This window comes from Protopterus annectens, chromosome 9.part0 (genome assembly GCF_019279795.1).
Source record: "Protopterus annectens isolate FY-2018-M chromosome 9.part0, PAN1.0, whole genome shotgun sequence".
Classification (NCBI taxonomy): domain Eukaryota; kingdom Metazoa; phylum Chordata; order Ceratodontiformes; family Protopteridae; genus Protopterus; species Protopterus annectens.
The window spans coordinates 152,975,664-153,047,752 of NC_056743.1; positions in this window are offsets into that span (position 1 = coordinate 152,975,664).

Below are 72,089 nucleotides of genomic sequence, written 5' to 3' on the forward strand. Positions count from 1 at the left end.
CAGCGTCAAAGGTCTTTGATATATCCAGGAAAACTGCGGAGACTAGTTCTCCTTCATTTTTGAGGTGACAGATAACAGCAAAGGTTATTAATGTTGTGTTAGTACGATGTTTAGGTCTAAAGCCGTGCTGTGAGCAGGACAGTAGGTTGTTAGTGATGAGGTGATTCAGTAGCTGTTGGTGTACACATTTTTCTAGAATTTTGGCTGTAGGAGAGAGGATGGCAATTGGTCGTCAGTCTGACATATCTGTAGAGGAGTCACCCTTGTGAAAGGGAACGATGTGAGAAAATTTTCAGAGGTGAGGCACATACTGTTTGGAGATAGAGCAATTGATTACGATGGATATGGGGTAGGCGATGAAAGGAGCGGCTACTTTTAGGAATTCATTTGTAGTTGGTCAGCAGCAAGACAGCAGGGTTTTAGTTTACTTAGGAGTTTTTTATGCAAGTAGTCTGAATAGGTTTAAAGGAGAAAGGGTTTGTGTTGTCAGTGGTAGGGGAGGGGACTGTGAGTGGTAGGATTTGTTTGCTGTCTAAGAGGGAAGTAATAGAATTGATAAAGTGAGAGTTGAACTGTGAGCCCAAGGACTTGGAGGTATTAGAAGTGGAGGGGGAAGAGATGGAGATTTTTCCAGGGTTATTTTTTTTTTTTATCATTGGTGATTTTTTTTCTTAGCTTGGTTTCTTAGTGCTGATATAAGGTGAATTCAGTTTTGTCTTTGGTGGTATGATACATTGACCAGGCTCTATCCGCTTGTTTAATTAAAAGTTTAATGCCATTAGATAGCCATGGCAATTGTTTGGATTTGGAGCATATTTTCCCTGGTGGGGGCAAGATTATTTAAGATGTCAAGGAATTTGTTGTTGAAGTATTCCACTGCAAGGCCTAGTTGTAGGCTTTTTAATGGGGACCAGTCACAACGTTGAAGTAGTAGATTAAATATATCAGGTGAGAAGTTTTTCTTGCTATGTGTGTATCTGAAAGGTATGTATGCTTGGGTTTTGATTCTTTCTCTTATTAGAAATGTTGGGGCACGGTCATTTAGTGTGACTGACAGGCAGCCAGCTTGGTACCCCAGGTTTGGCTTGTTGGTTAATATCCAGTCAAGTAGAGATTTTTTTTGGAATGTTTGTCAGTGTGCATGAGACAACTTAATGTTTGGATGAAACTGTACAGGTTAATAAAGTTGGAGGGCAGTCAGAGGTGCAGGAGAGCCAGTCAAGATTAAAGTCACCTAAGATGATAGTTTCTTGGCTGAAACTGGGAGCAGACCAAGAGAGGAGGGATTCTATGCTGGGAAGGTTGTTAATATGGGTAGGTAGGTTGCTATAATATTAATGGTTTTGTGAGGATTAATTTGCAGGCATGTGATTAGTATTTCAGTGCTGGGAATGAAGGGGGAGTACAACTTAGTTTTTCCACTTTAAGAGAGTCTTTAAACATAATTGCTACATCACCACCTTGTTTGCGTAGTCTATCTTGTATAATAATATTGTAACCACTTGATGTAATTTGAGTCTTTGATGTGGGGCTTTAACCAAGTTTCTGCTGTTATGATGGCTATGTCTGGAGACTAGGAGCCCAAGGTAGCATGGAATTCAATAATTTATTTAAAAAGCTTCTGAGACTGTAATTTGTTACTAGTAAATCTCAGTTAGAGGTTATGGATAATGAAGTAAATAGAGTAGTTCCAGTGAGATTTTGGCTTATTTGTAGTAGACGTCAAGCCAGGGAGGTAATGTTGATTTGGAGGGAAGTCACAGTTGGAGCCTGGGTTGGGATGAATACCTGCCTGTAGTTTATTATGCATTAAGGAGTGCAACAGTAGGTTTTTAATTTTGTCCATTAGTCAGTTATGTATTATATACGTTTGAAAGGGAAGAGAACAGAGTTGCAGTTGCAGTATAGGTGACAGCTGATGTGAATATAAGGTTTAACTGGAAGTTGAGGAGTGGTGTGCATGAGTGTTGGGGAGTGATAGTGTTTGATTTTATAATTATGGAATTCAGTGGCATTATAGGCTAGGCAGAGGAAGCATGCAAGAATTGTGTAGTGGTGTAAGGACTTGCAGAGCACCATTATGGCAATAGATGAAAGAAAAGTAGGGGAACTAGACTGGAGTAGTTGGGGAGGGGAGCTGTGCTGTGCTGATGGTTATAAAGCTGCAAGAGTACATATGGTTGAGAGAGAGTGAATGAAAGACTAATGCAGTGGGAAGGGTGTGTAAGGGTGCAGGAGAGTGGTGATTGGTGAGTTTGACAAGGGGTGTAGTTTACTTAGGTATAAACATATTGAAAGAGGGGGTGGATGGAAATGGGGGTTAGGGGAGCAGAGTGAGCCTGAACATAGCAAGGGTAAACAGAATGGGAAGACACGAGATAAAGTAAGTAGGAAAAGAAAAACTCTGTGAAATTAAAGGTTGCAGACAGTCCTATAGGGCAAAGAAGGGGTGTTAAGTTGGTGAGATCTGATAAAAAAGGGAAAATAAAACAAGCAAATTTATAGTAGGGTCTGACAGAACTCTGCCAGTGTTTGCGCAGACTGACTAATAGAAGGAAAAGAAAACAGAAAATAAGGTAGTCTTGTTACCAAAGGGAAGTGGAAAGAGACCAAAAAAGTTAAATTGTTGCTTTAGTAGTGAGGCAGGAGGAGAGTAGTGGCACTGATCTACCAGTGGAATTGAGGAGAATGGAGAAAATAAGAGACAAATGTGTAGGGGGGGGGCAGCTGCTGACCGTGACAGTGTGCTCTTCCGGTAAACTAACTTTATAGTAAACTACATGCACTGACAATGCTGGTGGCATCTTTAACAGTTGTGTTGGGGCCTGGGGTTTGACATTGCATGATGCAGCCACAGGTGAAGTTAGCTGGATATCTTGCAATTTGTCTCAATTATAATATGCACTTAAGATAAAAACTAGAAGTAAGGGAAAGAAAGTAAGAGACAAAAATGAGAAGGATGGCAGGGGAATAAGGGTTAGTAACAGTAGGTGTGGAGACAACTTAATTGATCATTATTATATAACAAATGCTGAGCAATTGAGAAGAGTAACATCACAGGATGGTAGACAAACCTGATGCAGTATAAATTCTCTACAGCCAGAAAAACGCAGTTTAAAATTACGTACTAGACTAATAATGCCTGGTGGATAACTTATCTGCAAGCTGCTACTAGAACATATTGTAACAGAATTGCACTGAAAATATTAGAGCTTCCTTGCAGAAGAATACACATTATACTTTCTTGGATAGATTACTGAGTGAGGATAAGATAATGATTACTAAGATGTGAGCAGTTTACTGCACATACAACAGAATCACAACCAAATAACTGACTGTAGTCACATAGGTTCAAATCTGAACATCCAAAAACAACAGATTATGCACTATTAGCAATTAGCTGTTCATAGTTAGCAGTTCAGTAGTAGATAGCCATTGTTCACTATGTTTCTTGAGATTTTAAGTCTGAATAACATGATACATATAGCAGAAATTTTAAACTCATCATAAACAGACTTATGGGAGAGCACAGCACTCCTAGAGACCAGGCAGCAGGGGAAGAACTGAACAAAACAAAAATGGTGTCCAAAGCAAAGGTATTATTTAACACTTTTTTTTTTCACCCACCCCCCCCCCCCAAAAAAAAGAAGGGGGGGTTAGGAGATAGAAGGGTCCAAACTGCTTAGGTACACAGGCGCACCGAGATAAGGTAAGTAGGAAAATAAAAACAATCTGTGGAATTATAAGGCAGAGAAGGAGTGTTAAGTTGGTGAGATCTGAAGAAAAAGGGAAAATAAAACAAGCAGCTTTATAGCAGAGTCTGATAGAACTGAGACAGTGTTCAAGAAGACTGACTAAGAATAGAAGGAAAAAAGAAAAAAGAAAAAACATGGAAAATAAGGTAGTCTTGCTACCGACAGGAGGTGGAAAGAGACCAAAAGAGTTAAACTGCTGCTTTAGTACTGGGGCAGGAAGAAAGTAGTGTCACTGATCTAGCAGTGAAATGAAGGAGAACGGAGAAAATAAGAAACAAGAAATGTGTGTGTGTGTGTGTGGGGGGGGGGGGGGCAGCTGCCAATTGAGATGGTGTGCTCTCCCGGTAAACTAACTTTATAGTAAACTACACACACTAACAATGCTGGTGGCATCTTTAACAGTTGTGTTGAAGTTCTGGGCTTGATATTGCATGAGGCAGCCACAGAGGAAGTTAGCTGGATATCTTGCAATTTTTCCCAATTGTAGTATGCACTTAGGGTAAAAATGATAATTTCTCCATCACTATGCCATTCACATTCTTCATCTGTAGGTTCAACTTGACCACTGACAATTTCATGTCACAAACTGAAAAAGGACTGATAAAAAACAGCATATTTTTCTCTACTTCATGAACGTCTTCATAAAACTTTACTTCTGCATTTGCACATTTCACTTGTAGCTGTTTCAAAGCATTATCAACAATAAAGTACATAAAATCCTAAACGGAACAAAAATTTAGCTTTAACAACATGACAGTCCTGGGTGGCAGACAGAACAATATGCAAGTTATTTTATCCGAATGATACTAAACAACATCATACATAAACTTGATATTTAGAAGGAGATTCTGCCGATAGGGATGACTGCAATTAGTGGTACAGACAATAGGCAAGAGGGAGCAGGCATTTATTAGAGAAAACTGGCAAATAACTAGAGAGGGAAAGGTGATAGAATGGCAAGATGCCAAGAATTTATTTGGACTGCAGGTTAGAGACTGCCTTCCCTATCAAGGATTGACATCAGAATATAGGCAAAGAAAAAGAAATAGGAGGTGCTAAATAAAAGACCAGCACTGATAGAGTTTTTAGAAGAATCTCGAACCAAAGTTGTCATTAAAAAAAAGAATTAGTAGAGCATATAACATTTTGCATGATAACTATAAGAATCAGAGAAGGTCAGAAAGGATTGGGAAGAGAAATTTGATAAGCAAGTCACAAAGAAACAATGGAAGGATATATGCATGTCTCCCAAACATGCAACAAAATCTAGAAGATATAAGATTTTTGCTTGGAAAAGTTTACATAGATATTTTTATATCCCAAGTAGACTCCAGAGAATTCTTCAAAATAGAGAGGTGTGACGAGGAAGAAGCATGTAATTGGGAACATATTTTCTGGGAGTGTGATGAGTTGGCAGACTTTAAGAATTCCCTGCAGGATGCACAGTCAGAGATGCTGGGTGTGCAGATTGGTGTGACGAGAGAAATGATTTTTCTGAGGTATGATACAGAATCGGAATTGCCTAGACATAGTAAAGCCTTGCTGTGTCTAATTATTTGTGGCTGCCAAAAAAGCAATTACTAGAAAATGGAAATCAAAATCTAAACCAACTATATTAGAAGTAGTTAATATACTAACAAGAGATAAAACAACTGGAAATGAGATCTTTAGAAAAGGGTAGGAGCAAACTACATACGAAAAAAATGGTAGTTGTGGGAGCAATACATGCAGGGGAGGAATAAGGTTTAAAAGAAAGCAGGACTTAAATTAGGTATGTAATGTCTGACTGAAAGTGATTGGATAGATTATAAGTGATGTAATGGTTGCAACTGGGAGAGTGTCAGTGTGGTTTGTTTTCATTTATATAAATGTATGATTGCTTATGTTGTAAGTGATGGTTTAACAAAGAGGTTTCTTGTTTAAAAAAATAAAAATACAAAAAAGGCAGGAATTGAATAATTAATGTAATTTTGTTTAGGTTATATGATATATAACAATATATGTGAAGTATAGGGTCTACCTTAGTTTATCAAGACGGGTCTAGGACTTCACTGAAAGCATATTTCACTGAAACACATTTGACTGTGCACAATTGACTGATAAAACAATTCACTGAAACACATTTCACTGAAAGTTATATATGGCCTTTTCCCCACTGTAGTATGACCCTGGAGTTAGAATATATAGTAAGGGGGTGTGGGGGGGCATAGCCCCCTCCCCACCTATTTTAAATATTTTGAATTATACACATGGATACTTGCAATTTCAATAAATTATTCTTTTCTAAACTTAATATATATCCAAACTATGTGTGGGGGGCAGTGCCCCCACATCCCCCTTACTATGTATTCTAACTCCAGGATCGCACTACACTGGGGAAAAGGCCATATAACTTGCAGTGAAATGTGTTTCAGTGAATTGTGCTTTCACTGATTTCTGCATAGACATCTGACTTTCAGTGAAATGTGCTTTCAATGAATAGTCCTAGACCCATCAAGACTACACTTACCCTAATCTGTATTAGCAGAGACTTCACCAAACAATTAAACAACTGAAACCACGAATCACCGGAATTTTTCACCTGCAAATTAACCACTTGGCCACAAGGGTGAACTTTGCCCTTTTCCCCAGTGTAGTGTGATCTCAGAGTTGATATATTTTGTTAGAGGGGATGGGAGGCAAAGCCCCCCTCTTGGGTAAGGGTTACTTTGTGCCCATTCTTTTATTTTGCCCTGGTGGCTAAGTGGTTTGTTTCCCCGTGAAAAATTCATGTGATTCGTGGTGTTGGATTTTTAAGTGTTCAGTGAAGTTGTCTCAGCTAATAGAGAAGTGGGTAAGTGTAATTTCGATAAACCAAAGCAGACCCGAAGTATGTATAATGTTTGTAAATGTGAACTTGTTAATAGAGTTTAATTACTTTTGTATAAATGCAAATTTGCCTACGTCACAAGTGATAATTCAATAAAGGTGTTAAAAAAATATATCCATTCAGCAAGAATGTACAACCCAGCAACAACTTATCTTTATAATCAGATGGTGAAATAAAGTGATTTCCTAAAAGTATGTGTTTGCAAGAATAATGCATAGTCATTATGCTCCTTGGAATTGCAATAATTTTTAATGTGATTCCTCTTGCAGTCCTGTTACCATTTTATGCTGAAATAAAGTTCAAGTTAACTAAAAACATTCAGTGGTTTGTACCTAAAAGTAACTAAGCAGGCAGGCAGTGTTTTTAACAATAATCTTTGTTTATCCCATTTGTTGATTAAATACAGACAGTTATGATATATTTTTTGTGAATCAGCTTGAATTATTTTTCTTCCCTGAATAACAGATCTAATTTATTGCATGTTGCACCTTGTTTAGCAAATATTAGGGATCTTATTGCATTTTGCACTTGCCTTCATCACTTTCCTGATTTCAAAATCAAGACATTGTAGATTCTGATCTACCCATTAAAGAAAGTCTGTTATATTTACGTAAATCAAGTACTGACAGTATACAACTCTTTTTCCTGTTTCCTCTGAAATATTGTGAAATTTCTTAAACTTTCAGTTTCCTGCTTTTGTTATATCTGTTTCAATTCAATTCAATTGTATCAATTTCTTTTATTTTTTCTTTATAAATGTGTATAACATAACAAAAGAAAATATATTCCTCACAAAAATAAATCTAACTCTCAAGAAGCCAATAATGCCCTTGCTAAACAAAACAAGGAATTCCGAATCATGTTCAAATCAATCAAAGCCCAATATGAGATAATAGCTACCCAGTTAATAGTAAATAATACCACATACTCAAATCAGGGGAACATAGCCAAACTAAGAGTGGACAAATTCATCTCCAGTTTTACTCCCCACTTCCCTCTCACCTCCAATATTCTCAAGTCAAATAAGCTTACCCCCCCTTTAAATCTCCGAAGAATAAATTCTCAAGGGATCTAAGGCCAAGAGCACTACAGTTATGGGGCCAGATAACATATTAGGCTACCTAGTGGCTAGAGTGAACCATGAATTGTCAGACCCCCTACAAAGGCTTCTTATAAGACTAATCTGTGTAAATAAACATTAGCCTCAAAACAGGCTAGGTGCTGGATAAATGGAAGACAACTGTCATTCCTTTGCCAAAAGATGGGACTACAACAAAACTGGGTAATTACAGACGAATAAGTCTGACCAGCCTCATTTGTAAGGCTATTGAAAGGATCATTAAGGAACTAACAAACTGGGTTATACATGACCTACCCACTCTCAGCTCAAACCAGTTTGGATTAGTCAAGGATAGGTCTTTTCTACTACCTGGGGGACATCTTCTTTGAAGCAATATATTTTGCCTGTCTTGACCTTGCAAAGGCATTCAATACCATTCCCCACTTAGGCATCATAGATGAACTAATCAAGCTAAATGGTAACTATGCAACTCAATGCAGAGCAAACTGGCTTGCAAATAGAGCACATATAGTAAGGTGGGTGGTTCTACCTCCTCCAAAAGACCTGGCACATTTGTTGTGCCCCAGGCTGCAGTCCTTGGGTCACTTCTCTTTGGCATTTACTTCTTGGAGGTGAAAGCTAATGTAAAAGGATTGTAGCTAAACAAGTCAGAAGTTGATTGCAAACTTCAAGCCATCATAAACTCATCTAAGAACACAAAGATTCTGTAACAGAGCCTGTCCCAAACAAATAACTGGTGTCAGAACTACAAACTGAAACTAAATGTCAAAAAATATATAATTATAGACTTCTATAAGCATGACTCCCTGTATAACTATCATATTGGCAGTACCCCCCTGAAATTTGATCCTGGAGTTAGAGATCTGTGTGTCTATGTTGACAATGAACTATCCTTTGTCCACCACTTATTCACTATTGTATGGAAGTACCTTTTTATTTAACAACTTATATCTAACGGAACAGTGTCCAGATCCATGGACATAACAGTTCCTGTGTACTTGGCACTCATTAGGCTGATCACGGAGTATAATGTCCCTTTTAGAATGTACTTGTACAAGCCACAATGCTTCCTCACTAGAAGAAATCAAGGGACTAAATTGTAAAGACCACACAGATGATCTCAAAGCCTCGTCTCTCTTCTTGGTTATCATACAGGCTACTGTGAGGCAACTTCTGCCTCTTGTATAGAGCCTCAACAGACCCCTTTCTGTTAGACCTGTTACACGTTTGGAAGCCCAAGGATATCAAACACTCACCAAGTGATCTCAAGCTGTTCTGCAAGATTAAGAGAACATTTTATTTTATTTTATTTATTTATTTTATTTTACATTTGTTTACCAGGAAAGTACGACTGGGCCAGAGACCCTTTTTTAGTGCAGGCCCGGTGAGAAAAGCTCTAATGCAATTAACAAAGAGACACACAGAAATTGTATTTACATAGTATGATAGGTAACATCATTGCTAAAGACTGTTTCTTCACAAATAGAAATTGTACAAACACAAACTTAAATTGCAACATAGCTTATTGTGTTACATCTTATACAAGACATGTAAGAAGAAGTAGAAAAGGAGACCACATATGTCGCATAGATAAATTATGAAAACTGGTTCTAGATATTGTAAGAGATAGCAAGTTGAGCATTTGACAGCATTTAGCAACTATATTGCCAGTTGGAAGACATATAAAGGAGTAAGTGTAGATCCTCCTGGGGTAGTACAGGAGCACAGCCAATTGTTAGATAGATTTATCTTTGAGAAGAAATTTGAAATCAGAAGAGCAGTAGTCTTGAGTATGTGCTGGGAAATGGAGTTGCAGGTTTTTGCTATTAGGTTTGTGAAGAGAGTCACCAAAACTATTGTTAGCTTTAATGACTTTTAATAAAAGTTTATTGGATGATCTTAGGCTATTTTGTAGTTGAAGGCTTTTAATTTGTTTAGGTCTGATATTCTAAGATTTGCGATTATAAGGGAAGCATACAGCAGAGTGGATAGCAGATGTGTTCTAGCAATAGATGCTCTGGAGCTGTGAGTGAGGAATGGTTTGGTTCTGTACAGTGGGCCAAGCTTGCTGTGGACCTTTTTAATGGATAGGGCTATATGATTTTCAATATTTTAGTGAGCTGTTAATTGCGACTCCTAGTAGCTTGGTATTGTCACCTGGCTTAATTTTGGTATTGTTAGAGGAATGGACAAAAAAGGGAAAGGAGGCTCAGGACTTTTGGAGTTTGAGAAAAGCATGAATTTTCTCTTGCTTGATTATGAGTTGGTTTACATAAAGAAACTGTTTTGTGTCTGTGAAGGCTTTTTGGGTATTGTCTAGGAGTTCAGGGAAGGAGGGCACTGTGCAGATGAGCGAAGAATCATCTGCATTTGGTATAGTTGTTGCTAGTTTGGTTGCAGAACTTAGTTTGTTGGTGAAGATGGTGAAAAGTAGTGGCCCAAGAACTGAGCCTTGTAGGACACCTACTATGACAGGTAGCAGTATTGAGATCTCACTTTTCCACTTGAATGCTTTTTGGCATTCTGACAAGTAGCTAGACATGTCAAGACAAATGGAGGATACAGATTTTACCACTGTTCTTATGCTGATTGATTGCATCTGTGAAGCTTATAAGAGCTGTCGTGGTGTAATGTTTTGATCTAAACCATGTTGAGAGGTTATTGTGTAGAAGATAGGGTAGGAGTTGAGAATAAATGCATCTTTCTAGAATTTTGTCTAAGGGTAGGAGAATGGCTATTGGTCTGTAGTTTGATAATTCTGTGGATGTGTCACCTTTGTGGAGGGTGATGATATGGGCAATTTTCCAAAGTTTAGGGACATATTTTTCAGAGAGGGAATGATTAATGACTACGGAGACTGGATATGATATTGAGTCTGCTGCTATTTTCAGAAATTCATTGGGAAGTAAGTCTGTGGCAAGTGATGTGGGTTTTAATTGTTTTAGGAGTTTCTTTATGAAGCTGATTTGAATGAGACTGATAGTGAAAGAGTTGGGGTGTGTGGCAGGATTACTGCCAATAATTAGTGGTATTCTGTTATTGTTTCTTACTAGGGACAGTATAAAGTTAGCGAAATGTGAGCTAAATTGGGTTGCAGTGCTCTTTGTAATATTGGGGAGGTTAGAGGTTGGAGAATGGTTTGTCCTAGATTTTAAAGTTGTTTTATGGTAGCCCAGAATTTCTGTAGGATACTTTGATGTTTTTGTTGGAGTAATATGTAGTAAAACTTTTTGTCATTTCTGATGTGTTTTTTGGCTTCTCCTTCTTCTTTCAGCTTTTCCTGGTTAGGGGTCACCACAGCGGATCACCTGTCTGCTCATGATTGGCAGTGAAGTTTTACGGTGTCGAGTTGCCAGCTCAGCGCCCATCCTTCCACAGAAGGCACACACATGCATGCGCACTCACACCTAGGGCCAGTTTAAAGAGTCCAATCCGCCTACAGCATGTCTTTGGGATATGGAAGGAAGCCGGAGCACCCTGAGGAAACCCGCATGACCACAGGGAGGAGATGCAGACTCTGCACAGAAGGCACTTCAGCTCTGATGTGTTTTATGGCTAAATTTCTTAACTGGTGGCAATTTTGGAGGAAAGTGTGGCTTCTGCTAGAGAGATAGTGCAACCAGGCTCTCTCTCTCTCTTTAACGGTCTGTACAGTTTGGAAAGTTAACCCTGGACTTGGTTTTCCTTTGGTGTGCATTTTTCTAAGTGAGGCCAGAGAACTAAGAATTTTGAGGAATGCATGATTAAAGTATTGGACAGCTTCGTCTAACTGTAGGTGTTTTAGTGAGGTCCAGTCATACTGCTTTAGAACGAGTTAAAGGTTTCAATGTTGAAGTTCCTTTTGTTGTGGATATATTTATATATAGTGTCTTTGGTAGGGCATACTTTCTGTCTGAGAAAATAGGCGTATGGTCACTAAGAGAGTCAGGGAGGCAGCTGAAATATTGACATAGAGATGGCCGGTTGGTAAGAGTCCAATCTGGTGTGGATTGTTTGTTATTGTGTTTGTCAATTCTGGTTGGGGAGCAGATTAATTGTGAGAACTTGCTGGAGGGATAGGCACATATCACAGAGAATACCATTTCTGTGGAACTGTCTTTATCTCCATATAAAGTAAAATAATTTTCTTACTTTCTTCAAACTTAACCTGGATGAAAGGATGACTAACCACAAATTTACCCCTGGTTTAGCAACAGTGGTCCAAATGGATAAGGAAAACATGTAATTGCCACAACATATATTTTTTTCTGACCCTCTTTGGAGATTCATATTGCAAAATATAAAGGTTAATGATTACTTTGGGAATGCAGGGCTAGGCTTCTTAAGATGTTGGTAAAACAATAACCTAATAACCACCTACAAATCCATAATCCTCTTTTCCTTTCACTCTCTCTGTTATCAAACTGTTCTTCCTGTTCACTCATCTGTGTGTTTACTTCATTTGTCTCATTTTCCTGTCTGGACTTCTTCATCTGATTTGTTGATTCTGGCTGTAAGCATTTTCCAAAAAAATGATTGCTAACTGCGTGTTGCACTGCATTGCAGTGCATTTGCCTTTCAAGTGCCCACCACATCTCAAGTAGCAGGTATACCCTCCATGGAATATCCCTTTGCTCTGCATCTACTCAGACAAAAAATAACACTTATCAGGATGTAGTTGTAGTTCTATAGATGTAACATTTCTGCACAGTTACTATTTTTGAATTTACAAGTTGAGTTTTTCTGACTATACAGAACTGCAGCACAAAGAAATTTTTAAGTGTTTAAAGAGAGCAAACATATATTGGCTCACATATATTTTTGATTCTATATCCTACTTTTATAAATAAAAAAGTAGCAGTTTTACTTGATTGCATGCACTTGCGCTATTTTCCATTTCACTGCTAGTATTACTGGAGACATACATGTCTGTGCTTTTATTCTCAATATAAATTCCTGTAGATGTTATTTCATATATGGTTTCATGCAGTTTTCTTTTACCCTTTTAACATATTGCATTTCACTGTAAGCCCTCCATCTTCTATTTCCTCCTATATTTTTTACTATGTGTAAAATATTGCATCTAATCCCTCTGGCACTGTTGCTAGTGTACAGATTCCCCGAAGTAACATCTTTTGCAACTTTAATCATATTCTATCCACTTGATTCTCTAGCAGAGTTAGTATGACAGTTTTTATTTTGGCTTTACCATAATTTATCTAGGCACTTTAAGTAGGACTGTGTTATCTTCCACAGTAAATGGATGGAATGTGTAATTTAATTAAGTGGTACACTTTTGAATTTGGATATTTCTCACTAATTTTAAAAAGCATACCGTCTCCCCAGTCCAGGGATCGCCTATTCATTTCTCCTGTTTCCCATCACTTGTGGCCTTACATTGAAAGCTGTTACCTTAAATTTTGATTCACTTAAATATAATCTGGTAATGCCTAAAGAGAAGAATATTTAAATCTTCTGAGTGGTCATTTCATTGCTCACTTCACAAGTTCAGGTCCTTTATATTTTACATTCTGGTTTCCATCTTAAATACAAACACTTTATCACTTGAAGGAATCTGCTTGCATCACTGGTACACTTATCTCAATCCCTGGTAAAATGATATGAATTTTCATTCCGGAAATGGGATTATCTGGAGAACCTTTTATTCCATGTTCATGTGTCAGCAATGGCCTGTAATCACAAACAAATCATTAACTGGCATTAGGAGTTACTGTCATTAAACTGGACTCTGTTTGCTATACTTCACATCTTAAATAGTGTTTTTCTAAATTTGCTTGAAATTGCTGAGGTGGACACCCCCAGACCCATTTTTTAGGGAGACAAGGACCTGACTATGGCCCAGAAAACTTGCACTAAATTAGAGGAAGGGCAACTGGAGGGCTAAGGCAGTGGATGGTAGGATTGAGTGGCTAATGCCAGCTCACCCATCCTGGTGAGGGGAAGGTAACATGGCCCAAAACACTGCTGTCATCTACTGGAAAGTAGATGATCACCCATGGAAGGGGCCAGGACAGGTTGGGGGGGGGGGGGCATGTGCTTTTAAGCACTGCATAGATTGCTGAGTCAGGGATAATGTGAGTGACAGCAAGAACATCACTTCCTGTCCAAGATGTCATTTTTAGTCAGTCAGCCACCTAAATGGAGGGATTAAAAAATATGGTAAGGGGACCTTCATGGGACTAGTACACTGGCCACTTCCTAATGCTCATCTCTCATCTCCTTTGGAATAAATGGGATTATCAATCTCCTACATGGGAATGAATCAGCTGGAAGTCTCTTGTTCAGTTCAGACACACCTGGTTTTATGCTCCTGGGTGCATTAGTGAGACAACAGAATACAGGTAAGGGAACCATTGGCAAGATCTGTAGGAGGGATTTTAAAAAAGAAACCACAGTGAGGGGGTTTCCTTAAAAGGGGCTTCTGACATAAGAAAGAATAAAAATACAAGAAACCACAGATCCCACAAAGGTAAACAATGGAAATCAATAATCATTAATCCTGAAAAATGGACATTCCTTCACCATAACCATAATATACGGCAATAAAGCTAATTCATGAAATGTATAAAAAGCCAAAAAATATTTTTGCTCTGAGGAAAAAGCAAATACCTTGACAGAATATCACATTGCTGTTCACCCATCCAGTACTTTCTACCATTTGTTGTGCTGCAGTGAAACTGCATCTATCGTTCATAGAAATCATTATATCTTACTCTAACAGAGACCTGTGTTTACACAAACCAATACTGTTACTCTGATATGGAGACATGTTATATGATACAACATAAGTAGCACCCTGCACCACTAAAAGACCCAGTCAAAGTGGAAAAGAACTCAGTTTTATCAGAGATCCACCAACAAGCATCATAAGGTCACTTCAGCACAAACTAATCTGACTGGTTTATGACTTTTGTTGTCTGTGTATTTTAGTGACCTAAGCTATGGATTTTATTTCTAGTTGAGAATACTTGTTTGTTGTCATTATACAGACAATTATCCTGTATTATATTCTCCTCTCTGTTTTCTACAAATCTTTATGGATGGTATGCTTTGACGATAGTGATATGCATACAGTGAGAAATCCCCTCGCGTCATATTTGCTACTTAGCTTGGCTGGATTCCAATCATTTAATTTTTCAGTGAATTACAGTGCCTTGCATTGCACAGAAGGATAAAGCCCTGACTATTAGCCAGCTGTTTTGAGTCTGATTAAAACCTAAGGCGCTAATGACCAGGCTTGGTAACAGAGAGAAATGATGAGACTGTACCTGCTCACGATTTTCCGGGACAGGGGATCAAGGAACATGCTGAGAGGAGCACTGTTCCTCTGCAGTCTGGTGGAAATGGGAATACCATGCAGGCAGGGAAGCAGAGGGGCGCATCACCATGAAGAAGGGTCATAACCGATCACACCTCACCATTCATACCCAATAGGCCACTACTCACAACATCTCCATTACATCAACCTTGCTCATAAATATCTTTTATTGCAACTTGAAGAGAAGGAAGCCTCTGCAGCCTTAGTCTTCACTTATTTAAACAAAGCTGTCCGCTAAGTTTTTCATGTTCTCATAGTCTCTTTTTGGCAGAGATTATACCTGATGAACTGAATGACTTTACAATAAAATATTATTCCATTTACCTTAAGAGACTAGGTTGCAACTTCACTGCCACACTTTTCACTAAGTCTCCATCCAGACCATGACATCTTCAAATACAGCCATCATCTAGTGTAAATAAAACAGTCACAGGGATCATAACAAAATAGGCTTTGATTCCTTACTGGAGATTCTTTTGGCAATATCTTATGGGCCTTGCTAAGTCATCTGATCTGGCTAATTCACTTAAAAGGTGTAATGATAATGTGTTGGACCATATGCCTTATACTAATACAGACAGTCAAGAAAAGGTAACATCAGTGACAAGAAAATATACAAAATAGTAGCTAAGACAGTTATTTGAAGTCAGCTGTTCTTTATACAAAAGAAAAATAGGAATTATATATTCATAAAAAAATAAAACATTGCATGCCACACACACACACACACACACACATTAAACATATCAGGTGGAGTATTCCGAAATGAACAGCACTGTGTGAAGAGTTCCTGCAAAGTGCTCCTTATCTCAATGAGCTATCTTTGCAAAGTTTCTTACCATTGTGCATTGTGGCAGATATGCCTATAAACTAAGTACTTTTGCACTTAAATGCAAAATCATTCCGTTTTGAGGCATAGCCAGCCACATTTCTCAGCTGTCTCTGATGTGAAAGGACACATCTAATTTTGACTCAACATTATGCTCTGTACCTCCTAAAAACTGGGCATTCTTTTGAGAAGTTCTAAGTTAGTTATTCCGGTATTTTAAAAATATCCCAAATCTGCTGCCTTTTCCCTGATGATTTTTCCCTTTGTCCTTAACTCCGGAGGCAAAAGGTTGAGAGTTGTGCTTGACACTAGAAAAGTGTAAAATAACACAATCATTAAGGAGTAAGCTTCTTCTCTTTCTGCTGTTCCAGTTAGGGGTTGCCCCAGCGGATCATCTGTTTCCATTTCTTCCTGTCCTCTGCATCTTGCTCTCTCACACCAACCATCTCCAAGTCCTCTCTCACCACATCCATAAACCTTACGTTAGGCCTTCCTCTTCTCCTCTTATCTGGCAGCTCCATCCTTAGCATCTTTTTCCCAATATACGCAGCATCCCTCCTCAGCACATGTCCAAACCAACACAATCTTGCCTCTCTGACTTTGTCTCCAAGCCGTCCAACCTAAGCTGACCCTCTAATATACTGATTCCTAATCCTGTCCATCCTTGTCACACCCAGTGTGAATATTAACATCTTTAACTCTGCCACTTCCAGCTCTGACTCCTGCCTTTTTGTCAAAGCCACCGTCTCCAACCCACATAACATAGCTGGTCTCACCACCCTCTTGTAGACCTTCCCTTTCACTCTTACTGGTACCAGTCTGTCACAAATCACTCCTGACACTCTTCTTCACCCATTCCACCCTGCCTGTACTCTCTTCTTCACCTCTCTTCCACACTCACCATTTCTCTGAACTGTTGATCCAAAGTACTTAAACTCATCCACCTTCGCCAACTTTACTCCCTGCATCCTCACCATTCCTCTATCCTCCCTCTCATTCACACACACATATTCTGTCTTATTCCTGCTGACCTTCATTCCTCTCCTCTCTAGAGCATATCTCCACCTCTCCAGGGTCTCCTCAACCTGGTCCCTACTCACTACAGATCACAATGTCATCTAAAAACATCATAGTCCATGGGGCCTCCTGTCTGATCTCGTCTGTCAATCTGTTCATCACCATTGCAAATAAGAAAGGGCTCAGAGCTGATCCTTGATGTAATCCCACCTCCACCTTAAACACATCTGTCTCTCCCACTGCAGACTTTACCACTGTCACACTACCTTCATACATATCATGTTCCATTCTTACATACTTCTCTGCCACTCCTGACTTCCTCATACAATACCACAACTCCTCTATAGGCACCCTATCATATGCTTTCTCCAAGTCCACAAAGACACAATGCAACTCCTTCTGACCTTCTCTATATTTCTCCATCAACACTCTCAGAGCAAATATCGCATCTGTAGTGCCCCTTCCTGGCATGAAACCATACTGCTGATCACTAATCACCTCCTCCCTTCGTAACCTAGCTTCCACTACTCTTTCCCATAACTTCAAGCTGTGACTGATCAGTTTTATCCCTCTGTAGTTACTACAGCTCAGCACATCACCCTTATTCTTAAAAATAGGTACCAAAACACTTTTTCTCCACTCCTCAGGCATCCCCTCACTTTCCAAGATTTCATTAAACAATTAGTTAAAAACTCCACTGCCATTTCTCCTAAGCACCTCCATGCTTCCACTGGTATGTCATCTGGACCAACAGCCTTTCCATTCTTCATCCTCTTCATAGCTGTCCTTACTTCCTCCTTGCTAAACTGTTTTACTTCCTGATTCACTATCCCAACATAGTACAGGTTTGTACCTACCATAAATGTAGATGTCCGATAGATATGCAACTGCAGTCCTGACATATGGGTTGTCCTGCCTCAGGCAGCCCTTGCTCTTCCCGATGTCAGCGCAGCTGGGGTATAAAAGCATCAGCCGACGCCATCTTCTTCAGTGTTTCTTGCCCCAGATGCCAGGTCCCCTCCAAGGAAGGCTAAATTTAGAGAATGGATAAAAATTCCAGACATGTACAACAGTAATAAACAGATACACCATAACAGATATCCCCAGCTAATTTAAAAGGGAGTGGACCCAAAAAGAGAATTACAGAGGGGTAGGAGGGAGGGAAAACCTGACTGCAGTTGCATATCTATCGGACATCTACATTTATGGTAGGTACAAAACTGTACTATGTCCTTCAAGAATGCAACTGTAGTCCTGACATATGGGTTGAATACCATAGCCAAGCTGGGGTGGTAGGATCTAAGATAAGGATGGTGTAGCTAAAATGCCCTGCAGGACTGCAGAAGCAAAGCCTGCTCGGGATCTGGAATATAAAGGCAGGTTGTAATGTTTGGAAAATGTATGCACGGAGCTCCATGTAGCAGCTTCTAGAATGTCCTTTGTAGCCACCCTCTTAGAAAGGCTGTGGAGGTGGCTGTAGCTCTGGTGGAGTGTGGCCTGATATTGGCTGGCACACCTTTTCCATGGAAAGAGTAGCAGAATCTGATGCAGTTTCAATCCATTTTGAAATTGTTTGTTTGGAAATTGTCTTTCCTTGTACTCCAGCAGCGTAAGCTACAAATAGTTGGTCAGACTTTCTGTTGGCCTTTGTTCTGTCCAAGTAGTAGCGCAATTGCCTGTGTATGTCCAAAGTGTGCAGAAGCTTTTCTCCTTTATTTTGAGGATTGGGAAAGAAAGTAGGCAGGTGAATTGCTTGATTTAGAGAAACCCTGGATATCACTTTTGGCATGAATGAAGGATTGGTTCTTAAAGAGACTCTGTCCTGATGGAAAATGAGAAATGGAGGTACTGCCATGAGGGCCTGTATCTCCGAGACTCTTCTTGCTGAAGTAATTGCCAACAGGAAAACTGTTTTCCAGGAGAGAAATAGCAATTCTGAAGATGCTGCTGGCTCAAAAGGAGGAAGAGTTATTTTTTCCAAGACGAAGTTGAGGTCCCATGCAGGCACTGGTGGTTTTCATGGAAGTTTGGTATTCTTTATCCCTCTTAGAAACTGTCTTAGCAAAGGATGTGAAAACACAGGTGGATCACAGTTGTATTTTGCTGAAATTGCTGAAGCGTGGATTTTTATGGAAGAATATGAAAGGCCATTGTGAAGCATTTCTGCCAAGTATTCTAGTATCTGTGGGATGCTCATTACTGATGCATCCTGACCCTTGTTGGCATTCCAGATGTTGAATCTCTTCCATTTGGCTGAATAAGTTTTTCTGGTGGAAGGCCTGCGTGCTTCCAGTAAGACCTCTTGAACTTTTTTGGAGAGAGATATGGGGAGAAGTCATGGAACCCTCCAAGCTGTCAGTTGCAATGTTTGCAGGTTGGGATGAACAGTGCTGTAATTGTGCTGAGTTATAAGCAGAGGCCATTGAGGCAGGAGCCACGCGAGTTATGCTCCTTAGTAATGTATACCAGTGCTGTCTTGGCTAGTCTGGAGTTATCAAAATGCCTTTCGGTTGTTCTGCTTTGATCTTCAGTAACACCTTGGTCATTAATGGTAGAGGTGGAAATGCATAGAATGTTAGAGAATTCCAGCTGAATGAGAGAGCATCCATTCTCCAGGCTTGAGGATGGTGTGTCCTTGAGCAGAACTTCTTCAGATGATGATTGAGGTGTGAGGCAAAGAGATCTATGTCCGGCCTTCCCCATGCATGAGTTATTTGTGAAAAAATGTCTGGATGCAACATCCATAATGTTTCTGCTTAGACTGTCCGCCAGAACATTGTCCTTGCCTGGGACAAACTGGGATTGCAACTGTATGTTCAGTTTCAGGGACTTTCCCCAAAGAGTCATTGTTAGTCTGCAGAGGGGGTAAGAATGGGTGCCTCCCTGTTTGTTTATGTACCACATAACAGTGGTGTTGTCTGTCTTTATTAGCAGATGACCTTGCTGAAGAAATTTTCCGAAGGCCTCGATTGCATGAATCACTGCCAACATTTCTTTTTGATTGATGTGCAGATGCAATTCTCGGGGTGCCCATTGCCCTTGAATGCATCTGCCCTCCATGTGCGCCCCCCCATCCATGATCTGAGGCATCTGTTGTAATGGTTTGGCTTGCTTGAGGTTTGTTGAAAGACATGCCTTTGTTTAGCTGGCTTGCTTGTGTCCACCACAAAAATTCCTTTTGTAGACATGGAATGAGTGGAATAATTGCTTCTAAGTTGTGGCTGTGTTGAGACCATAAACTTTTTAGGTGCCATTGTAGTTTTCTCATGTGTAGTCTTGCCAGTGGAATTAGAAGAATGCAAGATGCCATGAAACCCAGGGCCTGCAGGATTTTCCTTGCAGTCATCTGGGTGTGCTTTGCTAGGCTTTTGAAGTAATCTGGTAATTGTTCTTGTTTTTCTTCTGTGAGGAAAGCAATCTGTGAGTTTGTGTCCAGTTTGGCTCCTAGAAAAATTATTTGTTGGGATGGCAGTAGTCTTGATTTTTGAATGTTGACTGTGTATCCCAAAGCCTGTAGTAAGTGAATGACATAGTCCAAGTTTCTTATCAAGGCTTGCTTGCTGTCCGCTTGTATAAGGCAGTCATCCAGGTAAGGGTATATTTGTATGCCAGGCATTTTGTGAATACTCTGGGCGCAGTAGATAAGCCAAAAGGCAATGCTGAGAATTGATAATGCTCTGACCCTGCAAGAAATCTGAGGTATCTTCTGCAGCTGTGTCTGATTGGGACATGCAGGTATGCCTCCTTGAGGTCCAGAGTAACCAGCCAAGACCCCTTGCCCAGCATAAGTTGCTGTAACGTCAGCATTTTGAATTTTGGCACAATGAGAAAAGTGTTTAGGACAAGTCCAGTATAGGTCTCCATTGCTTTTCTTTTCTTGGAACAAGGAACAGTCTTGTGTAGAATCCCTGGCCTTGTTCCTGAAGAGGAACCTTTTCTATTGCTTTGATTTGTAGCAGCTTTGAAACTTGTATGAGTGCCTCTGCCCTTTGATTTTGTGGCAGGTTTGGCATGCCTTGTCTTGTTGGTAAGGTATGGAAGTGGAACCTGTAACCTTTGTCTATTATGTCCAAAATCCATTTGTCCTTTGTAAAAACATGCCAATTTTTTGAGAATAAAGACAATTTTCCGCCTAAAGGTGCTTCTCTTTGAGCCTTGGTCGGCGGTGTCAAAGTCAAGTCATTGTGATTGTTCCTGTGGAGCAGTAGAAGTCCCTGCCACTTCTCTGATTAGTTGGTTGCCATTTGTCCTCTACCTCGAGCACGCCTGTTTTTCCCCTTTGGAACTTGTCAGTGTCTGGAAAGGACCAATTCTTCAATTCCTACTGAACCTTGGTGGCTGAACCTGGAGGAAATCTTTGACTGTTTGTACTGATTTAGCCTTTTCCTCAATTGATTTCAACACACCCTGTGCATTAGCACCAAATAGCTTGTCTTTTTCCAGAGGTGCATCTAGAAGCTTTACTTTAACATGATCTGGCAATGTCTGTTCTTTCAACCAAGCATGTCTATGTATGACGGCCCCTGTCATACCTGCCCTACATGAAGCTTCCAATGCATCATAACCACACTGAAGAAAATGACTGCTAACCTGCTGAGTATTATGAACCAAATCCTGCAAGGCCTTTCTATCTAAAGGCTCAGGAGAGGCTAACTTTTTCTGCAAATCATCCATCAAGAAATCCTGATACTGAAACATATGAAAAAGACAGTTAAGTGCCCTCATGGCAAGGGTGGAAGAGGTATAAACTTTTTTACCCAACCTCTCCAGGGACCTAGATTCCCTGTCTGCGGGCAAAGGATTTTTGGCCGTGGAAGTGGCTTTGGGAAGTAGCCACTCCCCCCTGAGAAATAGTTTCTAGATCAACAGAGTGGGCCTTAAAGAGATGTTTATGAGTTTCAGGAACCCTGTAATATATGTCTGGCTTGACAGGAGCAGGAGGGAGAGAATCAGGAGAAGCACTGGAGTCAGAGAATACATCATCCAGGACATCCAACACTGGGGGTATAGCTAAAGGCCTGTGCTGGGGTAACTTAAGGAAAGTCCGAAGCCTTTTCCTGGAGTCGGAGAAATCCTGGCCCTGCCACTGAAAATGCTCTCATGGAGTGGAGAATTTCCCTGGAAGAAATATCCTCAGGAGGAGAGGCAGAGGGAATGGATTCATCAGCATCAGAATGGAAGGATTCTTCCTGAGAATCTGAAAGGCCTGACTCACCAGAGGCTTCATCTGAGGAAAGGGTATCTGCCTGCTCAACCCTAGGCCTTTTGTCTGCTGAGAACCTCTGTCTGGATGAGCCTGAGAGCCCCTGATTAAAGAAATTAGATCTGCAGCTAAAGTCATGATCTGTTTCTCAGAAGTGGGACCCTGAGAAAAAGATTTAGGAGGGTGAGACTTAGCCTGGCTGGCAGCCTTAGCACGTGTGTAGGCCTTGATGGACATAGACACAGGAGGTCTAGCTGCCCCACGTGTTGGAGTAACTTTGTCCACCGGTATGGTGTCAGGCAAATCTTGGGCTTGACAGGAGGAAAATCAACAACCGGCACGGGGTAGCCTCCGGAAAGCGGTGTCCGGCCTCGGTTGAATTACCGCCTCCAGAGACCGATGCACTGTAGGCTTTAGCATGGTGTCGGTAGGAAGTTGGTCATGAATGCCGGTGGGAAGTTTTGGGTAACGAATGTCAAGGGTCCTTCCGTTTTTGAAATATGTGCTGTCGGTAGTTCCGGCGGCATGATATAGGAGTAATTTTCCCAAAAAGTCTTCAGCAAATTCTGCCCGGTGCCTAAGCACAGGCGAGATCGGCAGGGAAGGCAGTAAGAATGGAAGTCCTTATGAGGTATTTGTTTACCACAAGACAAGCAATTATTAACTTTTGCAGTTTTATCTGACATCGGCTGAGGCAAGAAAAGGTTCCCCATTCTGATGACGATCTGAAAACACAGGAGCTGGCCGACCGGCACTTGCGAACTGCTTCTGCTTCAGGCACCAAGAAAGACTGAAGAAGATGGCGTCGGCTGATGCTTTTATACCCCAGCCACTCTGACTGACCCAGACTTTGGAATCCGGCCGACCGAAGGGCTGCCTGAGGCAGGACAACCCATATGTCAGGACTGCAGTTGCATTCTTGAAGGACATCATTCAACCTTCTCTCTCTCTCATTCTCTTCATTCATCAGCCCCTCAAAGTACTCTTTCCATCTACTCAACACACTCTCCTCGCTTGTGAGTATGTTTCCCTCATTATCCTTTCTCACCTTTACCTGCTGCACATCTTTCCTAGCTCGGTCCCTCTGTCTAGCCAATTGGTGCAGGTCCCTTTTATCCCTCTTTAGTGGCCAACCTTTCATATAACTCTTCATATGCCTCTATTCATTTTTGAATACTTCCCCAACTTTGTGTAATTATATTTCAAAACAGAATAAAGAAGCTAATGTTAATATCAGGTCAATAAAGTGAAAATAAAGACAGGAAATAAAGTAAGACAGAATCATTACAATCTGAAAGAACAATTATCTGTATTTTGGATTTACTTGCCATTTATCAGATAAATACATTTTTTACCCTAGAAGAGAAACAGGCAAATTAAATAAATGTCACTTCAGCACTTCATTGTTGCTATTTTATTTTCTGCAATGTAATTCACTTCAAAATTCATACAATCATTATACCCACACATTACACAAATCCATCTGCATTACTGTCATTTCTTAGAATATGATAAAGCTTTTACCAAGGGCAAGCAATATTGTTTTAAATAAAGTCTGTAATAAAAATGAAAGAACCAAAAAAAATGTTACAGGGATAGTAAAAAGCTATTTGCAAGCTAACAGTTGAAGTGCTTGTTTGCCCCATTTAAAAGAAATGAAAATAAATGGACATGCTGAATATATTTAAAGCTTATAATGTTTTAGTTTAGTAACAATTGTTGTAATAAGCTACAAGTCTTTGCTGATCTTATGTTCAGAGTTACTATAATGTATAATGCAGTAAGTTTAATATTTCATCTACAGTTATAACACAGATTCTGGTATTACCCTTTATCTTTTGTTATTGTATCACTAGGAAGAGTGAAAACACACTTAGAGGTGAGCGAGTTTTGTGGGGGCAGGGGATGTGCATTGCCATACAAGTCAAACCCTAACAAGTCATTACCGTTAATTCCAGTGCTACAGAATTAAGTCTGCATTACATTATTATTATTTACAATAATGTCAGAAAACAAACCTGTGAATATGGGAATTTAATCTGTGTAGGTGTGTGTAAATGGATCAAATTAAACCTGACATTGTGATGCCTGCGCGTACTACTCTAACCTTTAGGTCAAATCTATTTCCATGCAGTTAGTAAACATACATACACAAGGAAGTATGAGTCATTTACATTTATAGCTGGTTCTGACTCCTGTTCCTGCCAGTCAGAGGTCAGTAAATAATAAAAATAATTATCACTAATGTAGAAATAATTTTGCAGTAACAGTGGGTTGTGGCATTAATGATGGCATGTGCTTTGGAAACTGATACATCATGTCAGAAACGTCTTGAAAAAGCAGCTAAAAGCCGCACTTCTTGAGGAACGCAAAATTTATTTTAAAACGCTAAATAAGCATTTTTCGTCTAGCACAATGGTTAGACTTCATCAGAAAGCATGCAAAAAAAGCAGTGACAGTTATTTTTGAAAATTATATATAAACTCCCTGCCAAATACTGAAATAACACCGCTCCTTCTTAAAGGCATAGTCCCATAGAATATAAATACCATTATATATATAAACAATATTTTAAATAATCTAAATTATGTTAAACTAATTCATAAAATATGAATTTCAATTGCCTTGTACAAATCTAAACTCAGCAACAACAGTTCTTCTCTAAAATCCATAAAATGAAACAAACATGAACTAAGCAATGATTCCGACATATGTAAAACCAATAATATTATGTTATTAAAAAATTGTACTGATCCAAAATAAAATACAATATTATAATATAAAATATAAAATATCCAACATTGATCTACAGCTAAAACAATAGATGTTATCTGTAGATATAATACTAATGTAATGTCAGAAACTTCAGCTGAATGTTGTAGCTACAAAGTCTACAAAAAAGTATTTTATAACACTTATCTCGGAACAGCAAATCACTGTATTTTTCTCTTAAATGGAATCTGTTACTGTTAGGATTGAGGTTCCTATTCTGTCTACTCTACAGTAGAATGAAAATAAATTCAGACTCCACGTCTTATTGTGGAAAACTGATACAGGCGATAATCTAACTCTACCTTTTTCTAGAAAGGATGAACTGGGTTATATTAAAGCTCCAGCTAAGCCCCATGGATAGAAATTTGTAGATATGAAGGTTGCTTGACCTGATCACCTTTCATGCACATCACTCCATCGATAAGCTGGGGGGACTAGCGAACCACATGGCAAGAGTAAGAATGGGAAACTAGGATCAAAAAACACTTAGAGGTGAGAGAGTTTTGTGGGGGCAGGGGATGTGAATTGCCATATAAGTCAAACCCTAACAAGTCTGCACAGACTTGTGTAACAAAACTAACTTCCCTACACTTTACATTACACTACACACTAGTTGCAGGTGATGTTACCTTTATAGGTATCATGTACTTTATTGCTGGTAAAAACACACCTGGTATTTTTGCTTGGATGACTGCATCAAATAGTTTGATAAATCACAATTTTGCTTATGGCCCTGGAGTCTTCCTCCTGAGATTGCTACTTAATAATTTGTATCTGACATGAACACAACTTATGTGGCGGCATCCCCCTGGCTTTTCAGGGACTTTATTTTTCTGGCAGGACATGCATGTCTCAGGATATTTATCATTAACAGACAGGAGAGTTGTATATATCAAGTCAGAGTTGAAGAATCAAAACCCCATGAACAACCCAACATGGCAGAACCACAGTATCAACAAGTTTTATAATAAAAGGAAAATAATTTTTACCAAAATTAAGAAGAGTAATTCCCAAAACATTAGGGCCCTCATCAGTGAAATAAACAATTTAGAAACTTAATGAAATCCACCAAAACCAAGTTTGAGGCTAAAATAGCTATCCAATCCAAAGACAATCACAAGGCAGTATTTCATAATCAAATGTACAATACAGCAATACTCTGAGATGATTGTGAATGATGTTATCCGCACAGATGCTGAAGATACAGTAAATTTACTGGGTGATAAATTTTGATCTAACTTTACCCACTTCACCTGTCTGTCTCTAAAGATATACCTGAAACTGGCTCACCTCCAGCTATCACACAAGACCAAGTCCTGAAAGTGCTACAAAAAGCTTAAAGTACTGCATTGATGGGTCCTGACAATATCCACATATGCATCTTAAATAGCATGAAGTACAATGTATCCATACCCCTATCAACATTCTTCAATCTCAGCCTCCATACAGGTTTTATACCAAGCAAATGGAGAACAGCTACAGACATTCTCCTGCATACTGGAGGACATTCCACAGACCCATAAAAGTCTCACCAGTCTCACATGCAAAGGCATGGAAAGACTTATCATGGAATTAATCAATCAGGACATGGGGGACCTCCAAACACTGCAGCGATCTCAGTTTGGATTTGTGAAGTGCAGATCATGCTTATTCAGCCTGGTGCATTTTTTGGAAAAGGTCACCAAAGCAATAGATGAAGGCAAAACAGTACACACTGCATGCCTTGACCTAGCCAAAGCACAGTAGAAAAGCTAAATATACTGGGTATAAATCCCTTTGTCACCCACTGGATTGTCGACTGGGTCACATACAGAATGCAGACAATCAAAATAAGGGAAGTTACCTCCACAGAGACACCAGTGGAATCCCATACCACTCTGTGCTTGGAACTCTCTTGTTTGGCATCTATTTTTCTGAAGTGAAAGCCAATAACAAAGAGCACTAGCTGACAGTTTGCAGCTGATTGCAAGCTAGGAGCAGTCTTCAAATCCCCAATGACTTAACCATCCTGCAGGAAGGTTTGTTTCAAATAACTGGTGCTGATATCATGTATTGAAACAATGTCAAAAAATGCATTACTGTGTCCTTTCTTAAGTCATCTACCTCAGGGAACTACCACGTTCACAATACAACCCTAAGAGTTGACCGAGTTGTTCGGGATTTGAGAACTTATATAAACAGTGATAAAATTTTTTGACCAACAAGCATCTATTGTTGTAAGAAAGTCTTTCTATTTGGCACACTTTCTAAAAAAGGGATTGGCTCTAGATCTAGTGATGTCATTATCTCTCTCTACTCAGCTCTCATTAGGCCAGTCATTAAATATAATGCCCCCTTTCACGTGTATCTGTCCAAATGCATGCAACATCAGGAACACCCACAGAAATACTTTACTAAAAGGATACAAGGCCTAAACAACATATCCCACATGGACTGACTCAAAGCCCTGTCACAACACTAAGCATCCTACAGACTGATTAGAGGTGATCTGTGTCTGGTGTACAAGGCTTCCAGTGTCACTATTGATGGATTTATTGCACATCAGCAAGTCAAATGGCATAAGAAATATTCAATCTAGAGAGCTAAACCACTTTTGCAATGTTAACAGAATGGTTTGGAGGGACAGGTATATTTCGTAGAAGATAAAACTACTATGGATGGAACAGAATCCTCATCCACACAAAACAAAGATCATCACTGTCCATTTTCAAGCATAACTTACATCTGTGGATGGGAAACAGAAAATGTATCCATGAATTGCCCCCTTGTACTACTAATGGATATAGGCAGCTCCAAAATATGGGTCTATATCACAACGAACTTACAAAAGTTCAATCGTTGTAATATTGAACCCTTATGTCCAAAACTCAACAAAATCGAAAGCACAGAACAACAATTTTTTCCCCCATGGAATAAAATTGCTATTCCGTGACCAAAAAAAAAAAAACAAACCTTAAACTGAAGTGGGGGACTTCGACCCACACACTGCACAGTGGAGGAAATAGTAAAGCCCAGAAAAGGCTCACCAATATTTTTTTCCTGGAAAAAAGCTGGTGTGCCGTGGCTTTGCTATTTTCCACTTTAGGATTCGATATTACAACGTTCAAACTTGTTTTAGTTCAACGTTGCAATATAGACCCCCAAAATATTTATCCCATGCATAGGTCCCCTCAAATTATCTATTGTATGATCCCAGTTATTCCCATTAGGGGTAATACATAATTATCAACCATGGGATGGATAAGGTCAATCTATAACCTAATGTGACAGGTTATTTTGAGTACAAAAAGGGAAAAGTACAGTTGTGTAAACTTACCATAAATGTAGATGTTTGAGTGTATTCACTGTTGCAGTCATCACACCTGGGTTATCTGCCTGCAGGTAGCCCTTAGCCGGCCTGAATACCAGAGACTTAGTATTTCTGCATCAGATGCTGTCACTCCAGGACTGATGTCAGGTCATCAGGGGTATAAAAACAGGTAGCCGACACCATCACATACGTTTTTCTTGCCTCAAATGTCAGGAGCCCCCCAAATAGGGAGCTAAGTTATGGTTGGGAAAACACCACCAGTAAAAAGTGAATACCAATACCAATGCTCCTGAAAGGAGTGAGTAATAGCCATAGAGAGGAGAGAGAGAGAGAAACCAGGGGGCTGGAGGGAGGGAAGCCAGGACTGCAACAGTGAATACACTCGAACATCTACATTTATGATAAGTGTACACAACTGTACTATGTTCTTTGTGTTTTACTGTTGCAGTCATCACACTTGGGTGGATTCCCAGAGCTGAAGAAGGGTGGAGGCAGTCAAGATGAGTTAGAGCTGGCTAGTATGCCTTGCAGGACTGCTGCTGCAAAATCTACCCTGGATTTGGAAAACACAGGCAGGTGGTAATGCTTGTTGAAGGTGTGTACAGAACTCCAGGTAGCAGATTCCAGGATGTCCCTGGTAGGGACTTCACTGATAAATGCTGTAAAGGTAGAAGTTGCCTTAGTGGAATGTGTTCTGACCCCCTGAGGAGTTGGGTTCCTATGGTGCTTGTAGCAGAAATGGATGCAGTGTGCTATCCATTTGGAAACTGTTTTGAAATGGCCTTGCCCTCTGCCCCTGTTGCAAAGCTGATAAGTAACTGGTCAGGTTTTCTGAAGGGCTTAGTCCTATCAAGGTAGAATCTGAGCCGTCTGCACACGTCCAAGGAGTGCAGCATCCTTTCCTCTTTATTCTAAGGATTAGGGAAGAAAGTTGGTAAGTGGATGGATTGGTTTAGAGCCATGCTGGACACCACTTTAGGCATAAAGGAAGGGTTAGTCTTGATGGAAACCCTGTCAGCATGGAAAATAATGAAGGGTTCCACAGCCTTAAGTGCTTGTAGCTCAGACACTCTTCTAGCTGAAGTGATGGCCAGAAGCAAGGCTGCTTTCCAGGACAGGAATTTTAACTCTGCTGACACTGCAGGTTCAAAGGGTGGAAGCGTGAGCTTTTCCAGTACAAAGTTAAGGTCCCAAGCAGGGGTGGTTGCTCTCCTAGGTGGCCTTAAGTTGTTTGCCCCCCTCAGGAACTGTTTGATAAGAGGGTGCAAGAAGAGAGGTGGCTCCTTGTTGCAATGAGCCGAAATGGCTGAGGCATGTATCTTAATGGAGAAGGACAGGTCTCTGTGGAGTAGATCTGCTAAGTAATCCAGGATTAGAGGCAGGGAGGGCAGAGTTGTGTTCTTTCCTTTAGATTGAATCCAGGAGCAGTACCTTTTCCACTTATCAGCATAGGATTTTCTTGTACTGGGTCTTCTGGCTTCATGAATGACGTCCTGCACCTGTTTGCTTACGGCTGCTGGGGGAGAATTCAAGTAATAAGCCAGGTTGCAAGATTTAAGGTTTGCAGTTGCAAATGCAAAATCAGTCTCTCCTGCTGACTAAGCAGGGTTGGGTTCTGTTGTAGGTGCCAGGGTGGCACCGGTGACGGGCTGCGCAGGAGTGGGTACCACTGCTGGTGTGGTCAGTCCAGGGTAATCAGAATTGTCCTTGGTCTGTCCTGTCTTATCTTGAGCAATACTCTTGAGAGAAGGGGCAAAGGGGAAAGGCATAGACAGAGATTTACCCACTGAAAAGAAAGGGCATCCATTTCCAGGCCCTGCTGTGAAGGTTCCTGGTGCAGAATTTGCTGAGCTGGTGGTTGTAGGAGGAGGCAAAGAGATCCACCTCTGGGGTCCCCCATTTCTGAATCAGAAGGTTGAAGGTGCTGGGCTCCAATTGCCACTATTGTGGGTCTAGGAGATTTCTGCTTAAGTCGTCTGCCATTGAGTTTTGTTTGCCTGGCAGGAACTGAGCTTGCAGATGGACTTGCATGTCCAAGGCTATGTTCCACAGGGGCATGGCTAACCAGCAGAGTGGGTAAGAGGGGGTTCCCCCAGCTTGTTGATGTACCACATCACTGTGATGTCTGTTTTTATTAGTTGTTGTCCTGGAAAGAGTACGTATCTGAAAGCTGTCAGGGCATTCTGCACAGTTAGCATCTATTTTTGGTTGATGTGCAGATGAATTTGACTTCGGGTCCAGTGGCCCTGAATGCATTTGCCTTCCATGTGTGCTCCCCAGGCATAGTCTGATGCATCTGTGGTTAGGGTCTGGGTGGCATCGGGTTGAGTAAAGGGCAGTCCCTTGTTGTGGTTGCATGCTTCTGCCCACCAAAGGAACTCTGTCCTTAGACAAGGTACGACAGGAATGACTGTTTCCATGTCCTGAGAATGTTGGCACCAAAGACTTTTTAAGTACCATTGAAGTTTCCTCATATGCAGTCTTGCATATGGAATTAGCAGTATACATGAGGCCGTGAACCCTAGGGCCTGCAGTATTTTTCTTGTGGATAGCCAGGCTTTGGTGGCCATTTGTTTGAAGTAGGCTGTCAGATAGACTTGTTTTTCTGAAGTGAGGAATGCCATCTGGGATGTTGTGTCCAAGCTTGCTCCCAGGAATATAATCTTTTGACTGGGTACCAGTTTTGATTTCTTTTTGTTGATGGTGTACCCCAAGGAAGTGAGGAGGTTTTTCCCAAATGTCAGGTGCTGCAACAGCAAATCCTGACTGTCCGCCTGATACAGGCAGTAGTCCAAGTATGGGTAAATTTGGATATTTCTCTGCCTGCAGTAAGCAATTACTGGAGCCAGGAGTTTTGTGAATACTATGGCTGCAGTGGATAAGCCAAAGGGAAGTGCAGATAACTGATAATGCATAGATCCGGCCATGAAATGTAGATACTTCCTGCATGACTCCATTATAGGGATGTGCAGATAGGCTTCTTTTAAGTCTAGGGTGACTAACCAGGCATCCTTGGCTAGCATAGGTAGAAGCTGTTGCAGGGTAAGTATTTTGAATTTTGGTACCACCAGGAAGGTGTTGAGCATTGGAAGATCCAGGACTGGTTGCCAAGAGCCCTCTTTTCTGGGTATCAAGAAGAGTTTGGAATAGAATCCTTGACCTATCTGTTCTACTGGAACCGGCTGAATAGCTCTGATGGAGAGCAGGGAAATAACTTGGCTTTGAGCCTCTGCCCACTGGTTTGCAGGAAGGTCTGGGAACCCTCTTGGGGTTGGTAGTGAGTGAATTAAAATGTGTACCCCTGGGATGCAATGTTGAGGACCCATTGGTCTTGTGTGATGGACATCCAGTTTTTTGCATGAAGGGCAAGTTTTCCTCCTCGGGGCACCAGCAATTGGGCAGGGATGGGGAGTGGAGTAGAGAAGTCATTGTGAGTTTTTTCCATAAGAAGGTGGCTTACCACTCCCTGCTTTGGGGGTAGGGGCACTCCATTGCTTATTTCTCTGCAAATCCTGAGACTGTAGTCTGGGTGGTCTGTTTCCCCTGGGGCTGGAAAGTACCAGTGTTTGGAAGGGCAATGCCTACTGAATCTAGGCAGTTGCACTTGTAAAAATTCTTTAACATACTGCATAGACTTAGCTTTTTCTTCCAACTTTTTAGTAATCTCTTCCGCTTTGGTGCCAAACAAACTGTCCTTGTACAAAGGAGCATGTAGTAACTTTGATTTGACATGGTCTGGCAAAGTCTGCTCATTGAGCCTAGCATATGTTCTCAGTACAGAACCAGTGACTGCTGCCCAGCAAGATGCTTCTAGGGTGTCAAAGCCACACTGCACAGTATGCTTGCTGACTTGGCTTGCAGAGTGCATAAGTTCCTGCAATTCTTTATTTTCTGCACAGTCTGTAAAGGTAGACACTTTTGTTTAAAAAGTTCCATAACATGTTGTTGGTACTTCAGCATGTGAAACTGACAATTCAATGCACTAATAGCAAGAGTTGCAGAGGTATATGCCTTCTTACCCCCATCTGTCCAAAGATCTGGAATCCCTGTCCGAAGGGGTGGGATTCTTGGTTGTAGTTGCCTTGATACCTTTAGGACCCTGGGAAATGATCTCTGGTCAGCAGTAGGATTCCTGAAAAGAAATTTGGAGTGTTAGGTACTCTGTAGTACCTGTCTGGTTTCTTAGGGGTAGGAGGTAAAGTATCAGGAGTAAGACTGGATTCCATAAAAACATCAACAACTTCCGGGGCAGGTGGTATTGCTAAAGGCCTGTACTGTGGCAAATCTAGGAATTCTCTGAGTCTCTTTTTGGACTGAGGATAGTCTTGGCATTCCTAGTGGAAATGCTCTCTTAAAGTATGTATGCTTTCACCAAAAGAAAAATCTTCTGGTGGGGAGGCAGAGGGCATGGATTCCTCTGCATCTAAATCCTCATAAGCAGTTAAGTGCATGTCTTCATAATCAGATACCTCAGAGTCATCGGACTCCTGGACTGTTGAAGCTGCAGGGGACTTGTCTCTTCATCTTAGCAGGGGAAGGCTGACTTCCCCTAATCAGCGTAATAAGGTCCTCTGCCATTTTAAGCATTTGCCGTTGTGGCATGGGAGTAGGTGCATGCACTTTGGTCAACGGTTTTCTAGGCATAGCGCATACTCAAGGCCTAAGAAACTCAGTAGTTTTAGATAAAAAAAGAAGTTGTCAGTTTGAGTCGAACATCGGTTGAGTGAAGAACTGTCTCAGAAGCCAATGCCTGCACAGCGGCGCTGGATCCATCCAAGGTAGAGACATCCACAGGTTACATAGTCTAAGAAGAGTCTCCTAGCATACCAGACTCCGAATGGGTCTTGGTAGAGACCTGCAAATCCACTGAAGCAGGCATCAGGGGCTGTGAAAGCACCTCACTGAGTACCGGCGAACTGGCGACTAGCTTAGCAGAAGCGTCATCGGCAGCTTTGGACCTATGCGGTTTGTCTGTCTTTATCCTTACATTTTTTCAGAATATCAGTATTCGGATAGCTTACCGAAGCCATTTCAGAATACGGAAATAGAGAACAAAAGAATTAAGTGTCAATGAGAGCCCGACAAATGGTTTGGGTGTTGAACAAGGCACAAAACTGACAGTGAGGTACGTTGTGGTCTGGCCCTAAACAAGTGATGCAGTAAGAACGAAAATCTGTGTGCGGTATTTGCTTTCCACAGGCAAGACAATTGTTAATATTTTCTGACATCGGTTAGAGCAAGAAAAAAGAATCCCCAATGGGTACTTAGCTTTAGAAGACTTCAGGATTATTCAATTTGTAAATGAAAATTCAGACAGCGGCCGACCGGCACTTGTGAACTGCCTCTGCTTCAGGCTCCTCGGCAACAAAGACTGATATAATGGCACTGGCTGCCTGTTTTTATACCCCTGACATCCTGACGTCAGTCCTGGAGCGACAGCATCCGATGCAGAAATACTAAGTCTCTGATATTCGGGCCGACTTAGGGCTACCTGTAGGCAGATAACCCAAGTGTGATGACGGCAACAGTGAAACACGAAGAATATCTGGCTAGGCTTAAAATGGCCTGCAAAGGCAGCTAGTCAAATATTTCTCTAAGAACCTATGTAGCAGTTATAGCATATAGTAAGACAACATGTGGTGAGGGAGGAGTTTGTTGGTGAAGCGCAGCATGTGGTGAGGGAGGAGCTTGTTGGTGAAGCGCAGCATGTGGTGAGGGAGGAGCTTGTTGGTGAAGTGATGAGCAGCTGACAAGGATGAGCCTATATTTATGACATAACATGCATCACACTGATAGAACAGGCTGGGAAAATCCCTGTAAAGTTTGAAAACCTTTTGTTTTTAATATGTAACTATATTCTTCTACTTTGGAGTAAATTTGGAAGGGATGCCTAGGTATATTGAATGGGACAAAATTTATTAGAAAAACCAAAAGGAGAAACTAATCCAGTGCATATTCCCTGCACAGAAATGATTTATTCATGCTGTGCTGGATGTTGCACTTTGCGTACAAAGAATCAATCATTTCCAAAAAGCATGATGGCCCTCAAAGCCAAGTGATAAATCCAGGGGCATATCTCCTAGCACTTGGAAAATCATAGTGTCTGAGGAGTTATCAGCTACTTTACAGATATTAAATGAGCAGCAGGATGCTTAAAGCACTGAGGAAAAGAGGTCATATTCAGCAGCCAGCTTTCTAAGGCAGCTCTCTACAGTCAGCAGATAATAATATCACCTCTAATACACTACTGAGTGTCTAGGTTAATAAACATATTTATTCATTCCATTACAAGTTAATAGCTAAAATATAGTAGCAGAAAATGAATACAACTCTGATCTTCTCTTGTAGGTTTAAGTGAACATACAGCTACAAAGAGCAGCAAATAACCCAGAAGTCATAGAGCACTCGTTAATGGAAGTGAAAAGCTTAAGAGCCACCTGTGATCAAATTCAAAAAGAGAAGCTATCTCAATAAGATATTATTTCACAAATGGGGTTTGGGGTTGACATAATGGTTAAGGTGTTTACCTCATAGACACAAAGTACAAGATTTGATTCTCACCTTTGGTCACTGTCTGGTTAATGGCTAGGCATGTAAGACCCTGTGGACCGATTTACCTACAATCTTAGATTTCAACAAAAAGCATTATAGTCAGTCAATAAATGCCAGTCTCATGCCCATAGTAAAATGACATATATGCTGAATGAATTTGAATCATGTCTAAAAACTGTTGTTTATTTTACATTTCATTGCATTTAGTGACAACAGCTGACTTTAAAGCAGGAGTTCTGTAGGAAGCAACTTTATGGTTTGGGTTAACTAGAATGTGACTGAGGTTATATGATCATTTACTCATGATAAAAAAACAGATGAGGTCAGTCTCCATCTACAAAATGCCTCACTACCTACTTATTGTAGCTACTTTATCATATGCACCTAAGATGCTGGTTTAGTCATAGGAACAGACTTTTGTGTAATGCAGGCCATGACAAAGGATTCCACAGGGTCTACCTACATCACGATGGTTGCCTCCTAGAACTGTCAGTAACTGTCCTCTGCTTCCCCCTATCCTGGCCATACACCATCAAGACAGGTTACATCTTTCATGTTTTTCCACACTGCCATACAATTTTGTTTTTTTTTCCTCTAGCTTATCAACACCCTGTAACAGGCTAAGGCTGTACCACAGTATGTGTGGAGCAAACCACTGAATTAAGTTGGAGGCCCGAGGGCCGCTAGGTCACTAGAAGTCATAAGGGTCTGGATGTGCTGATGTGCATCATATTGTTTTTTTTTTTTTCCAACATTTTTATCCATTAATGTCCTGAACAAAAATCAAGAGTAAAAAAAAGAAACTTGGTTTTACTTTTTCTTTCAATTCAGATGTGTGATTCTGTCATCAAGTGTCCACAGTAAAGTAATATAACTGGCTTCACACAAATGCACACTAGCTTTAAAAAGCCAGAATAAGGATTACATAGCTTCAGCAAAGGACAGCAGGATCAGTCACTTGTAGCCACTGAAAGTCTAGGTACCTACCAATTAATGCCAAATTTTTTCATGGTGCACAAGCCAGGTGTCTAACTGTGATAAAAGTAATGGCTGCAGTAATGTATTTTAACTTTGTTTCATATAACCAAATAAATACAAAAAATGCAATCACTTCGATGGCAACCCAGTGGTATGAAAATTATTAAAATCGATAAACCATACGACACCAATGTTGTGAAGGAAGCGGATAAACTTTTATTACAAAATAGAATAAAATAAAATGTTAAGCACTTTCATGACTGATGTCACTTCTTCAGACCATAAAAAACACAATCCCATCTCACATTTAAAGAGGAGAAGCCATTAGAACATGTCCTATCATATCTCAAAACCAATTAAATTAATAAATTTAAAAACTAATTATGTTAATAAAGCTTATTCTATGAACCAATAGAGCATGCCATGCATACCAAATGACCTATCAAAATCATCAAAGATAGGCCCTGGACCTATCAAAAATAATGAACTAATTCTACCATGAACGCTATCATGAATATCACAATTGCTACTCATTGCTCAAATATGAGCCTGCCAGATCAGAGAACTACTCAATACCACCAATCAGAGCTGAAAAATGTCCTACCTATCACTCTTCATATCTAAGGAACATCCACCAAACAAAAACATCTCATGTTTAACCAATAAGACAAAGAGAGGGTTGTACAGGTTAATCAATGTGCAATGAATCATCTTCCTATCAAAATTGTAAAAACCTAACATAGACCAGTCAACAGAAAAACTTACATAGCTAGATCACTGCTGTAAAACTATCACATACAGCGGTAGTCACTAAACACTCCCCATAAAACTATTAATACGTATCAAAATAAATCACAAAATAAGAACTGTATGCTCTAAAATCATTGGGCGAAGACAGAGCCTGTCGTGCTTATGTCTATCCATATTGTGTGAACCATAATTAATGAATATACAACTCAATTCTAGTTAGAACTCTTCTAATGTCTTTCATCCTTACAAACATGTGTGCTTATGCCAATGCTTAGAATAAACATCATCCTCACAAATATAAGACTCAAAAGTATCTCTGATGATCATAAAATCACATATATAAGGTAGTGACATGATCAGCTTATTAGGATTAAGGAAAATACTGCACTACAAGGGAAAACAAAGAAAGGACAGTGAAATCTAAAATTGGGAGGAGAGTGTTCAGGGGCGTATCACCTCACATATGTGCGAATAAAAGTATTGCCTACTGTCAGCCTACCAAACAATACAAACCGAAAAGTTACCAGATCAGGATCACTTCACTGATCTAATACTAACAAACATATATATAAAACAAATAAAAACAAATAAAATAATGCAAGACAACCTAACATAAACTTCTACACAACCTTGCTGATCTAGTGCAAAACAACCTATTGACAAGGACAAGCTATCCTCATCAAAAACTGCTCCATAGCACTAAGGCAACAATATCAGAAGTCCTAATGGACAGCTCATCAACAAATATAACAGGTAAACATGACTGTATATGGCAGAAATAAATTACCGTCTTCTGGTAATTGAAACAAATATTCACAATACCACTGGCAAAGTAAATATACCAATAAAACATCACTGAACCATGTAGTAAACCTCAAAATAAAATTATAAGTGATAAATAAAAAATGAAAATGTTAAAAACTAAGAAAAATATAGTAAAAACAATAATACTATGTCCTACAACAACTGAAGTGAAATATACCAAGGTCATTATTGAAATTCAAGCATATCAAATGACACTGAACCTCCTAATAGGAACCTCCTAATAGGGAAATCTCTTGCTCTCAGCATGGAAACATCCAAGGGGTGTAGAGGTTTATGTTGTCTTGTATTATTTTTAGTTGTTTTATATATATATATATATATATATATATATATATATATATATATATATATATATATATATGTGTGTGTGTGTGTGTGTATTATATCGGATTAGTGAAGTGATCCTGATGTGGTAACATTTGTGTTTGTATTGTCTCCTTCGCAGACACTTTTGTAGACCGAATTAAGTACTTTTGGAAATTCAATGAATATTTAGTCCTTACAATTGCCTTCCAGGTGCATGGCTAAACATTGCTTGATTTTTCATTGGCACTTCTTCTGATGAAATATATTTCATAGTTTCACTTCTAAACGTCAAAATTTCAAATCATCGAACCTCTGAATAATGAACACCAGAGGATTCAAGTTTTGAAATCTCGAAAAAAAAAAATCCAAAATGTAAACACTACTAATTTCACATTTTTGCAGGGGGGCAAGCCCCCTTGCTACTTAAATATATCAACTCCAAGATGATACTAGAGTGAAGGGAATGGTAAAGTTCCCATTCTGCACTGTACGGCGATCTCTATTGAAAAGGTTCAAGATTTCAAAACTTCAATCTTCTGGTCTTCGTCATTCAGAGGTTCAATGTTTTGAAATTTCAACATTTAGAAGTGAAACCATGTGTGTGTGTATATTACTTATAAATAAATATATATATATATATATATATATATATACACACACACACACACACACACACACACACACACACACACACACACACACACACACACACACATACACACAAACAATACCAACACATTTAACCAAAAATTATAAAAAAAGTATTTTTGCAGAAGATCCCATTGCAACCACATATTCCTACATCTCTAAATGTACCAAGTGTGAGATTATACAACACTTGTGAAAAGGAAGAATTCTCTTTTCCCCCACTGTTCCATGACTTTCCATTTATAATGTAAATCTTTCAATAAAACAGGGAAGTAACTAAACAAAAGAGCTAATTCCCACTTCGACAAAATGCAGCTCAGCAGCTATCAAGTCATGCCCCTTCTGTCCTTTCTTTTCAAGATGATCCCTTCACATATCATGGACATAATCTTCGTCTGCAATATCATGCCCACTCAACTCTTCTAGTCTCATGAGAAGAATTGTAGTTTTCTAGCCTCTGGTTATATTCTTTCCTGTCCATCTGATGGAAATTTCTAGTAGTTTTCCTTTGGTGTTGTTTTACGTAAATAGACTGGAGAGCTACATGCAATAAGTGTGGACTAAATAAGGCTCTGAATAGTGGCTGCCATTGAGATCTCATTCTCCTCCGAGTGATCCAGTGCAGGTGTGATCAACAAGCCCTGAATCCTTCTCCTGCTCTTCTGCCATCAGTTCCATTCTCTCATCTGATACTTCATATCAGGGTGCTTGTGGCTCAGGTGCACTGAACCTTGGCTACCATCTTTCTGAACACTTGTTCAGCCTTTTCTCATCTTCTTCTAGACACTTCTTTCCAATCCTTTACAGTTGCACCTATCATTTTTCTCACCAGCAACAATGCTAATCTGAATCTTGGCCCTCATAGATGCATGAGAGAAGCCCACTGAAGAGTATTTAGACACAGGAGATATTCCTGCAGTACTCCATTAGCCACTTTTCAAATCCCTGACATCCCAGTCACCAAAGCCCTCTGTGATCTACCCTTCAGATGTGCACCTATTCAGTTTTTCAAGTCATGATCCCACTCCAACCATTCTGTTTTTCTTATTATCCTTCTGTATGGGAATGAGTCAAAGGTCCTGCTGAAGTCTAAACAGACTATGTCCTCTGGAAAACCCCTTACAAGATAACCTGTAAATCAGTCATAAAATTGGATCTGTTTTCAGCTGCAAACATTATACATCACATATAATTTATCAAGTCATTGTTCGTCAAATATTACATAGCTCATTCAGATCCTGACTTCTTTTAACCCTCATTCCTCCTCTAAAACATTATTCTGCATGTATTGTGCATACAATTCCCATTTTTCTATATGATTTGCTCCTACCCGTTTCTAAAGATCCCACTTCTAGTTTTAGCCCTGTTACTATAGTCACTATTTCTAGTACAGCTGGTTAAGACTTTGATCTCCATTTTCTAGTAATCGCTATTTTGGCAGCCACCAGAATTAAATGCAGCGAGGGCTTACTATGTCTAAGCAATTCCAATTCTATAACACAGCTCAGTTTATATAAATGTATGGTTACCTTTACCTTAAGTGATGATTTAATAAAGGTGTTTCGTGTTAAAAATGGATCTTTTTTGACTGATAACTGTCTAAATTTAAAACTATATTGCTTGCTCTCTTGGATATTGCTGTTCTCTTAAAACAATACCATTTTTCCCTTAAGGATTGTCTTTGACTTCCCTGCTAGTAACTTCCCAGGATGTGGCACCAGATTTACAATTAGTCCTCGCTTATTCTAACATTCTTTATTCTAAAGAAAAAATTGCGAACAAGTTCTCTCATCCAACAAGAACTTAATCAAAATAAATTCCATTCAAGACAGATGGCCTTGCAACTAAACATACAACCCGCATATGCATACCTATTCTGCATGGGACGTCATTTACAGCATTAGACAGCTAATCAGGCATCCAAGAGAACCACATCCTCCTTTTTTAACACAAAGGAACTGCTAACCATCCTATGGATCCCACCTATACTGTACACAGTGCTTTTATTCTTCATAAGGTCACTGCTCCAACTGTAACCCTCCTAGCAAGCTAAACAGTGACTTCCAATGTAGGTCTTCACCACTGTAATAAATCCTACAGACAGGCAAAAGAGAAAAAAAACTTGAAAGAATTTGGCATGTTTCATTTCTTCTCTTGGACACAAAATTAAGATTTCACAGCTACATTACTGGATGAATTACACATCTGGATTCCAAGCATTGATCTACTCATCTTTTAGAAGCTTGGCTTTTATAATGAAGTTTACTATATAAAAGTGTTTAACTTGTTAAGAGTTTCAGGCATTGTATAACTGTTACATATTTATGCCAACATATGTGTTGTGTAGCTACATAAAGTAGGCAATGTCTGAAAGGGGTCCTGTACCAGAACAAAATCCCATTAACACACTTCACATACATAAATAAATACAGCCTATGTCTACTTTAAATCATCCAGAGTTCATGAAAGTAGTCAGAGGTTTGGACTGTTTAGTCAGGAGAGGCAGATTTTTATACAGCCTGTGTGGACCGACTATGTAGCACAAATTAGTCCTCATTATTGCAGTTGTTTATGTTTCATTTTAGTAGCAAGTATCCATTACACTGTCTGTCCATGGGCCATGTATACCAGATACCACAGTGTTTCTAAACTCCATCAATGATGAAACGAAGACGGACAAGTTTGGGAAGAGGGGCTGGAAAGGCAATTTATAATGGGATGACATCTCTACGCTACAAAGTCCCGACAGTTTAGAATTTTAATTGTAACTATTTGTATGGGTATTTTTATAGTCCAAACAGACTTCAAATAATGTTTTCTCAGGTAGACAGCAAATGCTGGAAGTACAACTGGAAAGAGAATCGTAAATGGAAACATGTTTTTGGTACAGTAATGCTTTGGTATTTGCCAAGTCTTATTAAGTTTATTATTATTGGTTGCCAATAAAGTATTTGCTGGAAAAATGGAAATCAAAATCTAAACCAATTGTAACTGAATTCTAAATATTATATTGGAGATAAAATAACTGGATGTGGGATCTTTAGAAAAGGGGAGGAACAAATTGCAAGAAGTAATTAGTCTTTATGTGAACAACACCTGCAAAATAATACTCAGGACGACTGAGGTTTAGTGGACAGTAGAAATTGAGAAATGTATATAATGTTAGAGTGAATGATGATTTTCTAAAAAAAGAAAACAAATGCATACTGCATGAAAACAGTAAAAAGAGTCACTATTTTTTTTTTATTTCTATTGATGTATGTGTACCTCTGCCATCATTTAAATTGTGATTTAATAAAAACATTAACATATTTAAAAAAATACTTTTCCTTTGGCCCTCATCCATCAAATGTACCAAGTTTAGACAGATAATGCTGAACACTATTTTTCAATCTGGAGTTACATTACTCTGACTTTTTGGAAAAGTAAAATGACTATTTTATGGATTAACTACTAGCCTTTTATATAGTGCCAGAAGCATAAGCCCTCTCGTTTCAACTTATAAACTGCTTTAGTCAATTATTATTTTTAGGATAAGCAAACATTGTACATACCTGTAGGTATTTGTGACAATGTCCAGATCTACATATTTTAATTATTCATTTATTGCTCTTGGTTGTACTTTCTGCTGATGGATTATAGTGTATATTTCTTTCTGCTTTTCTCCCCATCTACCCTTGTAAGTGGGCTTTGTTCAGCAGACCCATTAAACAGAAATAAATATAATCAGAACATATTGTTTCTGTGTTAGTTTTCTTCAAGCCTATTTTTTATGATGCTGATGCTCACCTCCTGGTCACTCATTAAAGTGGTTATGAGTTGGGAGTACTAGGTGAAAAATGGAAAAGTACAGTTTTGTACCTACCATAAATGTAGATGTTCGAAGATCCACATTGCTGCAGTCCTTACACTTGGGTAGTCCGCTGTCCTCGGTCGGCCAATATCAAAGTATAAAAGGCTGGCTGATGTCGGCGCATTAGACTGACATCAGGGACTCAGGGGTACAAATCGCATGACCCGCGTCATCCTCCTCAGTCTTTCTTGCCCCAGATGTCCAAGAGACAGTAAAAAAAACCAAAAAACCAAAAACAACAAACAAACAACCAACCACCCCCCTGCACTAATATATATATAATATATATAATATATACAATATTTACAACCAACCCAACCCAACCAACCGCCTACACTAGAGAGGGGGAGAGGAGGGGGTGTGAAAGCAATGTGGGAATCTCGAACATCTACATTTGGTAGGTACAAAACAGTACTATGTTCTTCATCTCACATTGCTGCAGTCCTTACATAGGTAGAATCCCAAAGCAGAGGTAAAGGAGGATGGCAAACTAAAAGAAGCAGGAGCTGCCAAAATGCTGCTGTAAAATAGCAGGCAAAATGCAGCCCAGCCCTAGATTTAGAGCGGTGAAGAATAGGAATTAGATAAAGTTTAACACCCTTAAACTAGCTCAGCCAAAGCCCTTTGAATGGGCCCCCCCTAAACCCCCTGTCTTGTGGGTCGAGCCCTAGTGGCTGGAATGGAATGAGGCCAATGATCTCTAATCCAAGCAGTGGGAATAACAGAAAAAAAAGCAAACCCAAACCACTTAGAAATAGTTTGTGACAGGCTTTGCTGCTAGAGGAACTCAAAGCAAAAGAAACAAACTCAAACTGCTGCTGAACTTGAAACTGTTTAGAAAAAATAGCATATCTAATTAACTGCCTGTGTACATCTAACTTTGGCAAAAATTTTTTGTCCCATTATTTTTGGATTTGCATAAAAGTATTAATGAATTAATTTGGTTTTTAAAGCCACACCACTTTAGGCATAAAGGAGTTAAGGAAGGATTAGTAATAAGGGCCTGCAAAAGAGAAAAGAGAAATAAGGGCCATAAGGGCCTGCAATTCAGAAACCCTTCTTTACCCTAAAGCCAGAAACAACAAAAAGCAGTCTTCCATGATAAATATTTCAACTCAGAAGCTAGCTGCAGGCTCAAAGGTGTAAGTGAGTTTCTCCAACACAAAATTGAGATCCCAAGCAGGAGTAGGAGGCTCACGGTGGGGAGATTCTTTGCCTGAAATTAGTTTCTGTTGCTTGGGGGAGAAAAAAAGTTTGTCATGTCAGAAATATGTCATACAAAGGATGAGAAAAACCTGAATCGAAATTGAGAAGGACAACCTTTGCTTTGTACAGTACTCAAATAAAGATCTAGACACTTATTAAAATACAAAACAAAAAAAACTTTAACTTTTGCTGCACATAAAAATCTCTTCCATTTATTTTATCATAAAATACTTCCAAATAAGCCTGCTACTTCCAGCTTCCAAAATACTTCAAAACACTGTTGAGAAGTTGAGACCTCCATTCAGAAAAACAATGAGGCTGTCTGCTGTTAGGTGAAGAGGCTGAAGCTTGACATAGGTGAATGTGTCTGAGTGACACAGGGCATGGAATCAAGGCAAAGGCCATGGAGGCTCCCTGTGTGACTTCTCACCAGCTCCAGTACCAGGCTGCTGTCAGGCTTTCCAGGTAGAGCTGACAGCATCAAATTATCTTGTCCTGTCTGGACCTTAGGAGTACTCTTTGGAGAGGAGAGGCAGACCTTTAGGAGGTACCACATGAAGGTGCTCCAATTGAAAGAAAGGCCTACCACTGTGGTGATAAAGAATTTTTTTGCACAAAATGGCTGCTGAGGGTTTAGTGGAGAAGCGAAAAGATCTAACTCTGGAGTCTGGTGAAACTAATGATTTCTGTACAAACTTGAAATACATGAGGATCACTTTAATATGTGATACTGAATAATTGCTGTAACACATCAGCTGCGAAGAGAACCCTTTCCCGGGAAGGAGTGACTGCCTGTTGGGAGTAGTGTGCTTGTTCCCAGAAACTAACCATTTGCCTTCAAGCTTCTTAATAGAATGTGTTGTAAAATCATTGTTGATGTGCCTGTTGATGTACAGTGTTGTTGTGTTGTCAGAATCAACACCCACCTGGGAAAAGTAAATCCTTGAATGAAAGAATAGAATCAATATTACTGCTAACATCTCAAGTTGATGGCCTATGTCTGTAGTCTGTTTGCTACGTGTAGTCTTCTTGCTTTTGTGTCTTCCCTAGAGCTTGTAGAACTTTGTCTCATCTTATCTTAGACATCAATCTGGATGGCCTTGGGTCACAGAGTCCAGAGATCAGATAGGCTTCCTGTTTCACCAGCCCACCACAAAATTTCATGACAGTTTTGAATGGTGACAGAATGACAGACCAAGTTTTGATCGATCATACAGTGTCCATACATTTTGTAGCTTCTGATAGAACAAGGCTTCATTTGGTTTGTCCTAGAAGCAAAAGCCAATTCTGAGGCTGACCCCAAAGACAAGGCATGAAAGCTGAGGTCCAGTCAGCCTGGACTGATGTTGGAAAGATGAGTAAAGGGAAAGATTCTTTTGTGGGTCCGAGGTACAAAGCCAAAGATGATGTTTTCTTCCTTCTTTTACCTGTCCAGCACTGCTTTCAGAAGGGGTATCTTACTGGACTTTATTTCCAGACAAAGAATGAAGAAGGCATCTTAGCACTGCTATCAAGAATCAAAAGATGCAGAAGCTTGAAATTATCCAAAGTCAGCAATACCGTCATAGAAATAATCAGATAGCCTCTAGAACTTTCATGAAAGAAAGATATCAGTGGAGAGAGAACATGGCATTGAACCTCAGGGTGCAGTAGAGATACCAAGAAGTCTGATTAGACTGATAATGGCCAGATGAGATCGAAGTGCACATCAATCCTTTTCTCCAAGGTCCAGCCTCACAAAAGTGAAGCCTCCTTCCATCAATGATCTTTTCAATGACAACATTTTGGTGAGATAGCAGAGGAAATAAAATGTCAGGCCTTGAGTTTGCATAGGGTCAGATAATATTGTAGGATAAATTGATCAAACTTGGTCTGGATTTTCCCTGTTCCTACTGGTGGCAGAATGGCAAGATTTGTTCCCCTTGCTCCTGGCATAGGGCAGAAGTCTGTATGAAATCTATTTGAAGTAGCAGAGGAGGGAACGCTTGGCATGCCCTTTCTTTGCTGCAAGGGATAGTCTGGCATGCCTACCTTGACCTTGGTGGAGGGCTGTGAAAACTGCTAACCTTGGTGTATGGGTCCCAATAAAGATCTGTCCTTCCTCCCAAAGTGACTGTTTGGGTCCAAAAAGGTTCTCTGTGCTGAAAGTGCCTCCTCAAGGTGTGAGGGTGCTCTAGTAGCTCTGTCTGTGATCTCACCCTCTCTGCACGAGAAGACCCTGACCCCTGCCCTGAAACTTGTGTGTGGAGACCCCCTGAGTCAGCCTGCCTGAAAACCCCAGACTACTCTGCTAACAAGGGATAATCCCACCCCCCTAGACCCCACATCATCTGCCAAACGTCCACCCCTTGGTAGGCCAATTCCTACTAGTCTTATCCTCTTGGCTGCCTGCAAATCTTTTTTAACCCTCTGCATAGTGATAGCCTTATCTTCAGCAGTTCTTTAAGACTGCCTCAGATTGTCTACTAACTTTAACAGACAGATGTAAAAGGAGCATCTAAAATCCTTGTCTTAACATGGTCAGATACCAGGAACCCCTGAGCCAGGGCGTGCCAGACAGAAAAACTGATCTCAAAAACATCAACTAGAAAAAGCCTGCCTAGCATCAAACAAATAGACAAACTTTTAATCTTACCCACCTGTCCATCAATCTATACCACAAATCTTGTGGCTTTTCAATTGACTACCTTCATAGTTTATGGTTGAAGTCAATCAAAGCAAGCATAGGCCTGTAGAAGGAACATAGGAAAGTGGAACGATTTGTACCAAGCCCTCATAGCTCCTGTACCTCCGCGGATTTTTAACAACAGGAGGAAAGAATCCCTTAACCCCCTGACTTTATCAAATTGAACTGCCCTAACAACTTACTATCAGTAGAATGAGCCTTTATGCTTAAAGTAATAACTATCCGGGTAAGGACTCCACAAAGGCAAATAATCAAGGAGGAGGAGAAGAAATATTAGACAGGGTTACATCAGCAGAATCAAGAGGAACATCCAAAGGAGGAGAAGGCCAAAGAAATCTTCCACCCATAAAGAACTGGAATTAGGAGAAATCTGACCTTCCTCGAGTAAAAGCTCCTCTTAATGAGAGAAGCAGAAAAAGAAAAATCCTCACCTGGAAGAAGCAGAAAAAGGAGAATCATCCACATCAGAATCAGAATAAGAGAATAACTGCTTCTAAGGAGAAGAAGACTCAGTTTCCTCCTGAATCAGAATCCCAGACTCCCAGAATACAGGTTCCACCCCAAAGTCAGTAAATGACCCATCCGAAAACTGCTCAAAACTTTAACCACCTCTCTGCCATTTTAAGCAGTTATCAAAAGGGCTGAGAACCCAAAGCAACCTCAAGAGTGCAACCTCTTGCTGAAGAACCTCCTAGTCTTGAGGAGAAATCTTAAGGGACACCCCAGGAGGACCAGGTTTGGCCTAACCCTGCCTGCTAAGGAAGGGGGCCAAAGGAGAGGAGAGGGGTCCAGTACCAGCACACCTGCAATACCAGAACCTGAGACCTGCCTCCCGCCTCCACTGCCTCCTGCAGACGACCTCTGGCGAAGCAGAGGCCCCTTCCCTCCAGAGCCCTCCCCCCGACACCTCTAAAGAACCCGGCGCACTGTCGAGAACTTGTCCTCCGTGGGGGCGGCTCTTAACGCACTAATCTTCTCTGCTTTGTCCTTGTGCGCACCTGGTAAGCGGAGACCTGTAAACTGACACGTATTATACCTTAATTCGCAAGCAACAACTAACAATCTAATAATCGGCAACAACCTCGGCTTTCAGAATTGTAAACAAAACAAGCAAAAATCAGCGTGGAGTAACTTCTGCCATCAACTATACAAGCACACTAAAAAAATATGAAGATCTGACATCGGTATTCTGTCATTCACAAGAAAACTTTGAAGAAAAACCACGGTCCACTGAAAGCAAAAAAACAGACAATAGAAAAACTAAAATATTCCCCAGAAAGTGCAGACTCGATGGCGGTCTGATTTTCCGGGTGTACCAATTTAGCGAGATGCGAGTCATCAATAAATCCATATCCTAATTACAACCACTGCATCCTATCCACCTATCTCCTGCCAATGATCTCCAGTCTCTACAATGTATAGTTGTGTACGTAAACTTACCGTAACAGTAGAGGTTCAAATGATCGGTGCTGCAGTCGCCTTAGCTATATGGGTTTTATCCGACCAATGACATAACAGCTAACCAGCTTCCATTGCCCACATTGTCAGGTCCTTGCAAAGCCTGACGTAGACCTACAGAAAGAATCAAGCTTATAGTGCTTTGTAAAAGTATGTACAGAGGATCAAGTTGCAGCTTCTAGGGTACATCTAGAATCAAACCCTTTCAAAAATCCATATATAAAGCTAAAGTCTTGGTACAGTGAACCTTGACCCTGCCTGGAAAAATGTTGTTGTGGTAAGTATGGAAAAAGGCAATGCCCTTAGACAAACATTTGGAAATAGTCTGTATTAGCAAAAGTTGCCCCTTCTTCTACAAGAAAAGAACAGCAGATCCGAAGATCTGACAGATTAGTTTTGTCAAGACAGTACCTGAGTTATCAGTGGACAGCCAAATTATGGAGTATCCTTTGTCCCTTATTTTTAAGATCAGTAAAGAAAATGGGGGAATGGATACTTTGCCTTAAAGTGAAGTCAGATACCACATTAGGCATAAAAGACAAATTAGTTCTCTAAGAAACACCGTCTCTGTGGAAAATGAGATAGGGTGACTCACCATAAAAACTTGCAACTCAAATACTTTACTTGCAAAGGTCAGAACTTTCATTAAACTGTTTTCCTGTTAAGAATATGAAGTCAGCCAGATTAGCTGGTTAAAATGGAACACGAGCTAGCATCTCTAACTCGAAATTAAGGGATCACTGGTTCCTTGGAGGCCTCAAGTGAAATCCTGTTGAAAAATATTTCGACGTGAGAAAACATTGAAAGAGAAGGATCCATGGGCAGACATGCTGAAATGACCATAACTCAACCTTGATGGAGCAGAAAGAAAGGCCACTGGAAAATAACTCACAACTAACCCTAAATGGGTGTTGGTTATGTTGCTGTTGGCACTAACTAGAAAACCTTTTCCATGTGCTAATATATTATTTTCTAGCAGCAGCCTGGCCTCTGTTAGTACCTGTTGCAAGTCCTTACTAAACAAGTGCTTAAAGGAAAATAAGAACTCATTATCCAGGCAGACAGTTGAAGTTGATTGGGGTTAGAGTGTAAACACCCCAACCTTATGAGAGTAGATCCATTCCATGACAAAGCTGTGGCAATTGCCCCTGACCATTTACAAAAGAAAGAACCACTATTGCCTGGGCCAGAAAGGGAAGTCACCACAATGATTCTGGGGGATTCCTTCTGAATCTTCAAAAGTACCTTAGATATCAATGGAAAGGTTAGAAAGCATACAGGAACATTCTGGTCAAAGAAAAAGGCATCTGCCTTCCAGGTCAATAAGCTTGGAAGCCTGAAGCAAAATCTTGCCAGATGATTATTTAGAGATGAGGCAAATGGACCTACTAGATGAACTCCCCACAGATGGATCAAATCTTGGAAGACCTCCTGAGTTGTTTTGCACATGTGACGGTTTCCCCTGTCCTGTTCAGCTTGTCAGCCACATAATATTGCTCTGATGGAGAGAATGTGAAGCTATATCCAAAGCTAAAATGGATAGTTTGCAAGGGGGGTATGACCTGGTTCTCCCTGCTTGAAGATGTACCATATGACTGTGATAATTATATGAAAAACCTTGAACAGGTCCTGGAGATTAAAGATGGTTCAGAGAGTTGAGTGCCATGAGGGCAAGCATATCTTTCATATTTATGTGCTTGCATCTGTCCTCAGTGTCTCAGACACCTTGCACTTTTATCCCTCCTGAAACCGCTCCCCAAGCAAAGTCAGAGACATCTGAGATGACTTGACTTCTTTGAAACAGGGAGGGGTAAGGGGAGACCCGAATTTAGGGATATTTGCTGTCTCCACCAAGTAATTTTTTATTGACAAACCCAGCACTGGGATTTGAAAAGCTAAGTCATGTGGATACTGGGAACAAAGAGACTTCAGATACCACTGTATCTTTCTCATGTGGAGTCTTTTCAGGGTTATCATGCAAATCATAGATGTCAAGAGACCAAAAATCTTAAGATATTTTCTCATAGTAACTAAAGTCTGAGTGGAATACCTTAGACATACATCTAGATATAGATCTAGTTTTCTTGTGGAAGAAAAATTATTTGAACTGAGATGTCCAGCTGACACCCTAGAAGCAAAATCTTGTGTGAAGGAGTCAAAAAGGACTCTTGAATATTTTCTTGGAATCTTAGCCTATGTAAAAGATATCGAACACAAGTGAGAAATTCCTGACATTTTGAAAAAGACTCTGCAAAGATAAGCAAGTCATCTAGCTATGCAAAAAATAAGATGGATACCCTATAGCCTTCAACAAGCTGTAACTGGAGATAGCCACTTAGTGATCACTCCTGGTGCAGTGCTTAGTCCAAACAGTGAAGTATAGAACTGATAAAGTGATTCAGACACACTGACCTTAAAAAATGCCTGGAGGCTGGATGAAAAGGAATGAAATGATAAATATCTTTTAAAGATTTGGGAAGAGTGTATAAAAACTTTAAAAGGCTGATGAAATGTATACATTCTTGTAATGGACATTATCTTATCTTGTTAACTTTTTGTATTCGTTTAATGCGGAGCTTTTCTCCCCAGGCCTACACTGAAAAGGGGCTTTTGCCCAGTCAGACTATCCCTGTCAATAAATGTCAAATAAATAAATAAATTCTAACAGCCTTTTTAGGGGCAGCTGGCTGGCTGGCTAGCAGTTAAAATGCACATTATCCAAAGCTGAGAGAACTGAAGGAAATGGCAAAGGTTCAAGGAAATTCCTTCTGTAGCAGCTAAAACAATTTTCTGAGGGACTGAAAAACTTTAGTGTATTCCTACTGAAAACACTGGCACATTCTGAAAATAGTCTAAAAATGAGAGGAACCCTAAAGGGAGGATCAGAAACTGAGCTCTCCTCTGAATATGAATCAGAAAACTGAGGAGAAAGTCTGTAGCCGTCCCTTCATCTTCATGTCCAGATTCAGAATCTTGAATGTCTTCAGGAAAAGAGATATCCTTATTTCTTTTACCAGAAAACAATAAATAAGAAGGATACAAACCCTAAAAAACATTCCTGTAAGCAAATTTGAGGAAGAGTAAATACATGTTTTTTTTTTCTATTTTTGACAGAAAAAATGGGGCCAACAGTGTCATTAATAGCAACAATAGTTTCCTCAGGGATGGGCAAAACATAATGAAAAAAACAAGGAAGCATTCCTTATTCCCTCTCCCAGAACAAACAAGAGTGTCTCCCCTTATTGACAGGACCCCGATAGCCACAAAGGACATGACTAATCCTCAGTCAACACTGGTTTTAGGTACTAAACCAGTGGGATCGGAGCTAAAAGGTGAGTGGTCTGAGGTACAAAAAATGGCCACAGCTGAGTCACCCACCTGTGGCTTATGCAAATCGCTAGCCTGCTGCATTGGCAAAAATCGTTTGCTTAACTTTTTATTTTTGTTGCTGAAAGGACTAACCTTGGGACTGACATTTTGTTTCATTGTTAAGACAAAATGGGGCCTCTCTCTTAAGGAAAACAAGCAACAAATGCCAGTAAATATTTGAAGTCTTAAAGTCACTTTTTGCACAAAAAAATCAGTAAAATAACACTTCAACACTATTTTTCAATCCGGAGTTACATTACTATGACTTTTTGGAAAAGTAAAATGACTATTTTATGGATTAACTACTAGCCTTTTATATAGTGCCAGAAGCATAAGCCCTCTTGTTTCAACTTATAAACTGCTTTAGTCAATTATTATTTTTAGGATAAGCAAACACTGTACATATCTGTAGGTATCTGTGACAATGTCCAGATCTACATATTTTAATTATTCTGCCAGCACCAAAAACTAAAAATTTTGTCAACAGGAAAAAATGTTTTAAATACTTTAAACCGCTTTTATGTGTTTGTGTCTTTCTGCTTTTTCCGGTTAGGGGTCGCCACAGTGGAACTCCGGTCTGCTAATGATTGGCAGTTGATTTTTACGTACCGGCTTGCCAGGCCTTTAGCACAACCTTCAATGAAGGTACGCCCATTCACGCATGTCTCCATGCAGAAGACACTCTAGCTGAGAATCGAACCGGACAGTGTCATACTGTGAGGCGACAACATTACCGCAGCACCACCACCGCGTGCTCTCACTTAAAAGTACAACACTGCTCATTAGTGTTCATTAAAATACAAATTCCTAGATTTAAAATAACTTTTATGAAGAGGAAAATATTAACGATTAAACAAAATAATTGAATGGAAGTTTTCTCCCCAAAGGGAAATTATCTGCCCAGCAAAGAAACAGCACAAGCTGAGCATTGATGATCAAAAGCTTCATAGGTGCATACTCTTTGGTGGTAGTAAAGCTCTGAAGAGCACACAAACTTGTCTTTTAGTTAGCTCAGCTCAAGTTTCCAGACAGTTTTGGTGCATGGAAGGTGCCCTAAATCTTTGGAAGCTGGCTGACTCTCATATCCTTGGCAGAATATAACCCATATAGCTAAGGCTACTGCACTAGTGATTAATATGATGAAGATCTGCAGTTCAATTACTGAGTTTGCTTTCATGCATGAATTAACACTGCAGGTTGCTTCAGACAGGTGCTTCAGTAGCACAGTATACAACACAATAATCATCAAAACAGATAGGTGTGCAATTAATAAGCACCAAAGAAATATGCTGCTGGTAAATGCAATTAATGAGCCTATGAACAGTGATGCAACAATCGTATATCTTAAAGTAAAATTGAAATACATAAATAAAACAGTGCAACTGACTTTTTCAATAAGAATGTAAATTATTTTTTGCAGTTGTTGGAGTACAATGTCCTTTCATTTCTTCCATGCATTCATTTAAAAGTCATTATAAAATTATGCATATTGCTTCCTCATGATGGTTTTCCTGTGTATCTTAATATTCAAATTTGATCTTTTGTATACTGCCCAAGCCCTTAAGAGAGTACTGTAAATTAGAGATCAGATGTCTATTTCAGTTTATCTTTAACGGAAGCAAACATCATGTGTGACCTCTCTGCATGTGACTATGAAGAGCTCACAATCTGGCTTTGATATGCATGCAGTACCTACAGGCTGCATACATTCTATAATGTCACTACAAAAGTGTTCTCAGGGAAGTAGTGTACAGCAGCATGCTTGGACAGGTGCTATTCAGTGGTATCCAAAAGTGAGAAAGGATAGCTAAATATAAGTGTCTTTAATATTTCACTTCATTTCACATTAAGTCTGCAAATATCAGTTTGATTTTTCTTTAACTGGGGAAACATTATCTAGCAATGTTGACTTCATTGCTTGACCGCAGATATTTTGTCATAGCTATCCATGCCAATGGACATGTAGAAAACATGATAATGTGAAAGCAATATAGATCAACATGGTCTTGATTATTTGAAATGTGTTGCTCTTTGAAAATGTTCAAGTATAAGCAAAAATAATATTTTATTTTATTTTATTGAAGATATCATGAGGTGCACTGTTTATTTAGAAATAATATTTAACAACATGGTCTTTTTTGTCTGATATGTATTAGCTTGTTCCAAAAATAAAAGTAATAACCAAATATAAGCAAGTTTCACTTAATTTTACATGACTGCAAATGTTATTTGGAGTACTGTTTGCATATGGATGTTAAAGCTCGTATATCCCTGCTTTTCATTTCAGGTACAGAAAGGAATATTTCACTTTATAGTTTCATACATTCATAGGTTGGTACTAGGCTATCGGACCTAGGGCCTATACAAGCCTAGCCATAACAATTCCCTGGCTATTTCTTCCCACATTATTTACTTTCCTGGACCCCTGTCTAGCAGGGCGACTGACATAATCCCCGGGGTGAATTTCCTATCTCCCATCCAATCATCAAGGTTCCTTTTGAAGAGGGCCAAAGAGGTGCTCTGCTTGACATGTATGGACAGTCGACAGTCTGGGGAGTCTATGGGTCAGGAACCTATCCCTCCAGCATGTTTTGTTCATTGTGATGACAAGGTTAGATCCCTGGAGTGTCTCTCTCTGAGGGATTGGGATTTCTTTAAGTGTAGCATGTCCAACAGCTCTGGGTTTGACATAGCCTTGTATGTTAAGCAGAGATCACCTCTGAGGTAGACGGTAGGCGACAATAGGTGGAGTTTTTTTAGATGGTCAGCATAGGGCATCTGCTTTAGGCTTGTGATTCTTTTAGCAAGGTATTTCTGCAGCCTTTCCAGTTGTTTTCCATTTTCTTTTTGCATAATTACATATCATTAGGAGTAATGGCAATGTATGTATTTAATAAAGCTGCATAAAAATGTAGCACTGATAACTATATTAATTCTGCTGCACAAACACAGTTGTGGAAATAGATGCTCATTAGGCAACAATACTTAGCATTATGCACTTGAATATTTAAGCACCAATGTAACCCTTTAGCTAGTAGTAATGAGCAATAACCAGTTACAGGCAATACAAATTTTTATTATGCATAACTACACATATAATTTGTAACTAGTAATATAAAGCATCTGAATATGTATTAATCATACCATACGAGTATGCTTCTAAGAAAACCATTTCAGTTTGTTTTTCTTGACTATGAAGCCAGTATGAGCAATGTTGTTGTTTCGGAGTCCATTTCCTACCACTACCCTGTCACTTCATTACATCCAGAGCTTCATTACCAGTGGTCTGTAAGCCAGTATTTCACATCGACAATAATTGTTTACATAACTATTACTATATTATAGATTTCCATGTCACACATATAATACAATATAAAACATATTTTAAGGTAGCAAGGCACTTAATAACTGGGTCTGTATTATAGTATCAAAGTTTTTAAACTTCGAATGCTATATCGACCCGTTTTTGTCGAAAACTCAAAATAGCAAAGCCACGGAACATTGAACTCTTACCTAGGATAAGATTTCGGTTGTCCGTTCTATGGCTTCGTTATTTACTCTATTGTGGTGGGAAGGTTACAGACCAGGGTAATGTAAGTATGCAAACAGAGGTTACGGACCGGGTTAAGGTAAGTGTGGGAATGGATCAGGGTAAGGTGAGTGTCCGATAGTTAGGGACATTAGGGTTAGGGCGCGGGTAAGGTGAGTGTGCGGTAGTTAGGGATTTTAGGGTTAATGAGCGGGTAAGGTGAGTGTGCAGCGGTTAGGGCTGGGTTAAGGTGAGTGGATAGGTAGTACTGTAGGGTTAGAATTATGGTTTTGTTAAGTGTATGTGTGTGGTTTATTTATTTTGGTATGCTTGTGTTGTGTTTCGGAACAGCAAATTTTTTCCCAGGGGAAAAAATTTGCTGTTCTGAATGTTTGATATTTTGTGGTTTAGATATTTTAGGTACGAAGAAATAGCATTCGCTATTTAAATTGTATGATAGGGTAATATAAATGTTAATAACTAACGTAGCTTTAGGATGCCATGGTGTAGACATAGTCACTATCTAGACTAAATTAGCCTACCCTTCTGCAAGGCTTGCATTACCAGCATTTATACTTTGGTCACAGATTTGTTCTATTTTATAGAATGCATGGATCTTGCTAGCAAAGATTTTTGTTGCAGCTTTGGAAGGCAAAGTCCTTGAGCAGCTTTTTATCCAATACTGAACAAAATGAAAAAAACAATTTCAGTGCAATGGTTACTTGAATTTGGAATAAATTTCCTTCTAACATTCAGAAATGTCTGTCCCAAGAACATTTTAGATATAAATGGGTAAATATTAAGTACCATACTGATCAAAGATTCATTTGTTGTTTTGCTTTTACCTGTTTCATTCATTTATTTATTTATTTGGGTTTTATTTACCAGGAAAGTCCAACTGGGGTAAAATCTGCCCATTTTCAGCAGAGGCCCAGGGAGAAAAGTTCTACAGTCACAATTTATCAAAAAGCAATTGCAGATATTTTAAATCAGAAAGTATCTTGTAACGCTACAAAACAAAGCAGTGAAAAAACACTAAGGAGAAAACATGTTAAAGAAAAGAAATAATGTGTTGGATAAATTATGTGATGACAAAAGTACAGTTGTGTACACTTACCATAAATGTAGATGTTCGAGTGTATTCACTGTTGCAGTCATTACATTTGGGTAATATGCTGGCAGGTTGCCCTCAGTTGGCCTGATTAACAAAATCTTGGGTCCTGCATCGGTTGCTGTCCCTTCTTCCATGACGTCAGGCCATCAGGGGTATAAAACATGCAGCAGACGTCATTATCTCTGTTTTCCTTGCCCCAGATGTCAGGTGCCCCCCGAATGGGGAGCAAAATACAATTTTAAAACACAAAAATATACCTCCAACCAAAAGCAAATACACCAAAAAGGCTTTTAAGCATAGTCACAGAAAGTAGAAGCATAGTCAGAGAAAAACAGGGGGCTAGAGGGAGGGTAACCAGGACTGCAACAGTGAATACACTCGAACATCTACATTTATGGTAATTGTACCCAACTGTACTATGTTCTTCGTGTTTCACTGTTGCAGTCATTACATTTGGGCAGATTCCCAAAGCCATGGTTGGGAGGATGGATTTATACAACATTAGGACCAGCTATAAGGCCCTGCAAGACAGCAGTGGCAAAGCCAGCTCTGGATTTAGAGAAAATTGGTAAATGATAATGCTTGGTGAAAGTATGAACTGAATTCCAGGTAGCAGCTTCTAGAATATCCCTGGTAGGAACACCTCTGAGAAAAGCTGCAGAAGTAGATGCAGCCCTGGTGGAATGAGATCTGATTCCCTGGGGGATAGGTTTCCATGGTGTTTATAGCAGAAATGAATGCAATGGCTTATCCATTTAGAAATGGTTTGTTTTGAAATAGCCTTTCCCTCTGCCACTGCAGCAAATGCTACCAGCAGTTGTTCAGATTTTCTTCAAGTTTTAGTCCTGTCCAAGTAGAATCTAAGTTGTCTGTGCACATCCAATGAATGCAGAATCCGTTCCCCTTTGTTCTGTGGATTGGGAAAGAAAGTTGGCAAATGAATGGACTGATTAAGAGCCACACTAGATACCACCTTGGGCATGAAGGATGGACTGGTCCTGAGTGACACCCTGTCCACATGAAAGATGATGAAAGGCTCCACTGCCATAAGGGCCTGTAACTCAGATATCCTTCTGGCTGAAGTGATTTCTAGAAGGAAGACTGTTTTCCAAGAAAGAAATTTTAAGTCTGTAGCAGCAGCTGGCTCGAAAGGAGGTAGAGTGAGTTTCTCCAATACAAAGTTAAGGTCCCAGGCAGGGGTTGGAGCTTTCCTGGGTGGTCTCAAGTTTTTGGCCCCTCTGAGGTACTGCTTGAGCAGAGGATGAGAGAAGAGGAGAGGTTCTGTGTTATAATGAGTTGAAATGGCTGAGGCATGGATTTTAATGGGGGAAAAAGACAGGCCCTTGTGAAGCATCTCAGTTAAGTATTGTAAAATCTGAGGTAAATTGGGCACTGCTGTGCTCATTCCTTCAGACTGATTCCAAGCACAGAATATTTTCCATTTGTCAGCATAAGATTTTTAAGTACTAGGTCTTCTCGCCTCCAAGAAGACATCCTGCACAGGTTTGCTCAGGGATGCCAAGGGTGAATTTAAGTGATTAGCCAAGCTGCAAGGTTCAATGTTGGAAGCTGAGGGTGCAGAATCTGGTTCTCCTGCTGAGACAGTAAGGAAGGAGTCTGAGGCAGGTGCCATGGAGAACTTTGTGACGCACTGTGCAGGAGTGGGCACTAGTATTGGCGTGGCCAGTCTGGAGCAATCACAATCATTCTTGGTTTGTCCTGTTTGACTTTTAACAGAACTTTGCAGAGTAGAGGCAGAGGGGGAAAGGAGTAGACTGACAGTTTTTTCCAGCTGAAAGACAGCAACCACTTTCCAGGCTTTTTTGTGGGGAGTCCTTGTGCAAAATTTGTGCAACTGGTAGTTAAGGGGGGGAGGCAAATAGATCTATGTCTGGGCTCCCCCACTTGCTTGTCAACATGTTGAAAATCCGTGGTTCCAGCCTCCACTCGTGTGGGTCCACGAGGTTTCTGCTTAGTCCGTCTGCCAGTGTATTTAATTTTCCTGGCAGGAATAGAGCTTGTAGGTGCACTTGGTAGCTCAAGACCATATTCCACAATGCCATGGCTAGTCTGCAGAGGGGGTAGGAATGTGCACCCCCTGCTTGTTTATGTACCACATAACCGTAGTGTTGCCCGTTTTTACCATTAGTTGTCCTGGAAGAATGTAGTCCTTGAAGGCTGTCAGAGCATTCTGTACAGCTAACATTTCTTTTTGATTGATATGTAGGTGCATTTGATTTGGGTCCCATTTGCCCTGAATGTACTTCCCTGCCAGGTGAGCCCCCCATGCATAGTCTGATGAGTCTGTAGTTAGGGTTTGGGCAGCAGGAGGTAACGTGAATTGCAGTCCCTTGTTTTGGTGGCAGGCCTCTGCCCACCATAGGAACTCCAGGCGTGGGCAAGGTATGATAGGAATCACTGTTTCCAGGTTGTGACAATGTTGACTCCATAGACTTTTTAAGTACCACTGAAGTTTCCTCATATGCAATCTTGCATATGGAATTAGAAGAATACAGGAGGCCATGAACCCCAAGGTGTGCAGGATTTGTCTTGCAGATAGCAGGGTTTTTGTGGCCACTTGTTTGAAGTAAGTTACCAAATGAATTTGCTTTTCTGGTGTGAGGAAAGCCATCTGGGCAGTTGTATTCAAGCTTGCACTCAGGAATGTAATTTGTTGAGAGGGTACCAGTTGTGATTTATTTTCGTTTATGGTGTATCCTAGACAAGTTAAAACCCTTTTTACAAACGCCAGATGATTTAGAAGTATGGCCTGGTTTTCTGCCTGAGATAGACAATCGTCCCGGTATGGATATATTTTAATATTTCTTTGCCTGCAAAATGCAATTACTGGAGCTAGGCACTTTGTGAATACCCTGAGCACAGTAGACAAGCCAAAGGGCAGTGCAGAGAACTGATAATGCAGTACCACTGAAGTTTCCTCATATGCAGTCTTGCATATGGAATTAGAAGAATGCAGGAGGCCATGAACCCCAAGGCTTGCAGGATTTGTCTTGCAGATAGCAGGGTTTTTGTGGCCACTTGTTTGAAATAAGTTACCAAATGAATTTGCTTTTCTAGTGTGAAGAAAGCCATCTGGGCAGTTGTATTCAAGCTTGCACCCAGGAATGTAATCTGTTGAGAGGGTACCAGTAGTGATTTATTTTCGTTTATGGTGTATCCTAGACAAGTTAGAACCCTTTTTACAAATGCCAGATGATTTAGAATTATGGCCTGGTTTTCTGCCTGAGCTAGACAATCGTCCAGGTATGGATATATTTGAATATTTCTTTGCCTGCAAAATGCAATTACTGGAGCCAGGAACTTTGTGAATACCCTGGGTGCAGTAGACAAGCCAAAGGCCAGTACAGAGAACTGATAATGCAAGTAACCTGCTTTGAAGCATAGGTATCTTCTGCAAGATTTCCTGATTGGGCCATGCAGGTAAGTTTCTTTTAAATCTAGAATTGCCAACCAGGCATCTTTGCCTAGCATAGGAAGTAACTTATGAAGAGTCAGCATCTTGAATTTTGGAATGTCCAGAAAGGTGTTAAGAGTAGACAGGTCCAGAACTGGATGCCATGATTTGTCTTTTCTGGGTACCAGGAAAAGCCTTGAGTAGAAACCTTGTCCCTTTTACCTCTTAAACATGGGGGCTATCCAACCGGTACCAGAAGAGGAAAGTACTTGTTTTTGAGCCTCTGCCCACTGATTTGAAGCCAGGTCTGGCCACCCGTTTGGTGTTGGCAACGTATGGAAATGAAATATGTATCCCTGGGACACTATATTTAAAACCCATTTGTCCTGGGTTATGAGTTCCCAGGTTTTTGCATGAAAAGCAATCTTTCCTCCCAAAGGGGCGGCTAAAAGGTAAGTGCTTGGTAATTTTAAAGGAAAGTCATTGAGACGGTTTACTATAGGGGGGTGTCTTGTTATTTCCAGATTTGGATGTGGAGGTCCCCCCATTGCTTAGGTCTGAGAGTCTCCTGGGACTGAAACCTGGTGCTTTTGGTGTGTCTGGATTTGGCTGGAGAGGATCTGGAAGGAGCTGGAAAGGACCAGTTCTTGGTAGGCCAGTGCCTACTAAATCTTGGAGGTTGCACTTGTAAGAAATCTCTTACATTTTGCATAGATTTAGCTTTATCTTCCATCTTTTTTAAAACTTCTTCAGCCTTATTGCCAAACAGGTGGTCCTGATTTAAAGGAGCATCCAACAATTTTGCTTTAACATGATCAGGCAGAGATTGCTCCTTAAGCCAAGCATGCCTTCTAAGCACATACCCAGTAACAGCAGCAAAACAAGAGGCCTCTAAAAAATCAAAACCACATTGCAAGGTATGTTTTCCAACTTGTTCAGCAGAATGCAATAAATCCTGTAAATCTTTATTTTCCACACAGTCAGAAATCAACACAATTTTCTGTTTAACCGGTCCAATAATATGCTGTTGATATTTTAACATATGAAATTGGCAGTTTAAAGCACTGATAGCCAAGGTTGCAGAAGTGTAAACCTTTTTACCCCATCTATTCAGTGCCCTGGAGTCTCTATCAGAAGGGATAGGATATTTAGCAGTAGAAGCCTCAATGCCCTTAGGCCCTTGAGAAACGGTTTCAGGATCTGCAACAGGATTTTTGAAAAATAACGTGTGGGACTCAAAAACCCTGTAGTATCTGTCAGGTTTACAAGGAGCTGGAGCCAGGGAATCAGGGGCCATACTATATTCTGAAAACACATCATTAACAATGTCTAGAACAAGAGGTATAGCCAAAGGTCTGTGCTGAGGTAGAAGAAGAAAATCCCTAAGCCTCTTTTTTGAATTAGAGAATTCCTCACTTTCCCACTGGAAACGCTCCCTTAAAATATGTAAAATTTCACCAAAAGAAAAATCCTCAGGAGGAGAAGCAGAGGGAATGGAATCCTCTGCAGCAGAATCCTCATAAGTAGGTATGGACAAATCCAGGTCATTAGAAGAGTCAGAAGAAACAGAATCCTGATCAGAAGAGTCATAGTCAAGCTCAGGCCTAGACCTCTTTGAAGGGGGGGGTTGACTATCCCTGATTAGAGTAATTAGATCTTCAGCCATTTTGATCATTTGTTTTTTAGGCATGGGGCCTGAACATGTGGCCTGGGCATCATTTATTTTTGACATAGATCGAGATTTAGGCCTTAGTATTGAAGATGGAGTTGGTTTGATATGCAAGTCTGTCGGCCTGAATACACCCTCAGAAGCCGGTGCCTGCACAGCGGCTCTGGACCCATCCAAAGCAGAGACATCCGTGGGTTCCATAGTTGAAGCATCTCGCAGCATACCGGACTCCAAATGGGTCTCAGTAGAGGCCTGCGAGTCAGAAGTAGCGGGTATCAGGGGCTGTGAAAGCGCCTCACTGAATACCGGCGAACTGCCGACTGGCTTATGAGAAGTTTTGGACCTCAACAGCCTGTCTCTGTCTTTACCTTCGCATTTTTTCGAAATTACAGTAGTCAGATGGCTAACCAATGTCATTTCTGGATAATTAAACCGAGAACCACAATATTTAGAGGCAAAAATGTACCAACGACGGATAGTGCACTGATTAAATAAAGCACAAAACTGACAGCAAGGTACGTCGTGGTCAGGGCCTAGGCAAGGAATACAGTACAGATGAAAATCTTTATGAAGTATTTGCTTTCCACACATAATGCAATTATTAACTTTTACTGACATAGGTAAGGAGCAAGGAAAAGTTTCCCCAACAGGGTATTTAGCTTTAAATTGAAGACTTCAGTTCTGAAACTCGAAAACAAAAATTTCAGGAGTCGACCGACCGGCACTTGCGAACTGCTTCTGCTTCGGGCACCGCAAGGCAAGAAAGACTGAGGTAATGATGTCGGCTGCATGTTTTATACCTTTGACAACCTGACGTCATGGAAGAAGGGACAGCAACCAATGCAGGACCTAAGACTTTGTTAATCAGGCCGACTGAGGGCAACCTGCCAGAAGATTACCCAAATGTAATGACTGCAACGGTGAAACATGAAGAACATCTCATTAGTGATATTTGTTACAAAAATTATTATGCAATAAATGAACCTGGAGACAGCTCTAATAAAATATTCAAAAGAACGAGTGAAAGGAAATTGAATGATGTCTTGGTGAGAGAGGGTGTTGAAATTAGGATTAGAGAAGAAGAAAGGATGGAGGGAAAAGGGTATGATAAGAAGAGTACAGGTTAGGGTGTCTTCAGGTAACTTAGGTGAGTAGGGAGGAAAGAGAAAGAGTTATAAGAAGGGTCTGCAGACATGAAGTGGATAAAGGTAAGTTAGTGGGAAAAACAAAAGAAAGGAGTGGAGTTGGAGGGGGTTGTGAGGTGTGACTTAGTTTGAAGGAGGTGAGAGAAGTACAGTGAATAAGTTCAGCCAGGATTGGTACAGGAGCAGGTCAAACCTTTTGTAAAGTACTCCTATAGGAAGCTCTTAAGGGTGGACAGGTTAGAAATGGCTCTGGTTCTTAGAGGTAGGGAGTTCTATTTTGCTTTGCTACTGAGTATAAGCATGAGCTTTTCCAGGGGATGTACTTGGTTTATTTATGGGGAGAGTCATATGTCTTCTGATCTGAGAGTTCTTTTAAAGAAATATATATTCACTGTATAGGTAAGAGCTGGGCAAGCTAATGGGTTGTGTATGATTTTATGTATTGTTGCAAGTTGAATGTAGGAGACATGGAGGGGGACTTCCACCCAACTATGGGTATGCAAAGCTTTACAGTGATGGGTAAAGCAGGTTGAATTAGTAGCAAAGTTGGCAATTTTTTGTAGCAGCTTTCATTTTGTTTTTTATGGATGATTGCAAATTGGTTAGAATTGGGACTCCATACAGTAGGGATGTCAGAAAGTAGGGTTTGGCTAGAATAATTTTTGTTGGTGTGCTCACAAAATGCTAGTTTCTATATAGTATGCCTAGTTGTTTTTGATAGTTTTCTTGATATTGTGTTGGATGTGGAGGTCAAATTTAAGATCATCATCTATTATGACTCCTAATACTTTGAAATGATGACCTAAATCTATTATCAGTGTGATTTGTCGAAAACATTTTGAAAGATGTTTTGTTAGGGGTGTGAGTTTTTAGGGTAAACAGGAGCTTTTTTTTTGTTTTGTTTTTTTTTTGGTGGGGGGGGGCGCTGAGTAAGAGTTGGGCTTTTGTAAGCCAGGTTTTAATGGAAATTACAGTTTGTTGAATGATTTCTTGGAGGTGAGGTGAGGTGAAAGTTCCATTTTCAAATTTCTTTTCTCCATTCACCACTTTGCAGACAAGGATATATATATATATATATATATATATATATATATATATATATATATATATATATATATATATATATAAAACACTGGGTGTTTTATGGGTGTTTAAGAGTTTGCATTGGTTATGTAAGCATTATAATTAATGTTGCATGCTGTGTTCTCTGTCAGTGTTTATTGTGTCGCTACATCCTATTGCAATATACCTTGTTCTAATGATAGATAAGATTGGTACTTAAGTAAAAGCATGCTGTGCTCCACTCTGACCTGTGACATGTGCAATCTTATCTAAGCTGTACTTCCTCTGCCTGAAGTTGTCTTCTTAAAAGGTACACAGGAATTTGGGATACCTAATTGGTCACCAAAATATATTAAATACCACCAGACTGTACTGCAGTCACCAGCACACATTCACCACCATATAAGCTCATGAAATAACAATGAAAATTAATTAATGACAAAGTATGAGTTTAACAAAAAATATTACCTGAATGGCACAACAATAAATTTCAATCCGTTATACAAATACACCTGTATATTAAGATTTGGAGTTGTATGTTCTTGTTACTCTGTAATGCACATGCTGCTCAAAAATGACTCTGACAGAGAATACCTCTTATTGCAGGCACATATGTGTCCCCTTTTACTAATATTTAATAGGCTTTGCTTATTAAAGTGGGTGAATGAGCAAGCTTCAAAGTTCTTTCCCCTCACTGCTGTCAAGTACAGCCATGTGATATGTACTTCAGTCCAATAGTTCAGCTATTGCTGAGTTTTTATTAAGCAGATTGACTATTTGTTGATTTTTGTCCAGAAAAAAAAAAAAACAAATTTAGAAAGTTGCTGCTGACTATAACTACCAGCTTCATTTCCCATTGAAAACATCTATGGGCTACAACTCCAGGCATTTGAAGATACTGCAGGTAGCAGCAGATCGCAGCCCAAACTTCTAAAATATAAACTCACTTCAGTAACCAGCTATTTAGTACAGCCACTTACTTCTTAAGCTCTCAGCATTTCTGTTGCCTCAGTTACCAGTGGCTTCCTCTTCACATAATGGATAACAGATGTTCAAAAGCACATGCTGAAAGGCCCTGATAAAAGATCTCTTTCCATTTTAAAATTTATTGCAGCAGCATTAAGTTGCAGAAGAGATAAATAATATAAGCCCTTGTTGACAGTAGATGTGAGCTGAATTCCTGCCTAGAATGCATGCTGTCTGTTACATGTAGCTCAAGCCATTGTGCAAAGCTTGCTCAAAACTACACCCAACATGTCAAACAGATATTAATGCATAAAAACTGCTATTAACTACAGCAGCCCTACTTTTTCTCTTCCTTTTGCCAGCCTCTTGATGTACTGAACTGCTCTCCCATACTCACTGTGCTTACTCTACAGCTGATTGCTTGTTACTGTGTCATAAAACCAAAAGAGTAAACTGGCCAAAGAGGTGCGAAGCAAGAGTTAAGAACTTTTATAATGCCTAAATACAATGTTTTAAATGGCGGATTAACATACAAAGCATATTCTGGAAGAAAATACAGTGATAAGAATTTATTCTTAAAAAACACCACCAGCACCGTAAGTGCTTGTGACAATCCAACAGAGTGTTGAACTACCCTTCGCATTCAAATGTTCCAACTGTGCGCTCTGCCTTACTATTAAGCAATGCAATAGCAGTGAAACATCACTAGTTTAAATTCCTGAAACAATAAATTGGTCCCTAAAGGCTCCACTAGGCTGTGCTCAGGTTTTATTATCCAGTGGTTCTGAAATATCAGAGGGCTCTTTTGTCTCTAGGGAAGGTTTAATACTCAGGCAATTGCCACAGTGTTTCAGTAGCAAAATTTAGCTTTAGAGGTCTAATGTGAAACTTTAAACCATCTATTGGCAAATGCAGCTAAAGAAAAGGATCAGAAGACTTCAAAAGATGTTAGTCTACAAATCTTGAATAATTTGTCTTCCAAGTGCTCTTGTTCCTATTAAGCAAGGTGGCAAAAAAGCATATGTAAAGAAAAAGCAAACTTATTATGATGCAAATAAAAGCCAATAAATAAAGTCTGCTATTAGCAACCTAGAGACGGATAATAGTGATGCATTAAGGTTGTGTGCTTATAGAAAATGTAATGTAGCCTTGGATCAATATGCTCATTCTCCAGTTTCACACTGTGCATCTCTGATGCAATTCACCTTGGTCACCCCTACACTAAATTACCTTCACCTAGATGTTCTTAATTAGGTATATAATAAATTAAATTAATTGTAAACATTATTCAGATGAGGCAATTAGTAAGGTAATGTGTTGATGGAAAACTAAACTGATTTTTAAATAAAAACTGAAGGCACAAAGGACAGAGCTCCTACTCAGGGGAGTGTGTGTGTGTGTGTGTGTGTGTGTGTGTGTGTGTGTGTGTGTGTGTGTGTGTATATATATATATATATATATATATATATATATATATATATATTATACACACACACACACACATATATATATATATATATATATATATATATATATACACACACTCTCCTTTTCCCACCTCAGTTAACACTTCTACCTATACCAAAACTGGAAGTATTCATTGTAATAAAAGCAGTAGCATGTCACAGCTTTCCACATATTTCAAATTGTTATACCTCTGAAGTGCTATGGAATATACTTTTATCAATATTGTTTGTTTTACTGTAATCCAAAATCAACTCACTCTTTAAGAAATACATTCTAGAAGTGTTGATATTCTTTGTTCACATTTGTGTTTTACACTTTTGTGGACAAAATGTTTTTCTTAAAGTAACTTTTCCATTTGGCCTAGACTTCAGCAGAAATGGCAATAACAGTAAAACTAGCACCCTTCGCTCAGAAATGAATAAACTTCATCCTTGATGCAAAGTTGCAGTTGGAGCTGACAAACATGAGGGTGGCAGAAACATCATAGTCTGAATAAAAAGCAATTACATGAAGTTTACCGTAGAATAACTACTGCTTACAATTTATACCAGAAAGTTTCATTCCTTATTCATTAAAATACTTCAGCTTCCCACCCCCAGTATTATAAGACCTCCCTGTACGAAACTAGGGAAATCTTTGATCCAGTTGCTTCATTTTGAAAACTTCAGACTTCATAAATTTTTCAATGTAAAACACTCATAAGCAATCAGACAGTAATTTATCCTCTCAGCACTTCACTGTCATGTTTTACAAAAATATGTATCAATTGCAATGCATTTCATGAAAACAGAGCACAGTCTTTTGCTCTGATCAGGCAAAACTGTTTCACTACTACCAAACGTAGTCTAGTACTTAAGTGAGTGCCTTTCACAAGTAGGACATTTAGATGGGGTGGAAAAGGGCAAATCTGTTTTCTGTCACTGTATGAAGAGCTAAGAATCCTTTACTGTCTTTTGTCACCACAAGTGGGGCAGGTGTCCCATGTCATAGCCAGCTTTAGGCACCAGCGAACCCTGCGGTCGCTGGGGGACCCTGTTCTTGGGGGGGCCCCCAACCACAGCAAATTATCTTATCTTGATATTTTGTAGCATGTTTGTCAAACTAACAAAAGCTGGTGCAGCAATCTTGTATACTTAATAAACCAGGTGGGTAGCAACTCTTATTTATATCTCCTATAAAATAACAAGATATCTCTGGTTATAGTAGCACCCACAACATAGCCAGCTTTAGATACCTGCAATACCTGTGGCTGCAAGGGGGCCCACGTAATCATCCTTGACTGTGTGGGGGCCCTACAAAAGCAGCTGCTGGATTATGCTCTTTAACCTGAACAGGGCTGTGGAATGACCCTGTTAGGATAAAACTGATAATTAGCATAAGCTAGGTAAGGAATACAGAGATCAACAGGTCAAAGTGACTGATTTGAGTGCAAACCTTGTATTTTATGAAGAGCTGATGCTTCCGATCTTCAGGGATATATATTTTTTTCTTTCAGGGAATTTTATAAATACCGATAGAACAGAAGATACTACAACTCTCAACTTCTTTGCAGAAAAATTCAGCACAATTCCGAAAATATTAGCAAAATAAAGGCTCAGAATCAGGAATACATTTTAAATATTACTCTAATTCAGTTAAAAGGTAACACCTTTTGAATCAACATGATTTTTTTTGGATAATACAAAGTATAAACCTCTGATGCCTGGAATTATTGACTGTACTCCTGAATGATTTATTAGCAAATCAAACTTTTTTATGAAGGACAGAGCAAAATTATGAGGAAAATCAGGAAAAGTCTGAGAAATCAGAGACAGTGACAAGTATGCATTACACCTCAATGATGTAAATAAAAGTGATTTACCTCTGATGTTGTTTGATTGCTAAACAGCAGTCACTGATTTGGTGTCACAGTACCTGTATTGTACATTGTATTGCTATTTGGTGAAATAAGTACAAAACTAGTATTGCTATGGCTTGTGTGTATGTGTGTGTGTGTGTGTGTGTGTGTGTGTGTGTGTGTGTGTGTGTGCAATAATGTCACTGATGTTTTCCTGTGCATACACTCAATAATACCAGAAAACGTACATTATTCTTCTGGGTATCAGTGAAAAATGTAGCTAACAAGTAATTATATTTCAAAAGTAATGCATCAAATATATCCCAGAACATTCAGACACTTCAGTCTTCAAAGAGTGTGGTGGTCCCCACTCCTCAAACTGTATAAATTGATACAGGGGGCTCCCTTAATCATCCTTCACTGTGTGAGAGCCCCACAAAAGCTGTTGCTGGTTGGGGACAAACTGAGAAAAAATGTATTACTTTTCTGATTATGCTCTTTAACCTGAACAGGGCTGACCCTGTTAGGATAAAGCTGATAATGGCCTCTGCTCTCAATGCACCCATTCTATTACCAGTCCTGCTCAGATGTGTGTGGGTACTTACATATTATCGCAAACAGATTTGCGAGGTGGCATAATTGGTCATGTTTCAGCTCAACAGTGTCTGTTAACTTATAAATGGTTGGCTGCACTGTTAAGAAGTCTTCCGGTATGTTGCTAGTGGGTGTGGAAGAGGAATAAGGCAAAAAAATCAGGTTTTTGGACAGCGTGCTTTACTGACGTCACATAATGAATACTGCGATCATGTCGAGTACTGCTTGCTGTGACAGCGGGGATGAATGACCATTATTTTTTGGTGTAACATCCTGACAAATGCTTACTACTTACATTGGGAACCAAAGTTCATACATCCAATGAAGTATGCCGACAAATGAACACACAGCAGTTGCAGTAATGGCAAGAAATCATACCTTTTATTTGCTGACTGTTATCAGCAAAGCGATCATTCACACTGTTAAACTGCATCCAAAAGCCTGCAGTCCTTAGTCAGATGTTACAAAAAGGGAAGTTTATGAGGAATTAATGCATTCAGTTTTACTCACCAGTCATCATGACAATGAAAGCTGCCTGTCAGGGAGTAGTAACACTTTTAACCGCATTTCAAAGGCAACACTTCTGTAGTTGAGAACCTTTTCACTCTGCTCACAGTTCCATTAACGGCCATTGTGAAGCAGCAATCATGTGTCTAATTCGGAAAAGGGCACTCCCTGCAAAGAGGAAATTTCAGATTATTCCTCTTCGTATATAGGCAAACAATGGGCCCCAATAGTGTGCCACACTTCACAGTGCCCTTCTTCCATAAACACACATACTTTCCCGGAAAGCATTACACAGTACGCCACCTCGCAAATCTGGTTGCGATAATACGTAAGTACCTGTGTGTGCACAGAAAGCTGCTGTAGGTTGTGGGGGGTTTACTTCTTTAATTTTCATTACTGTCTAACCACAGAGGTGTGCACATGAGGTCATTGCAACTTCTGTTTGGGCTGAGGACAGTGTTTTCATTGTTCCTTTTACTTTTGTCACAGACCTCAGATGTGTACAAAGAAGGTTACTATAGCTTGTGTAGGGACAGTGTGTACTGTCTAGAAGCAACAAAGCTGAATACATTACTATAGTCATTATTCTTTTCACTTTCCCCACAGTCACACTTCAGGCATGTAACATAGGTAGCTGCCTTTGACAGTTTGGGTTGAGGAGTGAGGAGTCATGTTTATGTATGTCAGCACTCACTTGAAACACATGACACTGGCAATATGAACATCTGCTTTCATTCCAGTCTAACACCAGAGGGATGCATAGGCAGTGACTATCTTTTTTTTTTGAGGGGAGGTTAGGGAGGCAGGCCATATTCCCAGATTAGACCTATGTATCCAGACAACAGATGGCTTGTAAGTTTTTTGTGAGCTTCTATTAGGTCATCTTTGAATCTTAAGCCTTGGGCGGCACATCTTATGTCTTCCTTGAAAGAAAAAAAAAGACTTGAATCCTTTTCTTACTCGTAGTTTTTGTTTAGGACACCATCAGATTAAAAGGTTGGGAAAATGCTCTAAAATTCATTTCAGAACACCTATACATGTTTCCTAAGTGGTTATTACTGTGCAGTCTTGGTCAAGAAGGGTGTGCTAAAAGGATGCAAGGAAAACTTAAATTGAATAGCCGCATTGAATTTCTTTTCTTAATCATCATTTCTGTTCAAACCATCATTGGATGAAAAGATTATGTAAAAAGGAAAAAAAATGCACTTTAGAGCATATAGACAGCATTTCACTTTAAGTCCAGACCTATACATAGAGTTGCTATTATGTATCATTGTTGTAACTGAAATGCCAGTAACTGTGAACATCCCTCTGTTAGATGGGTGAACATAGTGTGGTACATAGGCCTGTCGTACTGTAACAGCATTGTAGCTGAAGATTTGTTTGTACATAACTACTTCTAAATGTTTGCAGCATGTTTCAGTCTCTGTTCATCTAATTCTGATTTGAGAATTATGTATCCTCTTACATGAGATGTGGTCACTGGTCAAATTGTTAGACACTGTTTTTTTATTCTTACTTATACCAGGAATCCATTTAGAACCGTAAAAAGTTTTGCACATAAACTTCAAGACCAAATACTAAATAACAACTTAGTTTGCTTGCTGAAAGCTAGTTTCAGCTCTTGCAATATTATTTAAAATGTGGAACTTTTGTCTTCTTTACATAAATAAAATCCACGTCACCACTAGTCACAATGAGGAAATTCTCTACATTCAGTACTTTTGTCCAACAATATTCTAAAGAAGTCCTTTTAACTGCTGGATGAAAACACTCAACATAAAGAATTTCTATAATGTGTCTGGTGGCGATGTGTAATTTGTATTTGGTTCTTGTGGTTTGAATGCACAGGTTTTCTCCCTGTACACTGTTTGTTGTATGATCTTTATGCCAGGCATTTCTTTTGAGACATTTCCAGAAAAAAATAAAATGCATGTCGGTCTTCCTTAAACAGTCTCAGCTTTCATTTCTTCATTCTTTTCTTCAATGTCCGCAAATCCTTTAAAGTTAGACAATTAAATGAAAAAACATATGTTGCGAAATTTAGCCATATGATAGATTTCTTTTTATAATGATTTCAACTACCAGTCTGGGGAACAAGACCCATTACCTGAAACCACAATTTCTGGAATACAAAAGGCAAAAAAGGTCTCAAAGCAAATGTATATTGGAGAAAACCAGAAAAGATTCTGCAAAACAGAGCTACCACCTGTGCATAGTGGGGTGGCAAATAGAAACCTTCCTTGATATGCAAATGGCCACTTAGGGGTATACAACTGGTCCAGCTGAGCGGTTTCTGATTGGACACCAACCCTTTACTAATTTCTACTGGTCTTTATTTATCCATTCAAGCCAATAAATCCAGATGCCACTAACTAATGCACACTGAATAAAAGTTCATCATTTTCTCAGCAGCTGTGGAGAAGAATAAGTTCACAACATATGTAGCTATCCATGCTGCCGGAGTGCATATCAAAGCGGACATAAGCTAGCCAGTATACTTATAGTCTTAGAATATGGCCTCTTAGGTTACTATAAAGGGTTTAAGATGTTTTCAGAGGTGATTTAAGTTTTATATGACTCACATTTATTTGTCACATTCTGATCCATACTGGTGTATGGTGTTGTGGTATTGTATGAGGAAGTCGGGAGTGTCAGAGAAGTATGTAAGAGTGGTACAGGATATGTACGAGGGTAGTGTGACAGCAGTGAGGTCTGCGGTGGGAGAGACGGATGCGTTTAAGGTGGTGGTGGGTTTACATCAAGGATCAGCTCTGAGCCCTTTCTTATTTGCAATGGTGATGGACAGGTAGACAGACGAGATCAGACAGGAGTCCCCGTGGACTATGTTGTTTGTAGATGACATTGTGATCTGTAGTGAGAGTATGGAACAGGTGGAGGAGACCCTGGAGAGATGGAGATATGCTCTAGAGAGAAAATGAATGAAGGTCAGCAGGACTAAAACAGAATATATGTGTGTGTATGAGAGGGAGGATAGAGGAATGGTGAGGATGCAAGGAGTAGAGGTGGCGAAGGTGGATGAGTTTAAATACTTGGGGTCAATAGTTCAGAGTAAAAGAAGGGAGTACAGGCAGGATGGAGTGGGTGGATAAGAGTGTCAGGAGTGATTTGTGACAGACGAGTACCAGTAGGAGTAAAAGGGAAGGTCTACAAGAGGTTAGTGAGACCAGCTCTGTTATATGGGTTGGAGACAGTGGCACTGACAAAAAGGCAGGCATTGGAGCTGGATGTGGCAGAGTTAAAGATGTTAAGATTTGCACTGTGTGTGATGAGGGTGGACAGGATTAGGAATAAGTATATTAGAGGGTCAGTGCAGGTTGGAAGGTTTGGAGACAAAGCCAGAGAGGCAAGATCATGTTGGTTTGGACATGTGCTGATGAGGGATGCTGAGTATATTTGGAAAAAAGATGTTAAGGATGAAGCTACCAGGTAACAGGAAAAGAGGAAGGCCTAAGATAAGGTTTATGGATGTGGTGAGAGAGGACATGCAGGTGGTTCGTGTGACAGAGCAAGATTCAGAGGACAGGAAGAAATGGAAACAGATGATCAGCTGTGGCGACGCCTAACGGGAACAGCTGAAAGAAGATGATGATTCTGATCTCTACTGGACACCGCACTTACATGATCTAGCTAAGCCTTTCATTTCTGACACTCCCAGATGAGTTTGATGTTATGTAGTTAGTAGAACTGCATCACCTTATGGTGAGATTATGGCCAGAGACCACTACAGTATACAGTCATCTGCATCACTTAATGACAAGCCCTCTGGAATAATGGGTTAATTGATGGCTACTGGGCTATTGACCCAGATGTCTTTATAAGCCCAACCGTCTGTACTCAATATAATACTACAGACACCCAATATAAAAGATCTTACTTAAACTCAAGATCTTAGTTAGCAACAAATGCCCATATCTAGGAGGGTCATAGGTGAAATTTCTGACAGGAATTTATGGTTTTCCATCCAGTCATCCAGGC